At 38.7% G+C, this 60,948-nt stretch overlaps 2 protein-coding genes across 22 annotated transcripts; one reads left to right on the top strand and one right to left on the bottom strand.

Moving 5' to 3' along the window:
• The first annotated feature begins 1,874 nt into the window (after nucleotides 1–1,874).
• On the top strand, nucleotides 1,875–14,757 carry RBM12B (RNA binding motif protein 12B). 13 transcript variants are annotated; one of them, XM_063668969.1, is made up of 5 exons: nucleotides 1,916–2,072; nucleotides 2,257–2,324; nucleotides 5,421–5,505; nucleotides 5,596–5,644; nucleotides 6,516–14,757. In XM_063668969.1, exon 5 carries the CDS (start codon nucleotides 6,544–6,546, stop codon nucleotides 9,547–9,549), a length of 3,006 nt encoding a protein of 1,001 aa, XP_063525039.1. In that variant the 5' UTR covers nucleotides 1,916–2,072; nucleotides 2,257–2,324; nucleotides 5,421–5,505; nucleotides 5,596–5,644; nucleotides 6,516–6,543; the 3' UTR covers nucleotides 9,550–14,757. The 13 variants fall into 13 exon arrangements, with proteins under 13 accessions (XP_054354200.2, XP_054354204.2, XP_063525039.1 ...); XM_063668968.1 differs by lacking the exon at nucleotides 5,421–5,505 and adding an exon at nucleotides 4,191–4,486; XM_063668971.1 differs by lacking the exon at nucleotides 2,257–2,324.
• CIBAR1 (CBY1 interacting BAR domain containing 1) lies at nucleotides 13,668–42,036 on the bottom strand. Of its 9 annotated transcripts, none has more exons than XR_010127260.1 (9): nucleotides 40,769–42,036; nucleotides 40,417–40,651; nucleotides 38,170–38,238; nucleotides 36,842–36,943; nucleotides 31,998–32,102; nucleotides 23,115–23,228; nucleotides 18,326–18,411; nucleotides 16,399–16,518; nucleotides 14,679–14,707 (listed from the first exon to the last, which is right to left on the bottom strand). XR_010127260.1 is itself a non-coding variant. In XM_063668973.1 (8 exons), the coding sequence occupies exons 1-8, from the start codon at nucleotides 40,804–40,806 to the stop codon at nucleotides 14,615–14,617; spliced, it is 876 nt and encodes a 291-aa protein (XP_063525043.1). In that variant the 5' UTR covers nucleotides 40,807–42,036; the 3' UTR covers nucleotides 13,668–14,614. The 9 variants fall into 9 exon arrangements, 6 of the variants coding, with proteins under 6 accessions (XP_063525043.1, XP_063525045.1, XP_063525047.1 ...); XR_010127258.1 differs by lacking the exon at nucleotides 14,679–14,707 and adding an exon at nucleotides 15,672–15,784; XR_010127259.1 differs by lacking the exon at nucleotides 14,679–14,707 and adding an exon at nucleotides 15,685–15,787.
• Nucleotides 42,037–60,948: the final 18,912 nt, after the last annotated feature.

The raw sequence follows: 60,948 nt of genomic DNA, 5'->3' as shown, positions 1-60,948 counted from the left end.
CCCTTATCTGTAAAATACGAATAATAATAGTACCTACCTCCAAAAGTAGTTGTAAGAATAAATTGAGATAATGCATACGTCCTGGCACATAATAAACTCTCAATAAATGTTAACTTTTTTTTTTTTTTTTTTTGAGACGGAGCTTTGCTCTTGTCGCCCAGGCTGGCGTGCAGTGGCACGATCTCAGCTCACTGCAACCTCCTCCTCCCAGGTTTAAGCGATTCCTCTGCCTCAGCCTCCTGAGTAGCTGGGATTATAGGTGTCCGCCACCAAACCCAACTAATTTTTGTAATTTTAGTAGAGACAGGGTTTCACCATGTTGGCCAGGCTGGTCTTAACTCCTGAACTCAGGGGATTCGACCGCCTCGGCCTCCCAAAATGCTAGGATTACAGGCGTGAGTCACCATGCCCGGCCAATAAACCTTAACTTTTAAGGTCCTGTTCCTGAGACTGCAAGGCCAGGACCCAACTATGGATTATCAAGGTAAATGATATCTAGTCAATGAGCCTACCTCCTCAGAGTGACATCCTCTGCTTCTGTATAGATCACCTTGACATTTCAAACAAGTCACAAATACTTATAATAGTCTCACTTATTTACATATGTCTGAGACATACATATTTACTGAATGTTTCCCACAACCCTAAGAGGTAGGTACTAGTAGTATCCCCATTTTACAGATGAAGAAACTGAGGCACAGAAGGGCTAAACAATTTGTCCAGTGAGTAAAAGATGGCTCTGATTTGTGTTAACTATCTTTTTATTTACTTATTAAACTACCTCTTCTTTCTTATAATCATATCATTAAAGAATGGGTATTTTGCAGTGAGAAAGGGACCCACAACTCATTTTTTCTGTCATCTGTACAATGTTTTTAAAATGTACTTTCTGCTTAATGAGCTTTGACTCCATCCACAAATACATCAGTAGCTATACAACGTGGTGGGAAACTTTGTTATTTGCAAATGATAAAACCAAACACAAGGTTGTTCACCAGCTATTATGTAGCAGGCATCACAGAGTATACCTGTAATAGTGCTTTTTCATTACTGAAATTTCAGTACTGGCTCATCTGTTCTCTTGTTTCAAAAATCCAGAAGATGGGAACAAATTTATAAAGACACTTCACAAGGTTATTTATATCTATAAAACCGACTAAGCATGCATTTATTAAGCCCCCAGGTGTTGGGATTGTACTTGGCGAACATCTAAGGCAGTAAAATTACCTTTTCTGTGGTATTCTAGGGTCTACAGGAGCTTTTTTATTTTTATGTTTTGAGATGGAGTTTCACTCTTTTGACCAGGCTGGAGTGCAGCGGTGCGATCTCGGCTCACTACAGCCTCCATCTCTCGGGTTCAAGCGATTCTCCTGCCTCAGCCTCCCGGGTAGCTGGGATTACAGGCGCCCGCCACCATGCCAGGCTAATTTTTTTGTATTTTTAGTAGAGACGGGGGTTTCGCCCTTTGGGCGGGCTGGTCTCGAACTACTGACCTCAAGTGATTCGCCCGCTTCGGCCTCCCAAAGTGCTGAGATTACAGACGTGAGCCACCGCGCCCGGCCACAGGAGCTTTTTAGAAGATGCTTTACGCCACACAGTAATGCAACACTGAAAAGACAAGTCGCCTTTTCTCTGCTTTTGCATCTCTTTCCTTAACTTCTGGAAATCTTGAAAGTTTGTCCCCCGTACTTCGACAGTTGTCTACCGAAGATTCTCAGCACATCTACCGGCTGAGCCCTGAATGCGTCGCCGAATTTCTCCCGTTGAAAGTCGAGGTCCCTGGGCAGGACAGAATCTGGGCATGCGCAGAAGCTCAGCCAACCCCAGGGCTCCGCCTCCCCTCCTCTAGCAAGGGGAAACGGGTGAGCGGCAGCGCGCGTGCGCAAGCGTGGTGGTGGGTTACGCCTGGAGAGCGCATGGGCAGACAAACCGTACGTCCGTTTGTCCGGACCGGAGGGGCAGTGGGCGCCATCTTCTTCTAGGCTCACTGAGGGTCTACTTGTTTTGGGGAGGCTGCTGTGACGAGGAGTTCCCTCAGCCTCCGGCCTTGTGTGTCCGACTCGGCAGCAGTGGTGTGTGTTTATTGCCAAGTGCGAAACAGTTCCCCTCGGGGCGCCGGGGGTGGGGAGGGCTGGGCGACCAAGCCGGAAGAACGGCGAAAGGCGGGACCGGCGGCCGCGCCAGTATCTAGCGTAGCTCCTGCCGTTAGGGCATCCTCTTTTCTTGCTAAAACACCGACTCTCCCTTTCCCGTCAGCTTCCATGTGGTGGTGTATGTGCGCTTCCCAGGGATTTTGAGAGTGAAGATCTCGAAGGATTTCATAGGTATTTTTTTTTTCTTTGCTATGTCATCGTAGTCGGTGGTGGCAGAAAAGCGCTGCAGGCCCGGCTCGTTAGGCTTGAGAAGGGCAAGTGTTTTCAGTTAGATTTGGGGGCAGTTCACCCTCTGGCGAGTTAGGGTGGAATGTTTGCCCTTGAGACGGCGTAACGGAAAGGCACAGAGGTTGGGCGGTCCAGGTTAATTTGAAGGCTGATTTTGGCTGAAAGTCTGGCGACAACATCGGATCCTACGTAGCAACTTTGGCCTGGCGCGAAAGAAGGAAGCTCTGACCCCTGGGAGTTGTGGACAAAGGCTTTGGGCTGTAGAATCGATGCCTTCGGATGATTCCCGTTTGAGGATGTTAGGAGAAATCCTGTGCCATGTGGATTCGTCTTCATTTACAGTTCTTAGGGACTGTGGCTCTCATTGGTCATTCCTTTGGTTTTTATTTTAAACATCTACATTATAAAAGTTGGATCATCGTAAAGAATAATTATGGGTTGGTGTAGATTATTTTCTGCAGGGGAAACTCACGTTTAGAGTGTGAATATGCTACATCATGACTTTGGGCTTTACGAAGTAGTCGCAGAGTTAAAATTCTGACCCTCACCATATCTGGAAAATGACTTTTTCTTCGCTAGTTAAAAATCAAATGGATCTGATGAGATATTACTTATTCAAATTCTGCCTCCCTCCCGTTTCCCTCTCCGTATCCCCTTAAGTCTTGATTAGAAGATGCACATTATATATTGTTTAGTTATAATGGTGATTAAGTGGGATGAATCGTTGGATAAAAATAGTTATTTAAAATGCGCTTTTAATTTCACTGACTTACTCTTAAGTGACCTTTTAGGGACCCACTCTTCTTTTCATAAAAATTTTAACAGATTATTGTCTTCAAATGAACACAAAGGCACAAAAATACTTTTTGCATTCATAACTAGAAAACGCAAAATTTTAATTGCAGACTACTTGAAGGTAATTTTCGTGTTTTGCTTTTGTGTAATTTAGTGTGTTGAGTTGAATTTCTGGAGAATTTGCTTAGGGAAATATAGCATGTTGGAACCACAGAAGTGCCCATTTTGAGAGCTGGTCCCTTACAGTTGGTCTCCAAGGTGTGTTATTGTAGAGGCATAAATGGTTCATTACCCTACTGTCTCAAGGGCAGAGAAGTTTAAGCATTAGTTTTGTTTAACTGTGGCAAATGAGAATAAACTTCTTAAATAGTCTGCTTGAATTGGAATTCATGAGATTTGTGCTAATGAAACTACTTAGTTAAAAGATAGTTTTTAAGTGAGGTAGGATAAATTACTAGAGTTTTTTTGAATTTGAGATATAATTATTCCTTGAAACGTCTCTAATTTCTCTTGTAGATGAATTTATGTTCCCAGGGTAAATCCCTTTAAAATTTTTTTAAAAGCTTAGGAGAGACAAGAATATGTATAGCTTATGGTGCTTTCTAAAATATCTTAAAAGTAAAAGAGTAGCTAAGCCAATTTGCATAGGAGGGAGTCTTGGGACTTTAATATGGATAAAGTATTCCAGAAGCCATTTGTAGTTTTTGTTGAAGTGTTACTATGGATATTGGTTTGTTGAAGAAAATAGGCTTTTTTTCTTTTTTTGTTACTGTGCAAATACTTTTAATAGCAAACCTGATTAATATTTTTCAGTTGTAGAATGCGTGAAGTAATTTGATGTCTTTGCTAGTTTAGCTTCTAGTTAATCTACGTACCCTTTTTAAAGGAAAACAGACCTCAGTGAATATATCTTCAGACCCCCACTTTGGGGAACAGTGGTACTTAAGTGTAAGTACTGGATTCTGGATTAATGCAACGTTTATTTGTACATTAAAAACGTGTAAATTACTCCAGGCGCAGTGGCTCATACCTGTAAATCCTAGCACTGTGGGAGGCTGAGGCGAGCTGATTGCTTGAACCCATGAGTTCCGTACCAGCCTGGGCAACATGGTGAAACCCTGGCTCTACAAAAAATACAAAAAGTAGCCGGGTGTGGTGGTGCGCACCTGTAGTCCCAGCTACTTGGGAGGCTGAGGTGGGAGGATTGCCTGAGCCTGGGTAAGTCGAGGCTGTAGTGAGCCAAGATAGCACCAGTGCACTCCAGCCTGGGTAGCAGAGCAAGAGAGACCCTGTCTCCCCCACCAAAAAAAGTGAGTGTAAATTATAATTATTTACTTGGCAAGTCTTCATGAAATAGTTTGGGTATCCCTGAAAGTATTAAACGCAAACTTCTTCAAAAAAAATCCATTGAGATTTTTCAGTAAACGGGTAATCCCAGTATTCCAAGTTAATTTTTAATTTTACTTTTCTACATCATCATTTGGGTTTTCTTAGTAGAGTGCAGAATAGTTGTTTGAAATGGAAATCTGCTATTGGCATTATTAATAAGATAAATAGCATTTTCTGTTTGGCTTGAGATGAATTTTAACAGTTACTATTTTTGCAATAGAAGGAGTGGTATTGAGATTTTTAACTTTAGGGATATTGTAGTATTTGCCTTAATTATACTGGCTTCATGAAATTTGGTTCTGTGCTTGGATGTATGAGCTGTTTATGTAGACCTTTAAATTGTATCCAAACAGTAGCCCATAGGTTTGGATTTATTGTTTTAAAAATTGATTTTTGAATTTCAGGCTTTGCTGTTTTATTCATTTATTGTGTAATTTTGAATGGTTGCCTTAATTTGAGTTGGTTTTATGTTTTGAAAGGGAGGAGAACAGCATGAGAGTTGGATATAAATATGTACTAGATTTTTGGATTTTCATGTGGCAAAATGATTGAAGGTCTTTTTTTTTTTTTTTTTTTGAACTTTGAGTATTGAGATTTTACTTGTAGAACAGTTTTTTGAAGTAGATGTAAAACTTGTGTACAGCAAAATGTATAGACCCTAAGGATACAATTCAGTAAACCTTGATAAATTTATACACCCATGTAACTACTGCTGCATTCAAAATATATAACATTTCCGTCACTCCTTTCTTCATGCTACTTCCAATCAAGGAGCAATTGTTAAATTTTTGGCAAGTTTCAAATTTTTAAATAATTTTTATATGTCTATTTGGATATTGTATCTCCTTTTTGCAGAAGGATGATTAATTTCCCCTTGGAACAAAAGACCATTTTGTAACACCTGTAATTGTGGTTCCTTATTCTGCTTCACTTTTGATAGGTAATTCTGAAATGGATATCCTAATCTGGCGTTGGTTTAAGATAAATTACAGGGTTCAAGGATTAATTATATTTCATTTTCTTTCCACAGTTAAGTTGCTTTTACAGAATTAACAGGTCTCCAAGAAATTTTAAAAAAGGTAAGATATCCAGAGTTTAAGGCTTTTTACAGAGGCTTGACAAAAAACATGTGAAGTAGAATAGTAAATCTAGGTATCCATGGCTTCTGTTCTTTTTTTCTAAAGACAGGGCCTCACTCTGTCCTCCAGGCTGGAGTGCAATCGCACAGTTGCAGCCCACTGTATCCTGAAAATTTCAAATTGGGCTCAGGCAGTCTTCCTGCCTCAGCCTCCTGAGTAGCTGGGACTACAGGTGCATGCCACCATGCCCAGCTAATTTTTTCTTTTTAGAGACAGGCTCTCGCTCTGTTGCCAAGGCTGGTCTTGAACTCCTGGCCTCAAGCGATCCTCTTGCCTTGGCCTTCCAAAGCCTGGAATTACAGGCATGAGCCATCATGCTGGCCCTGGCTTTTGTTCTCTGTGTCTGGCTAGTGGTAGGCAATTTATTATCATGAGCAGAAATTATATACTAACCATAGATGACTTTTCTAAATATGTAAAATTCATTGCAGTTGATAAAATAATCTACAAAGCTCTCATGTTTCAGTAGAAGATAAGATTCTAAATGAGTCTGAAAATAGTTTGGTCTTCTTGTGAAGCAGCATTTGGCAGACTTAACAAAGGAAGATTTGATATTTTTGATGTTCCTATTGTATAGAATAGGTGATACGAAATGTTTCTTCAAGGTAGTTGGTTTATTTGTATTTTTAGATGGGAGAAAGTTTATCCCTTGTTTTCTTTAATAATTAGATATGATCAGTATTTTTGTGAACTTGTATCTTTTCATTTATAAATGTTGAAGGAAGCAGGAACCAGGTAATTATTAAGCTTAGTTTGGGCTAAGGTACTTCAAAAATAAGACTTGCTATTATGTGTACCTTTTTGTCTGCAGGTCATTATTGCTGTGGTTTGAGCTCAGCATGGCTGTAGTCATCCGTTTACTGGGGCTTCCTTTTATTGCGGGGCCTGTGGATATTCGTCACTTCTTCACGGGATTGACTATTCCTGATGGAGGAGTGCATATAATTGGAGGGGAAATTGGGGAGGCTTTTATTATTTTTGCAACAGATGAAGACGCAAGACGTGCCATAAGTCGTTCAGGAGGGTTTATCAAGGATTCATCTGTAGAGCTCTTTCTTAGTAGCAAGGCAGAAATGCAGAAGACTATAGAAATGAAAAGAACTGATCGTGTAGGAAGAGGGCGTCCAGGATCTGGGACATCAGGGGTTGGCAGCCTGTCTAATATTATTGAGTCTGTTAAGGAAGAAGCAAGTAATTCTGGATATGGCTCTTCAATTAATCAAGATGCTGGGTTTCATAGTAATGGTACAGGACATGGTAATTTAAGGCCAAGAAAGACGAGGCCATTGAAGGCTGAGAATCCTTACTTGTTTCTACGAGGTTTGCCTTACCTAGTAAATGAAGATGATGTACGTGTCTTTTTCTCTGGTTTGTGCGTGGATGGAGTAATTTTCTTAAAACATCACGATGGCCGAAATAATGGCGATGCCATAGTAAAATTTGCTTCATGTGTTGATGCTTCAGGAGGTCTTAAATGTCATAGAAGTTTTATGGGTTCAAGATTTATAGAAGTAATGCAAGGATCAGAACAACAGTGGATTGAGTTTGGTGGTAATGCAGTTAAGGAGGGTGACGTTCTTAGGAGATCTGAAGAACATTCTCCACCAAGAGGAATTAATGATAGACATTTTCGAAAACGATCTCATTCAAAATCTCCCAGAAGAACACGTTCTCGTTCCCCTCTTGGATTTTATGTTCACTTAAAAAATCTGTCCCTCAGTATTGACGAAAGAGATTTAAGAAATTTCTTTAGAGGTACTGATCTGACTGATGAACAGATTAGGTTTTTATATAAAGATGAAAATAGAACAAGATATGCCTTTGTGATGTTCAAGACTCTGAAAGACTATAATACTGCTCTGAGTTTACATAAGACTGTTTTGCAATATCGTCCAGTTCATATTGATCCAATTTCTAGAAAACAAATGCTGAAGTTCATTGCACGTTATGAAAAGAAGAGATCAGGGTCACCAGAGAGAGATAGGCCGGGACATGTTTCACAAAAATACTCTCAAGAAGGTAACTCTGGCCAGAAGCTGTGCATCTATATAAGAAATTTTCCATTTGATGTTACAAAAGTTGAAGTGCAGAAGTTCTTTGCAGACTTTCTTCTTGCTGAGGATGATATTTACTTGCTTTATGATGACAAAGGTGTTGGTCTGGGAGAAGCATTAGTGAAATTTAAATCAGAAGAACAGGCCATGAAAGCTGAACGTTTAAACCGACGAAGATTCTTAGGGACAGAGGTATTATTAAGACTTATATCTGAGGCACAAATGCAGGAGTTTGGTGTAAATTTTTCCTTGATGTCCAGTGAAAAAATGCAAGCTCGCTCACAGTCACGTGAGCGAGGTGACCATTCCCAGTTATTTGACTCAAAAGACCCACCAGTATACTCAGTTGGTGCTTTTGAAAACTTTAGACATCACATAGAGGACTTGAGGCAACTGGATAACTTGAAGCATCCCCAGAGGGATTTCCGGCAGCCTGACAGGCACCCTCCAGAAGAGTTCCGGCACTCCTCAGAGGACTTTAGGTTCCCCCCGGAGGACTTCAGGCACTCCCCAGAGGACTTCAGGCGACCTAGGGAGGAAGACTTCAGGCGGCCTTCTGAGGAGGACTTCAGGCGTCCTTGGGAGGAAGATTTCAGGCGCCCTCCGGAGGATGACTTCAGGCACCCTAGGGAGGAGGACTGGAGGAGGCCTCTTGAGGAGGATTGGAGGCGGCCACTGGAGGAGGATTTCAGGCGGTCTCCCACGGAGGACTTCAGGCAGCTCCCCGAGGAGGACTTCAGGCAACCCCCTGAGGAGGACTTCAGGTGGCTCCCAGAGGAAGATTTCAGGCAGCCACCTGAGGAGGACTGGAGATGGCCCCCAGAGGAGGACTTTAGGCGGCCTCTTCAGGGAGAATGGAGGCGACCACCCGAGGATGACTTCAGGCGGCCCCCAGAGGAGGATTTCAGGCATTCCCCTGAGGAGGACTTCAGGCAGTCACCCCAGGAGCATTTCCGGAGGCCACCTCAGGAGCATTTCCGTCGGCCACCACCAGAGCATTTCCGGAGACCACCTCCAGAGCATTTTAGGCGGCCTCCCCCAGAGCACTTCCGGCGGCCACCCCCAGAGCATTTCAGGCGGCCACCCCCAGAGCATTTCAGGCGCCCGCCCCCGGAGCACTTCCGGAGACCGCCCCAGGAGCATTTCAGGCGGCCGCCTCAGGAGCATTTCAGGCGCTCCCGAGAGGAAGATTTCAGGCACCCACCAGATGAAGACTTCAGGGGCCCTCCCGATGAAGACTTTAGGCACCCTCCTGATGAGGACTTCAGGAGCCCCCAGGAGGAAGATTTTAGATGCCCTTCTGATGAGGACTTCAGGCAGCTCCCAGAGGAAGACCTTAGGGAAGCTCCGGAGGAGGACCCTAGACTTCCTGACAATTTTAGACCTCCTGGTGAGGATTTTAGGAGCCCGCCTGATGATTTTAGAAGTCACCGCCCTTTTGTGAATTTTGGTCGCCCAGAAGGTGGCAAGTTTGATTTTGGAAAGCATAATATGGGAAGTTTTCCTGAGGGGAGATTTATGCCTGATCCAAAGATAAATTGTGGTTCAGGTAGAGTAACTCCTATTAAGATAATGAATCTTCCATTTAAAGCTAATGTTAATGAAATTTTAGACTTTTTCCATGGTTACAGAATCATACCTGATTCAGTTTCAATACAGTATAATGAGCAAGGCTTACCTACAGGGGAAGCCATTGTTGCTATGATAAACTATAATGAAGCTATGGCTGCTATTAAAGATCTAAATGATAGGCCAGTTGGGCCCCGAAAAGTTAAGTTAACTTTGCTGTAGAGAGAGAGCATTTCTAAATTCAGTTATCTTCCTTGCAGTATTGATGGAGTAAAATACATTTGTTTTAAAAAAGTGTTGTTTTTTTTTTAAATTATCTAATGAAATATTTTATTTTTGACCTGTGAATAGAACGAATGTAAATAGTAGAATGTGAATCTGGTTTTCTTTTGCTTGCAAATTGCCATTCATTTTTTTTTCTAATTTAAAATTACACATGCTGTTTTTTCTTTGATGGGGAGAAAGAACTAATTCCCTGAGTTCATTCATTTTTGTTGATGTCATGGGTAAGCTTCAAGACTTATTGAAGTAGAGTTGTATTTGGGGAAGATACATTTTATATTCACTTTTTTTTTTCTTTCTGTAGTCTACATCTTTTACTCAAACTGTATAAGGAAATAGTGACCGATTGTTCAGGTTTGGCATTTTCATTGCTACCTGCCTGCAGAATTAATGCCCTCTTCCTTGTCTGAGATATTACTGTGTTAAGTGTCCTGTTAATTATAAATAGTTCAAAATGGACAGACTGTCAACTTGAAATTTACTTATGTAAAAAGCTTAGGTGATTCTTAGGGTTTCCATGTTCATAACTTTACAGAGTTTTATAAAAATAAAATTGCAGCTTAATAGAACTAATTAACTTGTATTTGTATAAAAAGAAAAAAGAATTGCAGCTTGATATTGTGAAGTTTTTCAATAACTTCATTAAACCATATTTATGATGGGAGGGACCAGACATTCTATAGTAATAATGTATAGTGCTGTGTATAATTCCATGGTTTCTTCAACATCTTATCAACCAAGTAAAATTAATACAACATACGCAAAAGATAGTAAAGTAAGAATCTAATTGTAGGTGCAAGGGGACTCAGGCTTATGCTGGGAAGAATCTGAAAAATGGTATAGTTTGTTTTTCTAGGAAGAATTTACTGATGAGTCACATAACTTGCATGTAATATTAGGTTCTCATTTTTTAGCTTCAAAACTTTGTGTCCATGCAAAGACTCTATAACTGTTAAGACTTGTGTGGTTGAATTTTGACTTCTTTGATATTCAGCATTTAGTGCATACATTTTGCAACTAGGGAATTTGATTTTCTATACCCATAATAATATTTATGGCTAACATTTATTAGGCACTTACTATGTGCTAGGCACTGTAAGCACTTTACATGCATAATCTCGGTATTCCCTGTGAGTACAGGGTTAATTATTTACCTCTATTTCACAAATCAGATAATGAAGTGGGATGAAGTGGGAGGTTAAGCAACTTGCTTGAAGTCATAGGTAGTAAATCATGGGGCCAATTTTAACCCAGAGAGACCACTGACTCCAGTTCATTCTTTTGCTGCCTCACTTTTTTAAATGTTATTTTTAATTAGGAAGACCATGCTAAAGATACTTTCAAGGATAAGTGATTATTTTCTCACTTCAATTGTTGGTTTAAAATTAGCATAAATAGGTAAAACTAGCATGTTCAAACACTGAGCTCAAACATTAGCATTATTAATAAAAACCGAGTGACTTTAGATGTTTCTTTCTATCCAGGGTTTCTCTTGGGATACTCACATTGTATATTACTGGCTTATATTTCAAAATTGTTCATTTTATTCAACATGATTGACTTTGGTTGGCCTTTTATAATTTACATAAAACATAATTTTCCTCAGTTCTGTAATCCAGATTTTCCCCATTGAGTAAATAATACAATTAAATTTACATATGGTAATTTAGACATTTAATAGGATATTGCATATGTAGAATACTTTGTCAGTACTTATTAGTTACTACCTATATGTATTTTTGTGTTACTTTTCAGTGATTTAAAGAAATCTAACAGAAATCTGCTTAAATTTGTTTTAAATAGTGAATATCCTGCTCACTATGGAATGAATAAACAGGTAAATTTGATATGAAAAAGCACCTTAGTATGATTCTTTAAAGTATAAGCTTGTGAGTAGCTAGGATAATGTTAAATTGATTGTTTGGAATATCCAAACCAAGCACAATGAAGAAAGTAGAAAGAAATGATATTTTTAATTGAGCAAAGATTATATAGATGGTTCATTTGGTCACCCATTTTGAATAATATATGGAAAGTTAAAAAATACTTCTCAGATACAAAGGAATAAAGCTAAGATGAAGCTTAACGTGAGGGATTACTTACTGTGGAACTGCATTTCAAACTGGGCTGAGGTGGGATGGTGGTGGTAGATAAGAGGCCAGCTAGAGTAAACATAAGCTTTGTAGTTTTATTATTTTAAGAGTCAGAGTCTTGTTCTGCTGGCCAGGCTGGAGTGCAGTGGTCTGATAATGGTTCACTGTAGCTTCTAACTCCTGGGCTCAAGCTGTCTTCCTGCCTCAGCCTCCTGAGAGCTGGGACTACAGGTGTGTGTCACCTTGTCTGGCCAAATTTTTTATTATTCGTAGAGACAGGGTCTCACTGTGTTGCCCAGGCTGTTCTCAAATTTCTGGCCTCAAGCAGTCCTCCCTCCTTGGTCTCCCAGAATGTGTTGGGATTACAGGTGTGAGCCACTGTGCCCAGCCTTGTATTTTGATTTTTAAATTAATTTATGTGAATATTTCGTTTTACTCTATATCAGGGCTTAATATTTTTAAACTTCATTATAAAAAGTTGATTACAGAAAGTGGTATCTTCTAGTTGGGAGCCATCTTCGCACATCTCTCTCCAACTCTGCCTTTAGTGATATGTCAATAACAAATTGGCCATGGCGGGAGCATTTTACACCATGGAAACTGATAAATGCAGCAAATCAAGGAATTCCCCTCCTGTTGTCCCCTCAGAAAGCCAGCTTCCCAGCACCTCATCAATTTCATATATAAAAAAAGAATAGTAAATTTTCATGTACACATCACTCAGCTTCAGTAATTGTCATCTCATAGCCAGTTTTTCCTCTCCTATCCTCAAGGTATACCAGGTACACTGGAGGTGTATTCTCTAGCCTGATATCCAGTGGCATTTGTCTTAAAGCCAAACATTTTTGTCTAGAAATTATCTAAAAAAATGTAGATCATGTCTAGAAAGTCAATCCCACAACCAAGAGATAGGTAAAAATCATGTTAGGAGTGCATTTCTATTAATTTACTGAGATCACTGTTAAGAGCAGTGATTCTTGATCCATATATCACCTGTTAAGTGGTGACCTTGCTGCCTCTGTTTTTGCAGTAAATATTAGCTGTTGTTTATTGAACTGTATTAGATACTATATGATGTATAATTATGTATGAATTAACTGTCATTTAATTCTGATAATCTGAAATTTCAAATGCCCCGAAAATCACAAACTTTTTGAGTGCCAACATGATGCTCAAAGAAAATGCTCATTGCAGCTTTAAGATTTCAGATTTTTGGGTTAGGAATGTTGAACTGGTATAATGCAAATACTCCAAAATCTGAAGAAATCCAAAGTCTTAAATACTTCTGGTCCCAAGCACTTCAGATAAAGGATACTGAATTTGTATTCCTATTTTGGAGATAAGAGATGGAGACTTACAGGCTGGGTTGGATTGGTTGCCTGTTTTTTGTTGTTGTAGTGGGAAGCTAGGAATGGTTTTTCACATTTTTTAAGTGTACTTAAGTCTTAAATGGTTACATAGGTAGCTGTATAATAGTCTTGAATTTGCCTCAAACCACGAAGAATAAGAGTATTTTTTTCTATCTGGCCCTTTAAGAAGTTTGCCAACCTAGGACTGGTCTAAATAATGAAAATTTTACATTAATAAAAGTATTTTCATGGATAGTATTCCTTTTGTTCTTAGAATATTTCTTTGAGGTAGGCAGAATGTATGTTTTATTCCAGAATTATTGTTTTACGCAGTTTTAACTTTACAAATAAGGCAAATAATGCTCAAGAGAAGTTGCTATTTAGTAAGCAGCAAAATAATAACTCTGTTGTTTTCCCCCGAAGTACAACCAAATTTAAATACCGAGTGAGGAAGCAGTAAATATCCAATGATATCCTGAGTTTCTTAAGAATATTAATTTAGGGTTTTAAAATGTTTTAAATATTTTACAAAAAAGTACTGAAATAACTTTGTCACTTAGGACTATTCTCAGGAAGGAGTGCTTTGTTAAGAACAGAGCCACGAATGACAAAGTCAAAAGCTTTCTAGAAAGTCTTTATTTTTCTGTTACGAATAATTGCATTTTCTAATTATCCCAAATGATTTTATAAATTCCGTAACTTTTATATGCCTGCCTGGGATCCATGAAATAAAAGTATTCCTTACCAAAAGAGAAGCATCAGATACACTGAAAGGCTCAATGTTTTATATTTTCAGAAATAAAAGTGACTGTATACCCTTTTATTAACTATATGGTAGCTTGGTAAAATTTTTATAGAATTTTTAATGATCTATGGTGTTCTATGATGAGGCAACATTCCACCAAATTAGACTTCCAAAAGTTGCAGTATCATGTATAATTATGACAGTTTTGTTTTAAAACCAGAGTCAGACTGAATGTGGCTTTTTTACAGCTAAAATTTATGCCTTATGTGTATTCATAAAACATTGATATCTTAGTGTCACATTATCTTTACTCTTTGATTATACTCTTCTTGAAAAGTAAATTTACTTATCAAATGATAAAGTTTTAGGGAATGTTAAAAAAAACTTTTTTTCTTAAGGCTTCATGGAATAGAATTACATGTAATCAGAATGACTACATAAGACCCTTTTCTGGTAATGAAAGCATGGAGTCTTAACCAAAAAGCTAAGCAGAATTGTTAGATCTTTTGGTTTCTGTCATAATGTACTGTGGAACTTCAAGTAGATATAGTACATTAATATGAAATACTTTGAAATACACATCTTTAAAAAAAGGCACTTACACAAAAATAATGTAACACTAGGTAGGATGTTGAAATGACTAGTATGCAATATTTTTTAAAGCCTTCATTTTTGGTCAGCATAAGTTTCCTTTAATTATTTTTCTGTTTCCAGTTGGACTTCACTTTGAGGCTTAACATAGCAAAGTGAGTATAAAGTTCTACAATTTAGTAATTGTGGATTTCATGTCATTTATGATGAACATGGAAATGTGTAGTTTACTTAAGAAAATTTTCTTCTTCTGTAACATCTAACTCTTCATCCTCATCATCTTCTGCTTGTTGATCCTTTCTTAGTCGACAAGTGGATACCTGTTAAAAGTTAACACACTTTTTAAAATAAAAATACTAACTTAAAAAAATTTTACATGCTTGGTATATTTTTATGCTATTAAAGAAAAGGGCACACAACAAATATTTCAAAAAAATGTCCATGTCATAATTTTTAGTAGTGAAAATTCCCTATGAATTTTAAGCTCAGAAGCCAGTTTTTTCATTCATCATATTTTTTTGAATAAAAATGTGTAATTAGCCATTTGATTTTAGTTGGATAGCCATCAATACTTCAAAAACATTAAAAGTATAGACTCTATATTATGAATGTTAAAAATAAATTTTGGGTCACAAAAACAGCATTTGAGAATCAAAATGGATGGCAAAAATAGAAGGATATTTCAGCTAGGCAATGGGACAGAAATACTGATGTAAGTAGTGTGATTTAAATGGAATGAGTTGAGAATCTGAATTCACCAGTTTTAAGTTGCCTGACTGCTGCCATGTGGGGCATATTGCTTAAAACTTCTCTGAGGGTGATTATATCTAACCCAGGGGACATTTGGGAATGTCTAGAGACACTGTTGTTTGTCAGTATTGGGGCTGTGTGTTTATGTGTGCTGCTGGCATGTTGTGGGTAGAGGCGGGGGATGCTACTATCTGCTTAATATCATCACAATATACAGGACAGTCAGTATTCCGTCCCCTTTTTCCTCCCTGGTGGGCCCAATTATTTGTCCCAAAGTCAGCAGTACTGAGGTTGAGAAACCCTGGGATAATGCATTCTGAAGTGCTATACAAGTGTTAGCTAAGGTAACATTATTAGTTGTAGTCAAAACTTTATATGGACTATAAAAGTAAATTTATGGAATTTATGTTCAAGGCACTTAATGCCGGAATAATAAAAATATAATTGGGTTGGGGGAGAGATACATACATATAAAACAAAATAAATGCTTACAGGAGAATCAAATGAAAATAGAAAGTATGGTATCAAATTTACCTAAAAGTTGTATCTTGAAAATAGTTTGTTGAATTTTATATTCTGAAGGCTAGATATGAAAAGGGCATAGCTCTCTGGATCAGGGTTTGGCAAGTTGTGGCCCAGCCAGCCTCCTGCTTTTGTAAATAGAATTTTATTAGAACAGTCATCCTGCTTTATGTGTTACTTATAGTTGTTATTTATAGTTGTTGGGGTAGAAACCATATGGCCCACAAAGCCTAAGAACGTTAGTCTCCACATCTTACAGAAAAAGTTTGTCAGCCCCTGCTCTAGATACTGGGAAACTCAGGCTTTCTGGATATAGAAAAAAATGAAATGATTCTGTGTTCAGTAAAAACCCTTTTTTAGTATAATTTGGTATTTAACTTTATAATTTAATGAGATCCACTAAGTTTTGTTAGTGAGATTTAAACCTAAGTTGGACTTCAGAATCTGTGCTGTTCATATTATAGCAGATAACACATCTGCATTAGCATTCTTTTGTCTTTTCCACTTCTGCTCTCAAGTGTTATGCTTTAGAGAGTAATGTGTAATTACAGTATAAAAGATAATTAAGAAATAATAGAGCTGCACTTAGTGCAATCTTCTGTCATTTTATAGAAGAGTAGAAATAGGTCCAGGGGAGGATAAGTTACCGAGGTGATATGACTGAGGGGAAACATTTTTAGAACTCAACAATTCCAAAAGCAGCAGCTCAAATTCCTTTAGAGTACGGTTTCTTGCTCACCTGTCCTGTTCCAGATACACACTTAGCTGACAGTGATCTCTGAAGAGGTGACTTTGAATTTGCTCTTACAATATCTAAACGAGATGAATAATCTGGTGCATACAGAGAATTTCGGAAAACCTATTGTAATGATAAAATAGCATTATAAAGTAGATGCTAAACAAAATCAAGACAGTCAAATTAAGTTCCTTAGTTAAGATTTTTTTTTTTTTTTTTAAAAAACAACTCCCCCCAAATGGACAAAACTCCAATTATTGTAAATGTAAAAGAAAAAACAACAAAAATAAGCTAGAAAGATGAAAGCTAAAAATTCTATTTGAACTATGTAAGATGATGACAGATATTAAACAGTAATTAGTCATGAGACAATCATTTAAATGCTGTTGCCAGGAGAACTGCAAAAGTTGAGACCCTCAAAGAGCATGCAAGCTAGTAGGGAGGCTGCAACTCATACCTTTGAATCTTTTTGTTCTGCATATTCTCAACTCTTACCAATTTAACTCTGCAGTACTGCTATGAAAATTACATAAGAGTAAATTGGAACCACTATAATTTATGGATTCCAACCTTACTAGGATCTGGAATGCCATGACTTGTCAGTTCTCTTTCCTTAAGGCACTATTTCCAAATGTTACCACTCTTAAGCCTTTCTAGCTCCATCTTTTCTACCCTACCCCCACCATTTCTCTATATAGACTAACAGGTAAGGTTATCAGATATGAATCTCTTCAACTTTCCCCCTTTCCCTCAAGCTTTTCGCCCCTCCTTTTCCTTTGCTCTCTTTAAAAATGCCATTCTGATTTATTTCCAATGTGCATTTTTCCTTTAACCAAAACTTCAAACCCAACCAACAAACAAAAGCTTTTGTTGTCCACAGGTTCCCTCTCCTAGAAAACAAGCTCAAGATCAGTCTCTTTTTTTTTTTTTTTTAGTTATCTCAAGGTATAACTACTTAAAAAACTTTCTTGAATATTCGACTTCATCTCCATTTTCTTTTTAAAAAAATTTCTTTTCCATTTATTTATCAACAAACTACAATTGAGCTTTTCACCTCCCACTAAAATTGCTCTTGCTCACATCACCAAGGTCTTTTTTTCCTCTTCATCCTCACTGACCCCCTTCCTGAAACTTAAATGCTACTAAACTCTTTCATTGTCCTGGCTTCTCTATTTCTTTACATCTCCTTTTCTACTGCTTATACCTAAATTTTTTTAACGGGTTTCCTTTAGGCCACTTATATATAAAAACAATGCTGCTGCACACAGTGGCTCCTGCCTATAATCCTAGCACTTTGGGAGGCCAAGGCAGGAGGATCACTTGAGCCTAGGAGTTTGAGACCAGCCTGGGCAACATGGCGAAACCCCATCTCTCCAAACAAAAAAAACAATCAGCCAGCGGTGGTGGTGCATGCTTATAGTCCCAGCTACTTGGGAGGCTGAGGCAGGAGAATCACTTGATCCTGGGAGGCAGAGGTTGCAGTGAGCCAAGATCACGCCACTGCGCTCCATCCTGGGCAACAGAGTGAGACCCTGTCTCAAAAAGTTTCTTTGAAAGATCTTTTCTACACTGTTAATGACTACCCTTCAACTAATCCCCTGACAAGCATACCCTGTGATAGCTGTATTCATGCTCCCAACTATCTCCTGCTCTAGACCAGCACTGTCCAGAGGAACTTTCTGAGATGATGGAAATGCTTGCTGTTCTGTACTGTACAGAAACATAGCCACTGGCCATGTGTGGCTACTAAGCACTTGAAATGTGGTTCATATGGCTGAGGAGCTGAATTTTTAAATGAAACTTTAAATACATATGCCTGATGGCTACTTTACTGAACAGTGTAGCTCTAGATTAGCTATTACAATGAAAGACATTATCTTTTACCTAGAAGACCAAACTATAAGCCTGGGCATTCTCCCTAAATTCTCACCTGACACTTTGGGAGGCCAACGCAGGTGGATCGCTTGAGCCCCAGGAGTTCAAGACCAGCCTGGGCAACGTGGCGAAACTCCATCTCTACAAAAAATATGAAAATTAGCCAGGTATAGTGGGACGTGCCTATAATTCCAGCTACTTGGGAGGCTGAGGTGGGAGGATCACCTACGCTCAGAGGTCAAGGCTGCAGTGAGCTGTGATTGTGCCACTGCACGCCAGCATGGGCAACAGGATGAGACCCTGTCTTAAAAAAAATTTTAGATATATAAAACTTACACATTTCTCACCTGAGGCACTTCTCTTTTATTGACTCTACATATCCTTCATAGCTTACTTTTTATTTAAGGCCAAAATATGTTATTGCTCTCTTTAGACAGGGACCCACTCTGTCACTTAGGCTGAATTGCAGTAGTGCAGTCATAGCTCACTGTAGCCTCGAGCTCCTGGGCTCAAGTGATTCTCCTGCTTCAGCCTCCTGAGTAGCTGGGACCACAGGTGTACTCTGGCTAATTTTTTCATTTTTTGTGCAGACAGTGTCTCGCTATGTTGCCCAGGCTGGTCTCAAACTCCTGGCCGCAAGCAATCCTCCTGCTTCAGCCTCCCGTAATGCTGAGATTACAAGTGTGGGCCACCACGCTTGGCCTCTTTCTCTATTCTAAAACTTTTTGTGGCTCTTGACTGTAAATGCAGAACCTAAGTTATACTATGCCTTTGCAATGCTGGTTCCTTAGCCTAGAATTACAACAAACTGTCCTTCAAGAATTACTTGTCCTTCAAGAACAATGTAAAACGCCATCTTTCTTCTGCATTCCCCTATTGTCTGAGTAGCACCTACTGTTCATACCCTCAAGTACTGCTTTTAACTCAATGTTTTGTAATTGATTACATATCTGTCTCAATGAGTCTTAAGTTCTCTAGACCAACGGAGCGCTGTTTTGTCTATGCATCTACTCCCTGGCAAATAGAAGATGTTAATTAAATGCACTTTTGCCAAATGAATGACGTTAACAGTTAAGTTGCAAACATAGTTAACATCATTCATTTGGCAAAAGTGAATTTAATTAACATCTTCTATGGGAGGGATAAGGAGACCTAAGTTAGGGGATGGCTACACATTCCTTTAAGAGAACTGCAGGACACAGAAGGAATCAAGGATAAAAGACAGGAGGTGAGACTTGTGTTTTAAAGTAATTCAGGGGTGCTAATTAGGTTAACAGGTTACCAAGGACCAAATTTGGCACCAATTTTGGTGCCAGACATGGACCACTGACATCCTGGTATGATATAAAAATGCAATGACTTGGGCCGGGCACCGTGGCTCATGCCTGCAGTCCCAGCACTTTGGGAGGCCAAGGCGGGTGGATCACGAGGTCAGGAGATCGAGACTATCCTGGCTAACACGGTGAAACCCCATCTCTACTAAAAATACAAAAAATTAGCCAGGCGAGGTGGCAGGTGCCTGTAGTTCCAGCTACTCGGGAGGCTGAAGCAGGAGAATGGCGTGAATCCGGGAGGCAGAGCTTGCAGTGAGCGGAGATAGCGCCACTGCACTCCAGCCTGGGCGACAGAGCGAGACTCCGTCTCAAAAACAAAATAAATAAATTAATGCAATGACTCATTAATCAACTGGTATTTGGAGAAGAAACATGCATGAATCCCATGCATCCCTCAAGATTCTAAGAAATCACTCTGATTCTCCAGACTATTTGTAACCCTCCATCATACACAACACATTTTTTTTTTCTTTATAGGACTGGTCATATAAAAAAATCATTACACAGTTTTTAATGTCTGAATTCCCTGGTAGATTTAAAGTTACTGCTTTGACAACTTGGACTGTTTCTAACTTAGAATGCTACATCCTTCACACTTAGAATGGTGCTTGGTGCATATGAGGTGCTCAATAAACAGCTGTTGAACAAACACCATATGAGGTAAGTACTACAGTATCTCCATTTTAGAAAGGAGGAAGCTGAAGAGCGAAGAAGTTAACTTGCTGAGTATTACTTCACTAGAAAGTAGGGGAGTTGATATTAAAAAAAAATTCTACCACATATTCCTGAGACCTTTAGTTTTACATAGAGCTCTTCTCCCACAAACTACTTAGATTGCTGATTAAGAGTAGTGGTAAAAAGTTATAAAGGAAGTGGTGTGACAAAAAAATATCTAGGACCTCTGGGATGAGAAGGAAAACCTTGGGGACTGAAGGGCTTGAAGGAACTTTAAGGTCAGTTAACAAATGGTATGTCAAAGGTATTATACAAAGAATAATGAAAATACTTATAAAGTGGACTACAGTCTTGAAGGAGAATTGGGGGATCACTTTTGAACCTGCCACTAAATGCAGTGTTATTTCTTGCAGGAAATGGTTAACGTCACTCATCAAGAACCATACTTCTGGAAGTCTAATGTAGAGAGGATTAAAGCATAATGGGCCTTGTAGTCAGACTTCTGGATTAGACTTCCAGCTCTGCTACTTACTAGCTATGAGATCTCTGGGAATTTTCTTAACCTCACTGTGCTTCAGTTTTCTCATCCACAGAAATCAGAAATAAGCACTTTTATCAAAGTTGTTGAGAGGATTAAAATGATATAGTTAAAATGCAAAGATCAGTAGCTGACTCAAAGTAATTATATAAACATTTGCTATTTTATTATTTTATAAATGACAGATGAAAGCTTGGTAATCAATTTTCTTTTTTTTTTTTTTTTTTTTGGATGGAGTCTCACTCTGTTGCCAGGCTAGAGTGCAGTGGCACGATCTTGGCTCACTGCAACCTCTGACTCCCGGATTCAAGCGATTCTTCTGCCTCAGCCTCCCAAGTAGCTGGGATTACAGGCGCGTGCCATCAAGCCTGGCTAATTTTTGTATTTTTAGTAGAGATGGGGTTTCACCATGTTGGCCAGGCTGGTCTTGAACTCCTGACCTCAGGTGATCCACCCGCCTTGGGCTCCCAAAGTGCTGGGATTGCAGGCGTGAGCCACCGCGCCTGGCCTTCATAATCAATTTTTAAAAGCAGGACATGAAAAGGAGTGAAAGGTAAGAAACCTTAGCTGTAGTGTTTGGAAGTAACACTTGGGAAGTCATTATTGACAAATAGAGAAATATAAATATGTATATATAACTGATATAAAACAAATTAGATTTTGACATTAGAAACATATATACACATACTGTAATATGTACTTTCTTCATTTTCTTTAACCTATATTCTGGTTTTAAATTTCCTGGAGCCCGTGGAGTAATGGGACAGGAAGGCTCAGAGGGTCTCTTTACTGATAGTTAAGATACAAAAAAAATTAGGCCAGGCGCAGTGGTTAACGCCTGTGATCCCAGCACTTTGGGAGGCCAAGGCGGGCGGATTATGAGGTCAGGAGTTTGAGAGCAGCCTGGCCAACATGGTGAAACCCCATCTCTACTAAAAAAGAAAAATCAGCCGAGCATGGTGGCAGGCACCTGTAATCCCAGCTACTAGGTAGGGTGAGGCAGGAGAATCACTTGAACCTAGGAGGCGGAGATTGCAGTGAGCCGTGATCGCACCACTGCACTCCAGACTGGGTGACAGAGCAAGACTCTGTCTTGGAAGGCAGGGAAAGATACAAAAAAAAATTCGGGGGAATCTTCAAATTTGTTAAGTGGTAGACACTTCCATATTTTATTAATACAGAACTCTTGTTGTATGTGGGATTATGTGGCTTTTTTACACTTCTATATTAGAGATGAGATGGGGAAAGTATGTCTTGAACAGTTTACTTCAGCATACTTTCGTACCTTTATTTTTTCCGTTTGGAAAGTAAGAGGGTTGGATATTTACAGAATTGCTCATTGAGGACCAGGCTTTGATATTTACTTGCTCTAATGTTAGTTGGCCAATCAGAATTATTTGCATTTAACTAAAACATCAGCATAAAGCAAGCTTACATAACCTACATTTATTTCATAGCTTAGTGATTACATTACACAGTCAGTCAGAATCCTGATTCTGCTATTTACTAGCTAAGTGGCCACAAATAAGTTATTTAAATCCTCTAAGCCTGCTTCTGTAGTTGTAAAATGAGAGTTATAGCAGCACCTACCACCTAAGATTTTGAGGTTTGAATGAGAAAATGCATGTAAAGCTTTGGGCATTGTGCATGATGTAAACACTCAAATGTTACTGAAGTCAATAAATGTTAACTATTTTTTAGCACACTTCAGTGGGCTTATATCACCAGTCAAAATGATACACTGTATTTTATTTAATGGCTTTATGTAAATTATATTTTACTAGCTATTAATAAATTAACTCTTGGAACTTTTGCCATGGTTAATTTGAAAAATTGAAAATAAATGGAAAATCATAAAAGTTCATCTATTTTGGATTACACATAATAAGCAATGTAGTGTTCAAATTTAAGATACTAATCATGGCTAGGCACGGTGGTTCATGCCTGTAATCCCAGCACTTTGGGAGGCCGAGGTGGGCGCATCACTTGAGATCAGGAGTTCAAGACCAGCCTGGCTAACATGGTGAAACTGCATCTCTACTAAAAATACAAAAATTAGCTGGGCATGGTGGCGGACACCTGTAATTCAAGCTAGTTGGGAGGCTGAGGCAGAAGAATTGCTTAAACCCACGAGAGAGAAGTTGTAGTGAGCTGAGATCACACTACTGCACTCCAACCTGGGCAACAGAGTGAGACTCTGTCTCAAAAAAAAAAAAGATATTAATCACATACTAATGTTCTCTTTTAAATATTTCCACATTAACAGAAGAACTGAGCTTAGATAGACATAGTCCTACCTCTAAATCTTCATCTTCATCAATGTTTTGTATATTCTGGTAGGCAGCAGTGTAGACCTCTAAAGCTTTGCCGTGAAATAACATTTCGATTGTGATAAATTCAGAAAATATAGTCTAAAAAAAACCAAAGAATTGAATTTAAACAATGATTTAAATTTCTTTATGAATATAGTAACTTTATTTCTCACTATAGTCTTGGTATTTTATAAAATACAGAAGTATCTGTTTTTCTATAGGGTAAATAAAGTACAAAAGATAACTGAAAAACAGTTGTGAAGACCTTTTGCTGCCAAACCTTCAAATTATACAAGTATTTCCTTTATCACCATTCACTTCCCTCTTACTTTTTATTTTAGTTCTCTTTATACCTAGTAATTGACATTTATAATAACATAAGATCTGACTAAAATGTATGCTACTATATACTTTTAATACCATATGCTTATTAAGTATTAGAGCAGTTCAGTTATGAAGCTGGTGTTTTAGCAATTCCAACTGATGTTTAAACAGTAGAACGTTTTCTTAAACAGGAATTATGTTCCACACTGTATGCTACTTGTATTCTCTAAACATGAAGGAGTTACTTGGTAGTAATGACACTCCTGCCACTGATGAGAACACCATATATTTGCATAGAGCGTTCCAGTTTACAAATACTGACTTGCCCAGTGTTGCTCACAGGTCAGACTCTTTAGACACAGATCTGATTCTAAGGCTACAAGGTTATAGCTCATTTAAGGTTTTTTTTGCTATTGCCCACTGAACTGTGCTGTTCTTGCCGGAATCAATAATTTCCTTCACAGATAAACTGTGTAGGTAACCTCTATAAGCATGATGGAAACCTGTGACAAGGAAGATCATGAACAAAGAGTATGAGTGAAGATGTGCATGTTGATCTAAGCAGGGGGTGAGGTAATCAGTAGGTACGGAAAAGATGGAAACCAGGCAAGTTTTTAATAAATATGATCTTATCATTTTGTTAATTATAACAAAATAAGCAATGTAGAGAGAACTGGGCTGAATAAGAACTAGGCAGAAAATACTCAAGCATGGATTATATTAGTAGGCAGTAGTCAAATACACATTTCCCTTCATCCCTGCTCTCCTAAGATAACCCAGAAAGGAGTGGTCATATACTCTGGAGGATAACCATATAGATAATTATCAGTGGCCTGTGATTCTTTCCTCCAGCCCCATTCTTCCTAGATGATTGGAAAAACACTTAAGGGAGCATTAAGAGGCTTTGATTGCTACTCAGTGATATATGTCAGTCTGAGAGGATAGGGCCTAGGTAAAAAAGACTTGTAACTATGATTCACAATGACCCTTATTGTCACTTCATGTTAGTTATAGAGGGCTCAGGTATACCAGGCTGGCAACTGACTGATAAAGGGCATTATGCTAAAATACAATTTTGGATATCATTTTAAAGTATCTCTAGATACCCAGGAATACCTTAGAGGAGTAATGGCTTCTGACCAGGGCTGGGACCTACTCTTAGTTGTTAGTGTCCTTATGATAGTTGCAAACCAGAAAGGAGTCAGGTTTTCTTGAGTGTGGAAACTCCTAGAGGGAAAACTGAACTAAGAGTTGATGACAAGCCAATACACCCATTTTTAATGCTCAAGAAGTAAACTAGCCAGGCACAATGGCATGTGCCTATAATCCCAGCTACTTGGCAGGCTGAGGGAGGAGGTTCCCTTGAGTCCAGGTGTCCCAGACCAGCTTGGGCAACATTTGGAGACTTTTGTCTCAACAAGAACAACAAAGTCAACTAGCTAAATTGGACGTAGTGACTAACAGTAAAGCGTCCCTCTTGTTTGATTAACAAAAGAGATCTTTAACGAAAAGGTTTTAAGAACATTTTGGCAAAGAGGAAATGACAGCTCTCCAGAGTATAGGATATTCAATAAAGGATGTAGGAGAACTGTTTATCCATATCCATGTCATACCACATGCAAAACACAGCTGCCAGCTAAATATTTAATGTTTAAAATATTTTAAAAATCAAGAAAATATAAGCAAGTATTTATATAACCTAGGGGATGAAAACCTTTCTAAGCATGACACCAAGGAAGAAACCAAAAAGAAGACAGATGGATTTCGCAATAAAAAGAAAACTTAGAGGTGGCAAAAACACTGTAAGCAGTAAAATGAGAAAATACATTTGCAACATACTTTCTCTTTAATTTGAAGGGCTAATTTTCTCAATATAAAGAATTTTTAGAAATTAGTAAGAAATTCCAACATCCAACAGAAATATAGGTTAAGGAAAAATATAATTTACTAAAGAAATGTATCGCTAAATACATTTAAAAAGCTCAGCAGTAATAACGCAAATGATATTGATTTTTTACCTATCGTCTTATTAAAAATACTGCAACTTATGGTGTCAACATTGTCATTAAAAAAAAAAACAAAAACAGGCCGGGTGCAGGGGCTCATGCCTGTAATCCTGGCACTTTGAGAGGCCGAGGCAGGTGGATCACCTGAGGTCAGGAGTTCTAGACTACCCTGGCCAACATGGTGAAACCCCGTTTCTACTAAAAATACAAAAATTAGCTGGGCATGGTGGTGCACGCCTGTAATCCCAGCTACTCGGGAGGCTGAGGCAGGAGAATCACTTGAATCCGGGAGGCAGAGGTTGCAGTAAGCCAAGATCATGCCACCATACTACAGATTGTGTGACAGAGCGAGACTCCATCTCAAAACAACAACAAAAAAACAAACTCACCATTGTACCTGTGCTTATGCAAGGTTTAGTAGAAATGTAAATTGGTTTAACCTTTGTGGACAGAAGTTTTAAAAATATATATTAAAATTAAAAGTATGCTCTGAAGGAGGAGCTCCACTTCTGGTAATTTATCTCAAGAGAATAACTGGGCCAGCAGAAAGGCTGCTGTTTAACAATGTGTAATGATGCAGTGACAGCTACAATTGCAAAAATAACCTAGACATTCACCAATGAGGACTGGTGAAATGAACTAGTATAACCATACTGCAGAATATCATAAAGATAAAAAAATGATATGGATCTGTTTCTTGGCATAAATATATCCATAAGTTTTAAGAAGAGATGCTATATATACGGTGGTCCCATTAATGTATAACTGTTAGGGCTAAAAATAGTACCTTCCTCATAATGATGTTTTGAGGAATTAATGAGTTTATTCATGCAAAATGCTTAGAATGGTACCTGGCACACAGTCAATGTTTAAGAAATGTTTGTTATTGTTATTACTATGTCTCTGTATATATGCATAGGAAAAATGTGGAAGGATAAAATAAAAAATGGTGAATATTTTTGGGTGGTGAGACTAAATTTTTCTCTAGTTTTATGATTTATATTTATAATAAAAATAAAGCTATAAAAAATTAATTATGATGTTTCTTGCTCATGTCAGCTACTTCACTACATACTGAGTTCCCATTCCCATTTGTTACAGGAGTAACTCCTGGTTAAGTACCTTTTTTGTAATTGTGAAATTCCCTTGACATTCATCATATACTGATGACTTTTCCTAATACATGGAAACAAACAGGATTGTGACTTTTCTCTCATTTTGTACACTAAGTTCTATGCCAGCCGATTTCAGAAAGACACTCTGCAAAGTTCCTATGAAAAGTCTGTCAAAAATGTATTACCTTGCTGTTTAATACCAATACCAAAATTCAAATGGACTTATCAATTAAACTCACCTCAAACACAGTAATGCACACACGGTTATGAGCAGTGCTCACTACTGCCAATCACTTCTGCTTCCAGAATGGTTAAAGGAGCCACAAACTCTGCCCTTATCAGAAGCAGTAGCCTGGTAACAGGTAAGAATAGGAATGTTCTGTCTGTTTCTCCCCAAATTAAGAGTGGTATCAATAATCTGACTTTTCCAAGTATTTATCTCACAGAAATGTTTATGAGACATGCTAAGATCAACATGGCAATATCTGAATATTGTTTTTATTAGAAATAAGGGGGCCAGCCAGGCACGGTAGCTTATGCCTGTAATCCCAGCACCTGGGGAGGTTGAGGTGGGAGGATTGCTTGAGCCCAGGAGTTTGAGACCAGCCTGGGAAACACAGGAAGACACCAGCTCTATAAAAAAAAAAAAAAAAAAAAGTAAGGGGGCTGTAATGTAACCCTTTTGACTGATCTTTGAGATTTGACTGTTGTGAGATTTCTACATCCCTCTTTATTATAACAGATCCCAAATGCGGCCTTACTTGGAAAGGAAGCAATTTGACAGTGATGAGGAATGATGTGCAGAATGGAGATTCAGAACCCTAACAGACTCTGGTATTGATATCTAGTGCTCATATTTCTGGGAGTCTGCTAGGGTTATGGGAGTTTGCATTTAAATTGTAGGTTGTTGCAGAAAACAAAATTTATATGTGGAAAATTGTAACGAATCCACTAAAAAACTATTAGAACTAATAAGTTTGGCAAGGTTGTAAGACGTAAGTCAGTATACAAAAATCAACTGTATTTCTATACATTTGTGACAAGCAATCTGAAAATGAAATTAGGAAAACAAATCCATTTACGATAGCAACAGGAAGTATAAAATACTTAGGAAGAAGTTTAACAAAAGATATGCACAATTTATATTCTGAAAACTACAAATAGTGTTTAAAGAAATTAAAGAATATTAAAATAAATGGAAAAACATCCCATGTTCATGGACTGGAAGAATTACTCTTAAGATGTCAATACTCCTCAAATTGATCTACATGTTTGATACAATCCTTGTAAGAACACGAACTGACTTCTTTGTAGAAATTGACCAACTGATCATAAGATTCATACAGGATTGCCATAGATCCAGAATAGCCACATCAACTTTAAAAAAGAAGAAAGTACAAGGACTCACATTACCTGATTTAAAAACATAACATAAAGCAATGTTAGGACAGTGTGGTACTGACATAAGGATAGGCACATAGATTAATGAAAAGGAAAGGGAGCCCAGAAGTAAAACCACGTCAACTGATTTTCAACAAAGATGCCAAGACCATTCAATTGAGGGAAGAATAGTCTCTTCAACAAATGGTGCTGCAACTAGACAGTCACATGCAAAAGAATGAAATTTAACCTCTACAAAATTTAACCATATATAAAAATTAATTCAAATGGATCAAAGACATATAAGAGCTGAAACTATAAAATTGTTAGAGAACACATGACCTTGGATTTGGCAGTGGATTCTTAGCTATAACATCAAAGCACAAGTAAGAAAAGAGAGATAAATTGGATTTCATGAAAATTAAAAACCTGTGCTTCAAAGACACTATCAAGAAAGTGACAAGACAACCCACAGAATGGGAAAAACTGCAGATTATCTGATAACGGACTTCTATCTAGAATATATGAAAATCTCTCACAACTCAGAAATAAGACAATCCAGTTAAAATAAAGGTAAAGGAGCTGGACATGGTGGCTCACGCCTGTAATCCCAGAGCTTTGGGAGGCAGAGGTGGGCAGATCACCTGAGGTCAGGAGTTCATGACCAGCCTGGCCAACATGGTGAAACCCCATCTCTACTAAAAATAGAAAAATTAGCCGGGCATGGTGGTGCATGCCTGTAATTCCAGCTACTTGGGAGGCTGAGGCAGAAGAATCACTTGAACCTGGGAGGTGGAGGTTACAGTGAGCCAAGATTGCGCCACTGCACTCTAGCCTGGGCGACAGAGCGAGAATCTGTCTCGAAAAAAAAAAAAAGAAAAAAGGAGAAAAAAAAGGGTAAAGGATTTCAATAGCCACTTGTTCAAGGCAGATATACACAAATGGCCAAAAAGCATCATCAGGCCAGGCACAGTGACTCACGCCTGTAATGCCAGCACTTTGGGAGGCTGAAGTGGGAGGATCACCTGAGACCAGGAGTTCAAAACCAGCCTGGGCAACATAGTGAGATCTCGTCTCTATCTTAACAAAAAAAAAAAAAAAAAAAGCATCATCATGGAATGTAAGTCAAAACTATAATGAGACGACTACTACAATGAAACTACTACTTCAAACCCACTAGGAGAGCTACAATCAAGAAGTCTGATGAATAGCAAGTACTGAGGATGCAGAGAAGTTGTAACTCTCATATACTGCTGGTGGGCAAACACAATGGTGCATTCACTATAGAAAATGGTCTGGCACTTCCTCAAATGCTTAAGCATAAAGTTACCAATAATCCAGCAATTCCACTCCTGGGTATATATCCAAAAGAAATGAAAATATATGTCTACTTAAAGACTTGTACATAAATGTTTATATTAGCATTCACAATAGCCAAAAGGTGGAAACCACCGAAATGTCCATGAAATGAGTAAACAAAATGTGGTATATCCATACAATGGAATACTATTTGGTCAAAAAAAGGAAGTACTGATACATCCTACAACATGGATATGCCTTGAAAGCAAGCTAAGTGAAAGCCAGTCACAGAATTCAACATATCTGATGATTCCATTCTATGAAATGTGCAGAATAGCTCAATCTATAAATTAGTGGTGGCTGCTCAGGGTTGGGAGGCAGGCAGGGGGGCAAAAGCTAAACTGTACAAGGTTGAAGTGATGACAATGTTCTGACATTGAGTGCTGATATATATCTGTGTATACACTCAAAACCAGAGTTGCACAGTGAATTATAGCCCAATGTTTTTAAAGTGTAAGTTTCTTCCTGTCTTTTAAAAACATTTTTGTTCTGTGACCAAGAGACTTCCTGAAATCAAGAGACTTCCCTCTTTAGGGGGCACAATAGAGAAAAGCTCAGAAGCTCTTTTCTTCTCTGTGCACCCTCCACCATACAGCACCTTACTCCATCTCCTGTTGCTTCAGGAAATCCAAGGTAGCAGGAATTGTAGCTGGGAATGCCGCACTCACTTTCTCTGTGGGGTATGGTACTGTGTAATGCTCAGGGAATTAAAACCAGCATCCAGGCAGAACATAGAAGTGAGCCCAAAGATCAGAATAGAGACAAATTTCCATGTGTAAATGAAAAATTTGCAGGTCTGAGGAACAATGATGGAGCAAGGAATCAGTTTCCCATCACTAAAGAAGCCTTTATCCAACAGTGGAATCAGGCATAGCTCACAAGTCTCCATTCCCATTTTTCAGGTTAAGGCTAATTAATTATCTTAATAATTCTCCTTCTTCCCTCAGTTTAAGAGGGAATGTCAGCAATTATAAAACTTTATACCCTGACCATACTCTCCTAGCTTGGTAAAGGAATTTGTCTTGGGACAGCCTCCTGAGATGTTCTTCTGTGGGTAGCAATCTACTATTACATAGAAGAGTACAGAGCCTGTGACTAAGTTGAGCTCAGAAATCCTTGAAACTATGACAGGAAATTAAAGAAAATAAAAGATGTAAATGAATACTGTTTCATGGATTTCAGAGATAAATACTATAATTAAGTGGCAGATAATGCTTATTTTATTGAAAGAATATAGCTTATGAAGGAAGATTTGTCAATAGTAGTAAAATAAAAACAAACATATTTAAAGCTTGTTACAGGAAAATCTTCAGTGAGCCAAAAAGAGCCTTAGATGAGTTTTAGTCTGTAAGATGGTCATAAGAGGTCCTTCAAGTGTTTCCAAGATGGTTATCAAAAAGACCTGCTGAATTTCATGATCCCCAAGAAAGTTTCAAATCTACATATGTGTTAGAATAAGGCAATTCTTGTGATTTTGTTGACTAAGATACCATATCATAGTAGATGCAAATTTATGTGGTTGGCTATTACCCTGTTTACTTATTTGATAATATGTAGTTACTACAAAGTATTAAGCTATAAAAATTAATGACTGTATTATGACAGAAACCACAGATTAACAAATTGGCTTATAGCTCCTATTTCTGGCTATTGTACTTTGGGTAAAATATTTTATGTCTCTGCTTAATTTTTTTCTTTCTTTTTTTTTTTTTGAGTCAAGAGTCTCGCTCTATCACCCAGGCTGGAGCGCAGTGGCATGATCTTCTTGGCTCACTGCAACCTCCACCTCCTGGGTTCAAGTGATTCTCCTGCCTCAGCCTCCTAGGTAGCTGGGATTACAGGTGCGCGCTATCAAGCCTGGCTAATTTTTGTATTTTTAGTAGAGATGGAGTTTCCCCATATTGGCCAGGCTGGTCTCAAACTCCTGACCTCAAGTGATCTGCCCGCCTTAGCTTCCCAAAGTGCTGGGATTACAGGTGTGAGCCACCGCGCCTGGCTGCTTAATTTCATAACACCACCTCATCCTCATGGAGTTGCTGTGAAGACTGCAAGAATTTATGTAAAGTGCCTGGTATATAAAAACACAATAAATGTTAGTTCCCCTTGATTAAATAGTATTTGTGATAAAAAGCTGAATATCTGGCTTCTGGTTGGAAATGTTGGTCTTTTATATATCACTGTCTCTATTAAAAAAAAAACCATGACACATTTTATTTGTAATATTTTTTGCTTTTTCTGTTTTCTTTTTGTTGTTGTTGGGGGGTGGGGTGGGCAGGGTCTGGCTCTGTTGCCCAGGCTGGAGTGCAAGGAGCGCAGTGGTGCAGTCATGGCTCACTGCTGCCTCGACCTCCCCAGGCTCAGGTGATCCTCCTGCCTCAGCCCCCTAGAAAGCTGGGTCTACAAGCATGTGCCACCACACCTGGCTAGTTTTTTGTAGAGATGGGGTTTTTCCATGTTGCCCAGGCTCATCCCAAACTCCTGGCCTCAACTGATCCACCTGCCTTGGCCTCCCAAAGTGCTAGGATTACAGGCATAAGCCACTGTGCCTGCCCCCTTATTTATCATATTTTCTTTATAAGGGGTATTATGGGCTAAAAAATTTAGAGTAATTTAAATTTTTCATTAGTTTAAAGTAAAAAATAAGGTTAAAAACATGTTTTGAACCCTAACAGTTACTTTTTTACCTTTATATCCTTCATTTTCTGCCTTTCAAAGTTGTTAATAGTTTCCTCCAGATGACGACTTGTTCGGCTAGCATCCATTGCAGCTCTCTGTAATTCCGTTTCTGCCTACAAAAGTATTCCCCAACCAAGGATATAAAAAAATCAAATGAGAATTCATTCAGTTGAGCCTACTGGTAAATTCTACCATTGCAGTATTGGCTTTTTGGCATAACAGTGTAAATTGTTAACATCATATTTTACCATATATAATGAAATGATCTATGTAAACACATGCAGAATAAAGAACTTTATTTAGTGATAGGATTCACAATCTAGAAAAAAACCCCTAAGAACAAAAACTACCCCCAAATCCTTCCCTTTCTGTCTACAAAATAATTTTTTTTCCAGACACCCTTGGATAACCTACTGTAAAACCATCTCCCATATTTTCTACTGCTTCCCTCTATTTCACTACCTGTGCCATTTATCAAAAATTATTTTTCTTTTGTCTCTCTGTTAGCCATTTCTCCCCTGAAAAGGACTTATGACTTAGTAAAAATTATTTCAATTCTCTCAATTACAGATTATCTCTTATTTTTTTTTGAGATAGAGTTTTGCTCTTGTTGCCCAGGCTAGAGTGCAGTGGCACGATCTCGGCTCACTGCAACCTCCGCCTCCCGTGTTGAAGCGATTCTTCTGCCTCAGCCTCCTGAGTAGCTAGGATTACAGGTGCATGCCACCACGCCCAGCTAATTTTTTGTGTTTTTAGAAGAGATGGGGTTTCATCACATTGGCCAGGCTGGTCTTGAATTCCTGACCTCAAGTGATCCACCAGCCTCAGCCTCCCAAAGTGCAGGGATTACAGGTGTAAGCCACCGCACCTGGCCTATTATCTCTTACTCTTTATGCTTATCTCATAGGACTATTGTATGGATTACATGAAATCATCTTTGGAAAGGACTAAGGAGAGTGGCACACAGTAGAGAGACAGCTATGACAATTTCTACCACTGAGAGTTTGATTTTTGAAATCATTACAACATTGAGGTATTTTGGGTTAGCAGGTATATTACCAAAGACTCTCTCTTTCTACCTTGCTTACTTCTACTTGTTTTCCAAATGCATTAAATATTCCTAATTCTATAATATCCTCATCAGTTGGAATACAATATACACTACAAATATTTCAGCATGGGATTTCTACTTGTAGATTCTTCTTTACAAGACAACCATGTTACACTGCTTCTATTTAGCTAATGCTTATTACAAAAAATAAATACACTAGTAACTAAAATTAGATGGCAAGTCTAACACACTTGGACATGTACTCATATTATCTGGATCTGTTCTGTCCAATCAATATGGTGGCCACTAGCCATATGGGGCTATTTTCATTAAAACTAATTAAAATTAAATAAAAAATTAAAAACTAGCTCCAAAGTTACTCTAGTTGTATTTCAAGAACTCAATAGCCATATATAGTCAGTGGCTATAGTAATATTTCTAATCTAACTGTGTATCTCTCTTTAAGCATCTCGTCTGCTAGAACAAAAGTTGCCCAAAAACATTTAAGAGTTTTTCTTAAAAGGTAACACAGAAATTTAAAAAGACACAGCCCAGTTTTCAGATTAAATTCTTCCTAATAAAGTTTTGTTTCTTGTGCTAATATTATATTTACTCAAAAGTCACATATATCATCATTTAATAATTAATCATAGAAAAAGTTTGCATTTGTTGTCAAAGTTCTGTGATAAGTAATACTGTGATATTTAGCTTTTGCTTTCTTTTTCAAGAAAATGTATAAATTGAAACAAGTAAAAGGGTTTACTATAAGGATCCATTTCTTGACACACCACTTTATTACCCACCTGTGACTGAAATTTTTCATAAAGGAAAAAATACATTTCAAAGAGAGTATAACAGTTTTTTCAATAAATTTATATACTCACAGAATTATATACACTTACAATTAGGTTATATATTAATTGTAACCATATATTATGGTTACTTACGTAATTCAGTTCACTCAACTACACATTTTCAAGATACTAAGTACTTAAAATTATATTCATTTATACCTCTCTGTGTTTCTATATACATTTACCATATGGGGTGTAGAGTTTTTAAAAATCATACAAACTTTCAACTTAATCATAACCAGGAATCAAAAACAATTCTCTGTATTTCTGTGTTTGAGATTCTTTAAACTACAACTTCATTACAGGAAATTCAAAGATAAAATAGAGCTCCTTTGAAGACTTACTACTATGAAAAAATCTCTAACAGTTATTTGATACATGTTAACCTTGTGCTAATGAGAATATTCAAGCAGACTAATTCCTAATACTGTTTATTACACATGACTGATGCAGCTCTTTACTTGTGACTACTTCCTTTTGACTCATGTCTTTACCCTCCTCATTTATTGATATTTTCATTTTAAAATTTAGAAGGGTAAGTAGAGTTGGCTAAATCAGGAAAGCATGAGGAAACAGAAGCCATAACTGGGATATGTGTAGCTTCACCTTCTATCACCCTCCAGCAACTACTATTTATTTCCGAAAGTCTCAAATCCCTTTACTTGAGCATAGCAACTCACCTAAATACATCCATTTTTAGCAAAGAGAATATAGATTTCTAATATTTCTTCTTTTCACTGAAAATTCTTCAAAATTCTATAATATACCAACTTGAGTAGGAAATGCTTTGGATTAAAATACTAAGATACAACTCCATGAATAAAGATATCGGTATATTAAATGGAATTAATTAAGAGTTCAAAATGATTTTTAAAAGGGTAAGCCAGATTGGTATTTCTCACACTGCATTACAGGAAGCTTGTTCAGAAGCCACCTGGAGCCCTACTTGAGGGGTGAGCAGGCAGAGCCTGGGGATTCTTCTTTTCCCTATCCTATCAGAGGGACTCCATTTTATCTTATATATCAAACTTAAACATACTTCTACATAGATGAATTTTAAGAGTTTATCCTGGGAAATATTCCATAATACTATGATTGAATATTTGTATATTTATATTGACTACATTTGTATGTAGATTGTCCTTCATGTTTTGGTCTCAGATTGTCAAAATACACAAGTTGCAGATCTTACCCAGTGACCACACTGATTCACCTGTGGCAGTAATCTCTTAGGTTATATTTATTTCCCCACCATGTGAACCCACAGACCTGCTTCATCTGTGCTCTAAGATTATCTCCCTTCCACAGCAGTGTTTACAGCACAGCATCCAAGTCAGAAAAATGTTTGTCTTAGGAATAGATTCATTTCTGTATTTACTGTAGATACCAGTACTTGATTCAATCGTGCCAACTACTCAGGATTCCAGATGTCTTCATGTATCACCACCTCCCTGACTCCAGGCCACAAAGAACAAAACAAAACAAAAAATTTTCATCCCTAGCTTAATTCTTAAACACTGGTGAACCCCTCCCCCTCCGCCCTGCCCCATAGCCTCTGCCTTGATCTCTAGTTATCAGTCATAAATTTTCCAGCATTCTCTGGTTTGTCTGACTTGCTTAAAACACAGATTCTATAATCTCCATTTGGGGATCTTATGCCACTATGACTATCTAGATGTTTCTGTCCCAGTCTCCAGTGGGCACTCCCAGCCCTATGGCTGCCCATTTTTGTTTGGTACAAAGTTGGGCTTCTGTACCTTTGGTCCAAAGGAAGAAGGACCAAGCAACTGGCGCAGCCCCAAATCGCTGCTCAAGAGACTCCCCTCAGGAATGGAGGTGTTCTGGAACCTCAAATGCTCTCAAAGAGCCACTCCTCATGTGGTTTCTGGCTGAGCTGGGCAGTAACAACCTTAAGGAAGCAGGAAGGACACACACAGAAGGAATGGGAAAAAGAGGCAGTAGGGATGTTAGTGCTCTCTTTCTTTTTTTTTTTTTTTTGAGACAGTCTCGCTTTGAGACAGGCTGGAGTGCAGTGGTGTGATCTCAACTCACCACAACCTCCATCTCCCAGGTTCAAGCGATTCTCTTGCCTCAGCCTCCCAAGTAGCTGGGACTACAGGTGTGTGCTACCATGCCTGGCTAATTTTTGTATTTTTAGTGAAGACAGGGTTTCACTATGTTGACCAGGCTGGTCTCGAACTCCTGACCTCATGATCTGCCCGCCTCGGCCTCCTAAAGTGCTGGAATTACAGGTGTGAGCCAACACGCCCAGCCAGATGTTAGTGCTTTCTACACAGTCCTACCTATCTCAGTTACTGGCAATTAGGCACTATTTCGTATGCTTTTGTTTACTCACGAACAAGGCACATTGTAGTTTAAGAAACAGTCATGTTTAACAGAAGAACCTTGTTATAGTAGACAGTCCTATCTAGGTTTCTGTGTGTCCAACTTGGATCTTAATTATACTCTTAAGTCTCCTGAGGTTAACTGGCTGGAAGTCATGATGTCACATAGTTGTTTTATTTCTAAAAGATGAAGGAAATGGGAAAATTTTCTTTCCTTTTCTCAAAGCAGGGCATAGAGGACACTGATATATTAGGATTAACAACAGATCTTTAAGTTAATTGTAGAATTAATATTTAGTCATCACCATGTGAAAATAAAATTCAGAAATTTGAATTTACTCTTTATAAAAACATCTGAATTTTTTGTTTGTTCGTTTGCAAAGTCTACTGTGTAAAACAATATAAGGTGATTTGAATTAGGTGGTGAAACCTCTTTAAAATTAGCCAATTTCTATAGTGAGAATTCCTAAATGCATTTCTTTTCAATCTTTGTATTCAAATTCTCTACTTGTTTAAAAGTAAAAATGCACAATTTCCATATACATTTACTTTTGTACTCCATACCTTAAAAATTTTTTTAAAGACCCAAATTCAAAGGATACAATAACATGTCGATCAGATGGGTTTCGCTGACGTGTTCTTTCTAACTGAGTTAATTGCTTAGCTTCTCGATTCCTTGCTGTGAGTGTTGCTTTGAGGTCATCCTGCAAATTGGCATTTTTTTGTTAGTAAAAATGTCTGACTTAAGAAAATTCAGTTTTAAGAATGGAAGAATTTTTTTAAGAATTGTTTTAAGAATGGAAGAATACTTCTTGTGTGATCCTGGTACCATTACCACAGGAATTACAAGTATTACATAACTAGTGTCTATGTATGTGAGAATGTGTTTAATATTCTCTCAAAATAATGACACAATTTCAGTGCAAAACTATTAACCATAATAGATATATGCATATAAATGTGTAATTTTGATTGCAGTAGTGGTTACATGGGTATAAACATTTGTCAAAATTCAATGATCACTTAAAATGGAAGAATTTTATTGCACATAAATCAAGGCTCCCAACCCCCAGGCCTATTAGGAACTGGGCCAGCAAAGCAGGTGAGTGGTGGGCGAGCTAGCATTAAGGCCTGACCTCTGCCTCTTATTAGATCAGAAGCAGCATCAGATTCTCATAGGAGTGCAAACCCTGTTGTGAAAACTAAAGAAAAATTGTCTTCCACAAAACCGGTCCCTGGTCCCCAAAAGGCTGGGGACTGCTGATGTAATTTACACTTCAATAAAGTTAGTTTTAAAAATATAACTCACACATTTTAAAAGTCTAAATGCTATCACCTGCTTTAAAGAAAAACTTATATTCATATAGTAAAGCAATTTCTGTCCATATATTTTTCATGATAATTATTTTAAAGTTTTCATAATAATGTCTATGTTGCTACAGTATACTTAATAAGCTCACTAAAACTATTTCATTATTCTTAAAGATCTAAGTGATCTTTCAGAGTAAAAAGAATGACTATATACTACTTTGTATTTCTTTTCTTTTTTTTTTTTTGAGACAGAGTCTCACACTGTCGCCCATGCTGGAGTGCAGTGGCGCTATCTCAGCTCACTGCAACCTCTGCCTCCTGGGTTCAAGCAATTTTCTTGCCTCAGCCTCCTGAGTAGCTGGGATTACAGGTGCATGCCACCATGCCTAGCTAATTTTTTATATTTTTAGTAGAGACGGGGTTTCACTATCTTGGCCAGGCTGGTCTCAAACTCCTGACCTCGTGATCCGCCCGCCTCGGCCTCCCAAAGTGTTGGGATTACAGGCGTGAGCCACCACTCCTGGCCACTACTTTGTATTTCTTATTTAAAAAATCAATTGGAAACCTCACACTCTTTGCCAGAGTAACTCATAGTAAGTGAGAAAATGGATTTACTTACCCGTTTCATTTTCACAATGGTCCCATAAGTTTTCAAGGGTTCAACTACTTTGGCTTCAAGTCTTTCAACCTATTGAAAATTATTAAAATTTTAAATTAGAATGTTTAACCTTTTAACTTATAAATAAAAGGCTAATCACTAGAAATTGATAAGACTCAGAATCTAAACTCTAAACACATTAAAAACTGTTAAGCTGCACAGTAACAGTAAAAGTAGAAAAGCACCTCATGAGCAAAATGACAAGAAAATGTCTCAGGTTTCCCAGGAGCTCATCCTGGCCACATCATCATCTTAGGATTACTTTTTTACCTTAAAGTAGTGGTTTAAGGGTGTTAAGACAGCTCAAATTTTAATACAGCTAACATTTTCAGTGTGTTAGCACAGTAATGGATACTTTGCGTATATTATCTCTGAACTGTAATAGCTCAACTTTTCAGAAAAGAAAATCAAAGCTGAAAGACAGAGCATCTTGGAAACATTTAAAGCAACATAACCTTGAAAAGCAAAAAAGCTTAGAGAGCACTGTATTTGCTGCGTTTTTTTTTTCTGAGAAGCCATTTGTGAATTATCGAAGCCTACAGAACAAGATAAATGGTCTGAGTTGCTGAGCTGTCAAACTGTATGTCTCACCTCTGTTTCATTTAGAATTAAATAGTTTTTCTTAAACGTTACAGGTTTTTAAATCACATTTTGAGTAATTACTTCTTTTACAAGTAGTACTAGTGGAAGGCACTGAAGAGACAGATTTTTTTTTTTTAAGGCAAGTAAATATAGCATAAGAAAAATAACTCTTGGACATTAAAATTTTTTTTCTCAAGATAGGTGACATGTATTCAATTGCTTAAAATGAACATTATTTTAATAGCAGGAAAAGGGCTTTTTAATGATACATATTTATATAATCGACAAATACACTTAATTTCATATTGATTTTTCTTTAGTTTCTGTAAATAAAATGTATATGAATGTTTCATTTTAAAATATGTTAGGAAAATAAAAATCGACTTCGCATCAAGTATTCAAATATTAGGAATCCTAAAATCATGGATATTCAGGACAGTTTGCTTTACACCATTTCTTATAATCCATACTGATTATTCAGTTTAAGGATTATCTAAGTCTTTTTCCTGTTCTCCTTTTTGTTGCCTACCTTTTTGTCATTGTTCATTAGGACCTCCACCATTTGGTAAGCAAGGGAAATAAAAGGAGAACAAATGCAAATCAATTCACTTTGCTATTTGATAAATAGCATAAAGGTTTTCTACAAAGGGGCATTGAAATTTTTGGCTAAAATAAGATTTTAGGATTACCTGTGAATATAAATTATCTTTGAAACATTAAGTCCCCAGTTATCATATATAATTGAGAGTTACTTGTTTATTACAGAAGTTTCATGACAAGAACTCCACATTTTTCCAAAAGTACCTCCAAATATGATTACTCTTCAAATTTGTATGGATAGCAATCATGAGTTCAATTTTTTTTAATACTCATTCTGTTTTTTGAAAACTGAAATTTCCATTTTAGGTTCTGAAGAGAAAAGTACAAAAAAGCAACGCAGTTCTAACTGGGCAACTTCTGATAAGTTAACCTATGCCGTGAAACTGGAAATAAATACAAGTAAAAGTGCTTATTAAGTATTTAAAGGAAAAATATGGGCTTTTAGAAAGAAAACAATCACAAGGACATTTCTCCTGCTACCCAGAGCAAAAAGTCCACACGGTGTCTCAGTATTGGTTTGCTTCCATGATATAATTCATAGCATTTTGTTGTTGTTAGTAAACCATTGGTCAATTTTCCAGAGCATGGATGCAGCAATGATCTCTTGCCCATTTATTAATAATTTATCCATCCACATTACCATTCCCAACATTTCCATCTCCAGTCATTCTTTAAAACGTACTTACGTGCCACACAAGACATCAAGTTATGCTTATTTTCTTCCCCCTGGGTACTATTCCCACTACCTCCAGTAAACAGCCACCCCTTGGCTAAAAGTTGGCAAATAAAGTGGGGAAATTCAAGACTTCAAGATGCCCTAAAGGTTAGCTTGAAAACGGTAAAATAAAACACAGAACGCTTCTCTTTAATAGACTCACACAGTCTTACAGACATGAAAATGTACGTTTTATCAAGTTTGCATCCACCTCTGCAGTTAGGTAGATTACAAGTGAAAGTTTCCACGGTTCCTTCATCCACTGCTTCATGGCTCATTCATAACAATGACACTGTGATCTCACTCCATACCTCTGCTTGTCGATAATCCTGAAGTTTGGCAAACTCATCTGCAAAGTTCATCAGGCCCAGCTTTAAATGCGGGGTCTCTGTAGCAGCATACGCGTTGATTTCATTCACCAGGAGGTCTGCTTTGTCTCTCAGCCTGGCAGTTTTCCGCACATAGGCAGCGAAGATTTGGCACAGTTCTCCAAAATGCTTCTCCACATTTGAGACAGCTGTTTGCAGTTGTTTCGTTTGAGCGTTCCTAGGGAAAAGGTGACACAAAAGGCAAAACATTCTCGTTAGAGATGAGAAGGCTTCACGTTAATTTAACATGCAAACATTCCCCGGGCATTCTGCAGCTTTGAAGGCGTAAACCCACCGACGATCCAGCATCTCCCGGCGCGGACTGCTCTCCATGGGGCCACCTCACTATCCGGACAGTGTAGGCACAGGAAAAGGCCCAGGCCGGGTGGGCCTGGCCTTAAGTGGGGAGGTGGCTGCTCCGGCTGCTCCGCGCAGCGCGGCCTGGGCGCCCGGCTGCCTCCTAGGCTTCCGCACTGCCCGCGGCAGTGTGGGGACCCGAGACCCGGAGGCGTGGGTGGGTGACAGCCGGCCGGGCCCCGGGCTCCCCTTCGCCGCCGGCGGTCGCTGCAGCCCAGGGAATTAGGCCCCAGGCCACAGCGGGAACCGTGCAGCCTCCCACTCAGGGTCGGAATTCGGCGCAGAGGCCCCACGGACAGAGGCTCCACTTCCCTCACCCCAACCCTCCAGTGTGGGCGGCCCTGGGCAGCTGGACTCGGGCTGTTACCGGTTTTCCAGGGTGCGCCTCATCGCGCTGCCTCGCGCACGGCCGGGGACCTTGCGGGGGCCCAAGGACGGGGATTCCAAGGCGCCTGGGCGCGCGCTGGGGCGCAAGCAGCCGCCGGGAACCTGAGAGCCCGCCCCTCGCGCCGCCGCGCCAGCCCGGGCGTTTCTATGGAAACGGGGCGCGCGCCCCCGCGGTCAATGCCCGAGGCAGCCTGACCGCGGCTCGGGCTCGGAAAGCTCAAAGCAGGCGGGCACCGAGAGGGGTGGTGGCGCGTCCACCCCTGCAGAGCCGCCTGCGCGGTTGTCCCGCGCGTCGCTGCCGGCCAAGCCTGTGAGAAGCACCGCGTGGCTACGGCGCCTCCATCCTCTCTAACAGCTGCGCTTACCAGACAGCCAGCCTCCAGCGCTGCTCGGCTACTCCGAGTAGGGGAGAAAAGACGCCGGTCCGCCGGGGACCAGGAGGGAGGCGTGAAACCAGAGGCCTGGGGGCCCCCTCTCCGCCTGTGCGACTTGTAGTCTCGTACGAGACGCGTCCGCTTCGCTGCTTAATCTGAAAACGTGGGCTCTTGAGAGCTGCCCTTGGAAGGAGCGGTGCTTTCTGCCTCATCTTTAACTTTTCATTTATTCAGCAAATATGTATCAAGTTCCGACTTCGTGGAAGAGATTGTGTTAGACACCGGGAATAATAGAAACATAATTAAGAAGCAGGGGTCCCGGACCTGAAGGGCCTGAGCGTCGGATAAGGAGGCAACGCTTACACCGAACCTGTGCTGAGATAAATAAAGAACAGTTCTGGCTCTTGGGGTTGGCCTAGGGGAACAAAAATTCAAAAAGAATAAAACCCCAAACAAACAGGAGGCTCTCCTTTGTCCTTTGAACGCCTCTGTCCCTTTGACCCTCCTGGCTTTGGCGTGTGCTGCTTTTCCCAGTAAATACTGCAAGGACTCCATTCAGACTTTGTTTATTTATACATATATTTTTAGATGGAGTCTCGCTCTGTTGCCCAGGCTGGAGTGTAGTGGCACAATCTCGGCTCACTGCAACCACCGCCTCCTGGGTTCAAGCGATTCTCCTGCCTCAGCCTCTCAAATAGCTGGGATTACAGGCGTGCACCGCTATGCTGGCCTAATTTTTTGTATTTTTAGTAGAGACGGGGTTTCGCCATGTTGGCCAGGCTGGTCTTGAACTCTTGGCCTCAAGTGATCCACCCCCCTTCAGCCTGCCAAAGTGGTGGGGTTACAGGCGTGAGCCACCGGGCCCGGCCTCAGTTCAGACTTTACCTGCTTCAAGAAACCTCTCTGGGATCCTCCCGCACTTCGCTTTTTCAGGCAGCGTTAGGGCCTTGTCCTAACGCTTTGGGACGGGGTCCTAATACTGTCTGAAGGAGCGAAGTGCGAAGTGTTGGAATGCTCAAAGAGTACACTTTGTTGATTTTGTACTGCTTCCTGTACCCTAGACTTTGAGCCCTTTGAGACAGAGGAAATGTGATTTTGGTCTTGTATTCCTCGCTGCTGTGTGCTGCTGATTAAAAGTTTTTATTTTGGACAAATAGATGTCCTCAGTCCTTTGTTTTGAACTTCCCCTATTCGCTTGTGTTACAATGTGTACCTCTCTTTGCTCCTTGCATTCGCTCAGCATGTTATTGGTTGGATGCCTGGTGTGTTCCAGGTATTATGCTTGGCTTTGAGGTTGGCACAGTAACCTAAGGTCAGAATAGTCCATGCTTTTAGAGAGCTCACAGTCATGTGGCAGTGATAGAAGCTAATCAAACAAAGATGAGTAAAATTGCCACTGAGGTATGTGCTACTGTATCCACTTTTGCAGTGTAACAAATCACCACAAAACTTAGTGACTTTTTACAATCGTTTGGCTAGCTTGGGATTCTGAATGAGCTGGGTGGTTCTTTTACCTTGGTTCTGCTCAGTTGGGCTCTTACTCACCTTTCTGGTCAGCTGGCGGCTGGATGATCTAAGGGGCCTCACTTCTGTGTCATGGCATTGGCAGGTCGTCAGCAGGGGCCACGTGTTTCTCATTGTCTAGCACCTCAGCCAGGCTTCTTTCCATGGTTTCAGAGTTCCAAAACAGTGGAGCAGGACAAGTCAACTGCACAAGTGCCTTTCAAGTCTCTGCCTATGTTATGTTTGCTGATACCCTATTGGCGAATGCAAGCCATGTGGCCTAGACTAGAGGGATCAGAGTGAGAGGGCAGTGGAAATGTTATGGATGGTGTGGTTGGTAGAGGAATTGGTGGCTACTTTTCCAGTCTACTGTTAGGGGAAACTACATGGCAGCAATTGAGTGTATACTTAATATAGAGCTTTGGTTTGAACTCGTCAGGGAAGGACTTCATTGAGAAAGTGACATTTGAGCTGAGATCCAAAGAATAGGAAGGAGTCAACTAGGTGAAGAGGGAGTGAAAAACAGTCCAGAGAGAAGGACAGTATGAGCAGTTTGCCCCCTTGCTTCCCCCAGCCCCATTCCCGTCTCTACGCAGAATTTCATATCTCAGAAAATGGTGCTATTGCCCAGTTGATTGTTCAAGTCAAAAACCTAGGAGTTACCCTTTCTTTTCTCCAGCCACATGGGCAATTCCTATCTGTTCCATCTCCAAAATACATCCTGAATCATTCTTTCTTCATTTTTTTCTACATCCCCATAATCCAAGCTACTACCACCAGTCATCCTTACTGCAAACCTCCCTTACTAGTCTCCCCATGTCCACTGTTGAACATCGCAGTGTGAAATCAAACATTAAATCAGATAATGTCAACCCTCCAAAGCCTCTCAGTGTGATTCAAATAAAAATTTAAATCCTATTCTGGCTATTAAGGCTTTATCTCATTTCTGCTTACCCATCTACCTTCTCTTGTGCCCCACTGTGCTATAGATACATGCCATATATATATGTATATATATATAAGCTTCTCTCTCTCTCTCTCTCTCTCTCTGTGCCTATCTATAGATAAACTTATCTCACAGTTATTTCTGTGTTTATAATTCTCTCTGCCTGGAATGCTCCTTCTTCAAGTCCTCACATGGATGGCCCCTTCATATAAAATTGTGCTTAAAAAACACCTATGAGTGGGGCTTTCTCTGATCACCAAATGATTCTTTCACCCTGTTTTGTTTCCTTTGAAGCACATGTCACGTCCTGAAATTAACCTGTTTATTTACATGCTATTTCTCTCTTCTCCCATCCACGTACTAACCAGGCTGGACCCCACTTAGCTTCCAAGATCAGGCATGTTCAGGTATGGCTGTAGATCTATTTCTGTCTTCTGTGACTAGAACATATTCTTCATGAAACTAGCCACGTTGTTACCTGTTCGCTTTATATTCCCAATACAACCTCAGTGCTTGACTCATGTAGAAATTCAATAATTAGTTGAGTTTATCAATGAATAAATAAATAAATGAGTGAAAACTCCATGACAGAGGGAACACAGTATGTGTGAGGTCATGGAAGAAAGCCAATGAGGGTGGAGTGGAGGAGGTGGCATCATGTTCTGTCTGAGATTTAGTTGGAGGGGTAGATGGAGACCAGGTTGTATAGGGCATTTTGGCCATGCTAAGAAGTTTAGAGATTAGTTCTTGTATTAGTCAAGGTTCTTTAGAGAAACAGAACTAATAGTCTGTGTTTGTAAATATAATATAATATATAATATATTGTATAATTTTATTATAAGGAATTGGCTGAAGTAATTATGTAGGCTGAGAAGTCCCAAAATCTGCAGTTCACAAGCTGGAGACTCAGGAGAGCCAATATGTCATTTCAGTTCAAGTCCAAAGGCTGGAGAACCAGAAGAGCTGATGGTTTATTTCCCGTCTGAAAGCAAACAGGGTGGAGACCCAAGGAAAACAGATGACTGAGTCCTACTGGGAAGGCTAGAAAAGATGACGTCCCAAGTCAATCAGTCTGGTGGGAGCAGTTTCCTCCTACTGAGACTTTTTCCTATTCAGGCCTTAGATTGACTGGATGAGGCCTGCCCACATTAGGGAGGGCACCCTCCTTTATGCAAATGTTAGTCTCATCCATAAACACCCTCACAGACATGCAGAATTATGTTTGGTGGAATGCCTAATGACACATAAAATTAACCATTACAGTCATTGTCTTTGTATCAATGTGAAGCTATTGATGTGTTAAAGCAAGTTATTTATTGTGTAGCTCTTTTTTTTTTTTTTTTGAGATGGAGTTTCGCTCTTGTTGCCCAGGCTGGAGTGCAATGACGTGATCTCAGCTCACTGCAACCTCCGCCTCCCGGGTGTATAGACGGGGTTTCTCCATGTTGGTCAGGCTGGTCAGAAACTCCCGACCTCAGGTGATCTGCCCCCCTCGGCCTCCCAAAGTGCTGGGATCTATTGTGTAACTCTTAAAGCTGTTAGCAAATGCTTGGTAAATGGTATCATAACTGTTGAACAGATGCATATTGAATTATCCCTCTTCAATCTGTACTCAATATATGGAAATGAAAGTGCTCAAGTAAACTTCCTCCTAAGATATGGGCTCTTGATTTTACTCTTCTGTCAACAGATATCTAAAAAACATGCATTAACACAATTGTTCTCAAATCTTTTTACTATTTGGAGGCATGTTCTTTCTTATAGGCTATACTTTTTCCAAGGACACATTATCTCATCAAAGAGGAGCTGGGGGCCTGGGAGGACAAGTGCCTTGGCCAGAATTGCATGATTAGATAGCAGAAAAGCTGGAACTGAATCTTTGTCTTCTTTCTTCAATGTTCTTTCCAGAGTACCAGGATCTCTTTCTCTCTTAAAAGTGATTTTTTTTTTTTTTTTTTTGCAAATCAAAGCCACAATGCAATACCACCTTACTCCTGCAAGAATGGCCATAATCAAAAAATCAAAAAATAATGGATGTTGGCATGGATATGGTGAAAAGGGAACACTTTTACACTGCTGATGGGAATGTAAACTAGTACAACCACTATGGAAAACAGTGTGGAGATTCCTTAAAGAACTAGAGATAGATCTACCACTTGATCCAGCAATCCCACTCCTGGGTATCTACCCAGAGGAAAAGAAGTCATTATACAAAAAAGATACTTGTACGTGCATGTTTATAGCAGCACAATTCACAACTGCAAAAATATGGAACCAGCCCAAATGTTCATCAGTCAATGAGTGGATAAAGAAAATGTTTATATATACCATGGAATATGAGTGGATTATACTCAGCCATAGAAAGGAACAAAATAATGGCATTTGCAGCAACCTGGATGGAATTGGAGACCATTATTCTAAGTGAAGTAACTCAGCAATAGAAATCCAAACATCAGATGTTCTCACTCACAAGTAGGAGCTAAGCTATGAGGTCACAAAGGCGTAATAATGATACAATGGACTTTGGGGACTCAGGGGAAAATTGGGAGGGGGAGATGAGGAATAAAAGACTACCCATTGGGCACAGTGTACACTGCTCAGGTGATGGGTGCACCAAAATCTTAGAAATCACCACTAAAGAACTTATTCATGTAACCAAACACCACCTGCTCTCCAAACACCTATTGAAATAGAAAATTAAATAAAATACAAAAAAGTTATTTTCTGCAAAGATGGAGTTGAAACATTTTAATGTCATTCCATATTTGGAAGAAGGAGGGTGTGTGTCATAGGATCCATCTATCGCTGAGTATAGCATTTCAAAATCTCTGGAAATTATTGTTTCAGGTGATAAGCATTATAGGGTCTGACTTTTCTGAACTACTATGTGATATTTGTGTATTTATTGTGAAAACAGCACAATATTATTTCGTGTAACATTGAATGAACTCCAATTTATTTAGCATGTTTTAAGGGGGGCCTAGTGGAGGCAGAGAGTTGCATTAGCTTTATTTACGTATTTATTCAGCATTACTTGCTGAGAACTTGCCACGTACTAGGTGCTGAATTCAACATTCCTGAACTCAAGTGCTCAGAGCAATGCGGAAAGAGACACTATAGAGGCAACTGGCTAATTTTGTTGAATTCTTTTCCAGTCTTATTTCATCAGGAATTTAGAGATGATGATGTAGTTTAAACTAGATTATTTTAATTTAAAGTATATTATTATTTTGCTAATTGGAGTTTCCTCCTTCCCTTCTTCAGTTCTGTTTTAGAAATGAAGATGTTAAGTGACCAATCATGGTATAGTGTATTTATTTGTTAAAAGTAGATTTGTGCCTAACAATATCACTCCAAATGCAGCTGTTCCATGTTAAGTAGCTTAAACAAATTGTTTTCACGATGATACATACAAATCAAACTTTTTTTTTTCCAGCAAAAGATTGTGTGTGTTTATTTACATGCTTTTAAAAGGTTCAGCATTTGAGGAATGTTGGGACTCCCTCTAGCGGTAAATTTAATACTTAAAGTTACTTGGTCAAGCACTGGAAGACAAAGGGAATAGAATGAAACTGCCCTGGACTACTATCTCTTTTATGACCAGTTTTTAACTAGAAATCACCTATTACTGGTCTTCTTCTTAGTATAATAGGGAGAGAGTACAATTAAGTAATTAAGTACATGGGCTTTGATGGGCTCTGATGTCTAATATCTGGATTTAAAGTCTGGCTCCACTGCTCTCTCAAGCATTAGCAAGAATTACTTGCAGGACATGTTAAAACACAGTTTTCTAGGCCCCAGCCCCAGAGTTTCTCATTTAGGAGGTCTGAGGTGAGGATCAAGAATATGCCTTTATAGCAAATTCTCAGGTGATACTGAACCTGCTGGTCTCTACCACACTTTGGGAACCACTGACCTAGACTCCTGGAGTGCCTCACATTCCTCAGGGGTTAGCTCTGGGGTTGTGAAGATTAAGCAGAGTACTAGATGTTAAGTGCTTAGTATGGTACCTGAAATAGTAAGTGGTCCAAAAAGGTTAGTGCCTACTAATACCATAAATTTGTCAGGGTTTCTGTAACTTGGAGAATTCAAAAAGGGAAAACTTTGTAATAATATTGTTGAGCTAATATTGTTAGCTAAGTAAATAAACACACACTCAATCTTTTGCTGGAAAAAAAGTTTGATTTGTATGTATCATCGTCTTATCATTAAGGTTATATGCCTAACACTACATAAGCACCGTTAATATACCTATTAGCATCAGTCTAATTATTAATACATTCATCTTTTTGTGAATTGATTTGAAAAATTGATACAACACAAAAGAAAAAACACACATGGGAGGGTATGTTAAGGAGACGTAGGAGTCAATTAAAAGAGCTCTGGATGGCCAAAGCTCCAACAATTTGAGCAAGAAAATAAAGTAGTAATGGATTATAACCCAAAGTAAAAAATTAAATATTCTTGAGTCCATGCTGAGATTAAATTAATGAATGAATGGAGAAGAAGAGACAAATCTCCCACAGAATAATTCCAAATAATTTATGTAGCTACTCCATCCTCCAGGAGGTGGAGTAAAAGTCCTGTCTCCTTAAGTGTGGGCTGCACGTAGTGACCTCTTTCTGAAGAGCACAGTATAGAAGGAAGAAAAAAAAGTAATTTTCCCATGGAGAAACATGACAAACACTACCTCAGCCAGGTGATCAAGGTCAGTATCAACAGCTATGGGTTATGTTCCTAGTATGTACCCTTTTTATGACATGATGAAAATGGTATCTTACACCTGTGGTTTTCCACCTCCGAATCCATGACCCCAGTGTAATTTTGAGAAAAACGACAGATAAATTCCAATAGGGGGAGACTTTACAAAATAGTTGACTAGTACACCTCAAAACTGTCAAGGTCATCAAAAATAAGGATAATCTGAGAGACCATTGTGGTTAAGAGGAACCTAAGGAGACATAAACTTCTACTAAGTGTAATGTGGCAACCCAGAACAGAAAATGGGCATCAGGTAAAACTAAAGAAATCTGAATAAAATATGGGGAAAAATAAAGCAAAGCCTTTTTTCTTTTAATTAATTATTTTCGAGACAGGGTCTCATTCTATCACCCAGGCTGGAGTGTAGTGGCATGGTCATGGCTCATTGCAGCCTCAACCTCCTGGCCCCAAGTGATCCTCCCACCTCAACCCTCCAAGTACCTAGGACCACAGGCAAATGCCACCATGCCTGGCTAATTTTTTTTTTAATTTTTTTTTTTTTTTTGAGACAGAGTCTTACTCTGTTGCCCAGGCCGGAGTGCAGCGGCACAATCTCAGCTCACTGCGACCTCTGCCTCCTGGGTTCAAGCGATTCTTGGCCTCAGCTTCCTGAGTAGCTGAGACTACAGGTACACCCCACCATGCCTGGCTAATTTTTGTATTTTTAGTAGAGACAGGGTTTCACCATGTTGGCCAGGCTGGTCTCGAACTCCTGACCTCAGGTGATCTGCCCACCTCGGCCTCCCAAAGCGCTGGGATTACAGATGTGAGCCACCATGCCTGGCAATTTAAAAAAATTTTTATAGAGATGATATCTCCCTATGTTGCCCAGGCTGATCTCAAACTCCACAGCTCAAGTGATCCTCTTGTGTCGGCCTCCCAGAGTGTTGGGATTATAGGTGTGAGCTACAGCACGTAGCCTTTTTGTCTTTTAGAAAAAATATTGATACATGATCGTTATTAGAAATTTTATTAATACTGAGAAGCATAATATAGGAAAAAATACCAATGTTTTTATTATAAAATGTTAATATTAGGTGAACATTTTTCTAGATCTATTTATCTGGAAGGTAAAGGTAGAACTTATATATGTGTAAGTTATATATATGTTATATACGTGTATTTATAATGAGAAGAACATATAAATACATAAAATAAAAGACAAAAAGCTTTGCTTTTTTATTTCTCCATATTTTATTCAAATTTGCATATATATGGAAATCTGAATACAATTCAGATAAAATTCTGATAAGATGTATCCTCCCATGAACATCACTTGAGCCCAGGAGTTTGAGACCAACCTAGGCAGCATAGGGAAATCTCAGCTCTACAAAAATAAAAAAAACTTAGCCAGGTGTGGTGGCACTTGCGTGTTTTCCTAGCTACTTGGAGGGCTGAGGTGGGAGGATCACTTGGGCCCAGGAGGTCAAGGCTGCAATGAGCCATGATTGGGCAGTAAGATATATATAAGTTACATATACATATGTATACATATATAACACATATAGATATGTTATATATAATATATATGTTACACACGTCTCTTCCTGTCTACATATATATAACTTATATCTATATAAGTTATATAGTTATAGTTATATATAGGTTATACAGGTTATATAGTTACATGTAGACAGGAAGATATTATTAAAATAGGACTATAAAAATATAATTTTTGTGTTTGATTTCTAAATTTACTTTGGGGTTTTAAAATGTTTTCACATTATGAAATATATCAAACATACAGAAAATAACAGACACCTATACATTCACTGGGAAGATTTTACTAAATTTGTTTCAGAATTTTAGTAATCAAAAGTTCTCATGATAAAAAGTACTCTTCGGACCAGTAGATTTTTTCTCATGATGATCACTATCTTCAAGATGGTGTGTATTCTTTCCATGTCTACTTTTATACTTTCCTTTATATGTATGCATGTATTCATGATATATACATATATATTTTCTTTAAACTTTATATAATTGGTATAATATTTAATATACCTTTTTGAAATTTACTTTCTTAACACAACATTAGATCTTAGAGACTGATCCATGTTGTTACATTTAGTATTGTACAGATTTCTATCCTATGAATAATTCACAATGGTTGCTTTCTTCTGATGGATATCAGTTGTTTCCAATTTTTTCTATTGCCAAATATGCTGCAGTGCATATGTAATTGATTTTCTCTACAGGATCTACATAGAAATGCTTGTCGGTTGTTTGTAATAAGTTTTGCAGAACAGGAGTTTTCTTTTCTTTTTCTTTTTCTTTTTTTTTTTTTGAGACACAGTTTCACTCTTTTTGCCCAGGCTAGAGTGCAATGGCATCTTCTCAGCTCACTGCAACCTCTGCCTCCCAATTTCAAGTGATTCTTCTGCCTCAGCCTCCCGAGTAGCTGGGATTACAGGTGCACGCCACCACACCCGGCTAATTTTTTTTTTTTTTTTTCAGTAGTGAAGGGTTTCGCCATGTTGGCCAGGCTGGTGTCGAACTCCTGAGCTCAGGTGATCCACCTGCCTCGGCCTCCCAAAGTGCTGGGATTACAGGTATAAACCACCACACCCGGCCTAGGAGTTTTCAATTTTGGATTTTCAATCTAGCTGGAAATTTATTTTTGTATATCCTGTGAGGTAAGGATCTAACTTTATCTTTTTCCATATGGGTAGCCATTTGTGCCAAATTTGTTTATTGAATTATTTATTCCCATACCAACTGATTTTTATTACTACTATTGTGATATACCAAATTTCTAGAAATAGGTTGGCCTTTTTCTAAGCATTCTCTTTTACTGGCCTATTTGTCTATTGCTGTACCAATAACGACCCATTTTAATTAGGGATATTCTGAATAGATCAAGTTACTCAAAACCATGAGAAACTCGTTTATAGATTTGTAAGATAAATCACGTTAGCTTTAACTTGAATAAATCTTTTAATGGATGCAAACATAATTTATTTTCCTAGTCTACTTTTTTGTATAGCTTTATTGAGACATAATTTACCTACTATATATTTCATACTTAAAATGTACAATTTAATAGTTTTTTGTATATTCACAGAGTTGTGCAACCATCACCACAATCAATTTTAGAACGTTTTCAACACCTCAAAAAGAAACTGCGCACATTAACACTCACTTCCTGTTTCCCTCCAGACCTCCCAGTTCTAGGAAATCAGTAATCTCCTTTCTGTCTTTGTAGATTTGCCTCTTCTGCATGTCATACAAATGGAATCATAAAATATGTGGTCACTTGTGATTGACATCTTTTACTGAGCATAATGTTTTCAAGGTTCATTCATGTTGTAATGTGTTTTAATACTTCATTCTTATCACTGACTAATATTCTATTGTATGAATATTCCGGATTTGATTTATTCATTCATCAGTTGATAGATATTTGGCTTGTTTATATTTTTTAGCTATTATGAATAATGCTGCTATGAGTATTTGTGTATCACAAGTTTTTGTGTGGACATATGTTTGCATTTCTCTCGGATATACACTTAAGAGTGAAATTACTTTGGTTGGTTATTTACTTTCGGGGAGAAAAAAATAAAAAAGTAAAATTGCTGTATCATATGGTAATACTATGTTTAATCTTTTGAGGAACTTCTAGACTGTGAAGTGGTGCAGCCACTTCACTTTTCTTTTTCTTTTTTTTTGAGATGGAGTCTCCCTCTGTCTCCCAGGCTGGAGTGCAGTGGCATGACCTCGGCTCACTGCAACCTCCGCCTCCCAGATTCAAACGATTCTCCTGCCTCAGCCTCCTGAGTAGTTGGGATTATAGGCGCCCACCACCACACCTGGCTAATTTTTGTATTTTTATTAAAGACGGGGTTTCGCCGTGTTGGTCAGGCTGTTCTCGAACTCCTGACCTCAGGTTGTCCGCCTGCCTCGGCCTCCCAAAGTGCTTGTATTAAAGGCATGAACCACCGCGCCTGGCTGCCACTTCACTTTTCAAAATGGCTGCACCATTTTACATTACAGTGCTCTAATAGCAGCAATATATCAGAGTTCCAATTTCCTTTTTTCCTGTTACTTTTATCTATGTTTTTATGTAGAAACTATATAGTTATGTATTATTTTATATAGAAAATATAGTTATGTATTGTTTCTGTATCCAGTTTGATAATCTTTGCCTTTAATTGGTGTGTTTAGACCATTTACCTTTTTGTTTGTTTGTTTTTTGAGACAGGGTCTTGTTATGTTGCTCAGGCTGGTCTCAAAACTCCTGATCCTCCTGCCTCAGCCTCCCAAAGTGTTGGTATTACAAGCATTAGCCACCACACCTAGCCTAGACCATATATATATATATATATTTTTTTTTTTTTTTTTTTTTTTTGAGACAGAGTCTCGCTCTGTCACCCAGGCTGGAGTGCTGGAGTGTGATCTCAGTTCACTGCAACCTGCACCTCCCGGGTTCAAGCAATTCTCCTGCCTCAGCCTCCTGAGTAGCTGGGATTACAGGCGCCTGCCACCACGCCCAGCTCATTTTTGTATTTTTAGTAGAGACGGGGTTTCACCATGTTGGTCAGGCTGGTCTTGAACCCCTGACCTTGTGATCCACCCACCTCGGCCTTCCAAAGTGCTGGGATTACAGGCATGAACCACCGCGCCTGGCCGACCATTTATTTTTAATGTGATAATGGATCTAGTAATATTAAAATCTACCATCTTTCTAGTTGTTTTTAAAATATATTCCATGTATCCTTTGTTGAAAGACCTAGGTCTTACTGCCTCTTGATGTTTTTGTTAATGTCCTGAGTCAGGCTTACTCCATGTAATTGGAGTTTATTCTATGCCTACAATGGGTGATATCTTCTGGCTCCACTTCAGCATGTGGCCATGGGAAATGATTACCACAAGGGATTGCTCTATCATAGTCGTGGTCAACTCTGAATGCACATTCATTACCTGAAGGGCTTTTAAAAATACCAATGCCTGTATCCTACCAATAAAAATTATAATTTATCTGGGTTGTATCCTGGCAATTGATAATTTTAAAAGCTTCCCAGATGATTCTAGTGTGCAACTAGATTGTAGCCTCTGGGCAGATGATGAGTGAGAAGCAGAAAATTCTATTTTCATGGATTTTCCTTGATGTTTCTCTGAGCTACCGACTTACTACCTTTTCTCATTTCTCTCAAAGTTTGGGGGAATTCCCGGGATTTAGTTGAACTTAACATTTTTCTTCATAACCATTCCTTGGAAGAAGGTATGGGGATTATGATCCTGTCTTGGCTGAAACTTTTCGGTCTATAACATAATTTAGTATCTCTTACTGTGTTTGATTTTTTATTGTATTTTTTGTTTTTTTTTTACAACCTTTATTTATTTGTTTTTTTTTTTTTTTTTTTTTTTTTACAAAAGCAAGAACTTTTTATTTTACAGTTCTATAGGTCAGAAGTCTGAAGCAGATTTCACTGGGCTAAAAGCAAGATTCTGAGAGGGCTATATTCCTTTCTGGGTACTGTAGGAGAGGATTAATATTCTTGCTCATTTGGATTGTTGGGAGAATTCCACCCCTTGTGGTTTTTGGATTGAGGTTTCCATTTTCTTTTTTTTTTTTTTTTTTTCTTTTATTATTATTATTATTCTTATTATTATACTTTAGGTTTTATGGTATTTGTTAATTTTGTTAGGTATTGGAAGGAAAGGATTCTGTGATCTAACTTTATTCTATCATCTTTACCTGAAATTCTTTAAACTTCTTACTGTATTATACTCCTTTCTGTAATCCTCACAATAACCTTACGAAGTTGCTGCTACAACTATTATTATTATTATTATTTATTTATTATTATTTTTGAGACAGAGTCTTGCTCTGTCGCCCAGGCTGAAGTGCAGTGGCACAATCTCGGCTCACTGCAAGCTCTGCCTCCCGGGTTCATGCCATTCTCTTGCCTCAGCTTCCCGAGTAGCTGGGGCTACAGGCGCCCACCACCCTGCCCGGCTCAATTTTTTTTGTATTTTTAGTAGAGACGGGGTTTCACCATGTTAGCCAGAATGGTCTCGATCTCCTGACCTCATGATCTGCCCGCCTCGGCCTCTCAAAGTGTTGGGATTACAGGCGTGAGCCACCGTGCCTGGCCACAACTACTATTATTACTAGTAGTTATCAATTACTATAGTTACTGATTTTTCATTGTACAGATTCCTGTTTTGTCATTTGCAAAAAGGGGACAGTAATGGTGCCTATCTCATGTGTGGATGTGAAGATGAAATGAAATAATGTGTATAAGACATTTTTCATAACGCCTAGAACATAACCAGTGCTCAGTGAATGTTAACTAAGTCATTCTTCCATGTAAGGGCAGACTATCTGTGTTCTACTCATGGCCCATTAGTTTTATTTACTGGTCACACTAATTTTAAAAAAGGATACAATTAGATATAAAAATTATTTTTTCTGAGAAAAATGTAAAAATACTCAAACTACTCTATTTTGGTTCATTTTATAAGTTTTTTTCTCTGTCCTTTGGACTAGAAGATTATCTTTCTCAACTAGAAAAGCGTGTATTAGCAATCAACTGTAATTTACATTTGGCTTCATCATTGTACCCACATCCATTTTTTCTTTATTTTCAATGTTGGTATGAGTTTTCTCTTTTTCTGAGTTTTCAGAGATATTTTAAGTGAGCAGTTGAATTTTTAACTTAATCAGTGTATGACAACCAATTGCAATTATTATTCTTTTTGATGCTCCAATTATCCAAGAGTTGGCTGGTGGGAGCCCATCCAGCTGGCACTGGTGTTGACACATTTCCATTTTTCTTAAATTTGTCCTGTGTTTTGGTACAAGATGTGTCAGGCTCACCTTGTAACTTTTCTGCTCAGAAATTGAAATTAGCCAGTTCTCCAAGGAACAGCTAGACATCATTTTAAACTGAAAACTCCAAATTCCTTATTGAACTATTCTCTCAAGATTATTTTGGGAATAGCTAGCTTGCTGAGTAGAGTTGAAAGCATCCATTTTGACTGCTAGCTGCACTGGTCACTGAAACAATATGTGTATCTTTTTAACAATAGAATATCACAGTAAGAAAAAACTGAGATAAATCTATAGCTCATTGGGCTGTTATACTTTTGACCTAAGGTAGTGAAATTCTAAAATCACCTGTATGAGATAATACATTTTTCTTCTGCTGGAGACACGTTTATGCACTTTAACATACAGAATTAGCCGAATGGGAAGAAAGTAATGTTTCTTCAGATCATCAGTTTTTACAAATACTTCTCATTCTGGTAGTTAGAGAATCTAATAAATACAGTGTTTACAAATACCGTGAAGTAAGAAGTTTTAGTAATTTATCAGAATGTGTCTAGATCTACTAACTGAAGCATTTACATAATTTTCAGAAACATTTACTTTTTAATCCAGATGATGTTATATAAAAATATATTTTTTCATTTTTAAAAATGACAGTGTACTTCAAACTTTTATTTTCTTAAAAAAATTTCCCACGTATCTGTTGCTTTGTAATTACTATAAAAGTTATAATACTTAGACCGGGCGCAGTGGCTCACACCTGTAATCCCAGCACTTTGGGAGGCTGAGGAGGGTGGATCACCTGAGGTCAGGAGTTTGAGACCAGCCTGGCCAACATGGCGAAACCCCATCTCGATTGAAAATACAAAAATTAGCCGGGCGTGGTGGCAGGCACCTGTAATCCCAGCTACTTGGGTGGCTGAGGCAGGAGAATCGCCTGAAACCGGGAGGCGGAGGTTGCAGTGAGCCGAGATTGCACCATTGCACTCCAGCCTAAGGCACAAGAGCAAGACTTCGTCTCAAAAAAACAAAACAAAACAAAACAAAACAAAACAAAACAAAACAAAAAAACCCTGGGAGGTGTAGAACCACTGTTAATCATTCTGTATCTGATAGGTCATAATTCTCCTCTGTAGCACTGATCACAGTTCTAAGTAAATACTTGATTGGTAATGAGAACTACTTGTGCCTGTCACTAAGATTGTAGATTGCATCTCTGCAGATATGGCTGTACTGTTCACCACTGGATGCCCAGGAACTAGAGCACTTTTTTTTTTCCTTTTTCAACTTTTAGTTAGATTCTGGGGGTACATGTGCAGGTTTGTTACAAACTTTATTGCATGATGCTGAGGTTTGGAGTATGACTGACCACCTCACCCAGGTAGCTAGCATAGCATAGTACCCAATAAGTAGTTTTTCAACCCTTTCTTCTCCTCCCTCCCTCCTTCTTCCTTCTTGTAGTCTCCAATGTCTTTTTTTTTTTTTTTTTTTGGAGACAGGATCTTGCTCTGTTGCCAGGGTGGAGTGCAGTGGAGCGATTATGGCTCATTGCAGTCTTGAACTCCTGGGCTCAAGCAATCCTACCGCCTCAACCTCCCCAGTAGCTGGGACTGTAGGCTGGTGCTACCAAACCCAGCTAATTTTTGTATTTTTTGTGGAGATGGGGTCTCACTATGTTGCTCAGGCTGGTCTCAAACTCCTGACCTCAAGTAATCCTTCTGTCTCAGCTTCCCAAAGTGTTGGGATTACAGGCATGAGCCACTGTGCCCGGCACCGGGCAGTTCTTATATGTACTAGATGGTCAATACATTTTTGTTGAACACATATTTGCTAAAATATTTTGTCCAATTTGTAATTTGCCTCTTAAATCTATGCTTTCAAACTAGCAGATTATTAAATTGATGCAGTCCATTTTAGTGGTAATATTTTCTGTTGTAATTTGCCTTTTATATTTTGAAAACGCTGTTCCAAATTGATATCAGTTAAATGTTCACTTTTTCTCCCCTATAGCATTTGTAAGGTTTTGTTTTATGCAATTAACTTTTAAATCCATCCAAAAGTTATTTTGTTGTAAGTTGGGAGGGAACAGTATTATATGATATCTTTAAATGGTAATTTCCCCTGGTACCATTGGTTTAGTAACATATCCCTTCCCTGATAATTTGGGGCCCCATGTATAATTTCTTTCCCTCCCATTAGTCTCACAGATGGTTCTCTAAAGTATAGGCCTAGAAATAAGACTAAAATCCTCAATCACAAAAGTGTTTTTGACCCTATCCTGATCTTCATTTTTGTACACTTTGCTCCAGGAATGCTGGAGTTGTTAGAAACAGTGGAAACAGGCACTGAACTTCTGGTCACTTTGGACACCCAGCTAGCTCTATGTTGTCATGTCTGCCTTGAGAAAAGTTTTCATTTTTTAAATAGATAATATTCTGGCATTCCTTCTTTGGGAATTGCATTCAATGGCAGATAACAGGGATGCAAGTGCCTTAGACAAGATCAAAATTTATTTTTCTCTCACATCAAAGATTTACAGAGGTAGGCATTGCGTCTTTTATGTAGGCTCCACAGAGTTATCTAGAATGTAGACTTCTTTCTGTTTTGCAGCGAGATACCATTACATATAGAATTCTGGTTTCCACCAATTTTTGGAAAGGCTAAGAGCAAAAAGGGTGTTCCCTAAAGGTCTGTTTCCTTTTAAAGGAGTCTTTTAAAAGTCCCACACAACCTCAGCTTACATATCCTTGGCCAAAATTAGCCACATGGTCACATTTGGCTGCAAGGAAAGCTAGGAAATGTGGTCTTTTAGCAAAGAACATTGTTTATCTGAATAAAATTGGGGTCTTATTAATAAAGAAGAAGAGGAGAATGAATCTGACATGGACAATAGTATTTTCTGGTGCACCTACCAATTTGTAGATTCCTTAAACAGGCTTCCTGCTTCTCAAAGTATGGTAAATGCCATGATAGGGGTGTCTTAGTCTGTTTTCTGTTGCTATAACATAGTATCTGACACTGGGTATTTTATAATGAGCAGAAACTTATTTCTCACAGTTCTGAAGGCTGAGAAGTTCAAGGGCAAGTGCTGGCATCTGATGAGGGCCTTCTTGCTGTATCATCCTATGGTGGAAGGTGAGAGAGTGGTAGAGAAAGAGAAAAGGGGGCTGAACTTGCCCTCTTGTAATGCCACTCCTGTGATAACGAACTCACTCCTGACATAATGACATCAATCCATTCATAAGGATGGTGCTCCCTCCATGTCCCAAACACTTCCCATCAAGCCCCACCTCCCAACACCATCATATTGGAGATCAAGTTTCTAACACATGAACTTTGAGGGACACATTCAAACCATAGCAAGGGCACAGAAAGATGGCATGTAACTGAAAGTGGATACACTGAAAGATATGGGAAATCAGCAAATCCACTTTCAGCTAGCAAGTTGTTGGATTCTGTATCCAGTCCTTGTGTACAAAATATCCAAGAGTCTTCATTATGTAGACTCAAACTCAGCCACTCTGGCATGGACTCTTTGGCTCCATCATTATTGTTATTTGATGAGGAACGACATCTACAGAATTAGTACACTTTCCTATTTGTATGATAGACATTGGTGAATTCTGAATTCATGCTCCTATAAGCTCTTACAATGGATACATACCCCACTGTCAACAATGAGCTAGTGGGTACCTACATAGACATTTCTTTTAAAAAGTATTGCACAATTTTATTTAAGTTTCTTTTCAGAATGTATGCACATAAAATGAGATTGTGTACAATAGGCAAGGCTACTTAGAGATCATATATATATATATATATATATATATTTTTTTTTTTTTTGAGACAGGGTTTCACTGTGTCTCCCAGGCTGGGGCATAGTGGAGATCATGGCTCACTGCAACCTTGACCTCCTGGGCTCAAGCGGTCTTCACACCTCAGCCTCCCCAGTAGCTGATCCTACAGGTATGCACCACCACCACTCCCAGCTAATTTTTGTAGAGATGGGTTTTGCCATGTTGCCCAGGCTGGCCTTGAACTTCTGAGCTCAAGAGATCCACCCACCTTGGCCTCCCAAAGGGTCAGGATTATCAGCCTGAGCTACCTTGCCAGGTCAGAGATCATATATTGAAGGTCAGCATGCAACAAATTCTTCCACTATCACATCCCTTTTCCACAACGTTGGAAGAGTCTCCTCTGCTTGGCTTTCCAAAAGTTGCCTGTTGTCAAAGTCCCTGATCTTCTGGACTTCACAGCCCAGATTACTTCATTGTGAGTCATTCCACTGACCACTGCTATGTGGCTTACCAGCTCTGGCTCTTTGGTTTACCCTGTTAAGACCCTCTTCTGCACAATATCCTGGTACCTCAAAGAACTGTCTGCCAAACGGGCAACATGGCTACTCCACCAGCCACTGTATTATTAAGGTCATTTTTTTACATTACTATTTCATTTCTATTGGCTAGAATTTTTTAAAAAAATTTTAATTGTAATTTTTTTTGAGATAGGATCTCACTGTCATCTAGACTGGAATGCAGTGGTGCCATCACAGTTTACTACAGCCTTGACCTCCCAGGCTCAATCGGTTCTCTCATCTCAGCCTCCCAAGTGACTGGGACTACAGGCACTTGCCACTATGCTCAGCTAATTTTTGTATATGTGTATTTTTTTTGGAGGGATGTGATTTTACCGTGTGTGTGTGTGTGTGTGTGTGTGGGTGTGTGTATATGTGTGTCTATCTGTCTGTCTATCTATCTATCTATCTATCTATCTATCTATCTATTTTTAGAGATGGGTTCTCACTATATTGCCAGGCTGTTCTTGAACTCCTGGGCTCAAGTGATCCTCTGCTTCCCAAAGTTCTGGGATTATGGGTGTGAGCCACCTTGCTTGGCCCACTCTTTCATATTTTAATTCACATTTCTTTGAATAGTAGTGAAGTTGAGCATCTTTTAAAATACATGATTTCTGGTTCCTTTTAAAAACATTTTATTTGAAAATAATTTCAAACTTAACAAAAGTTGCAAGTATAAAAAACAGTACAAGGAACATACACCCTTTACCTAGGTTCCTGAATTGCTAACATTTTACCTCACTTGCTTTATCATTTTCTCTCTATGTGTATGCATGCATAGCTGTGTGTGTGTGTGTGTGTGTGTGTGTTGCGTGTATAATTTTTTACTGAACCATTTGAAGGTTACAAATATTATAGTCCTTTACTCCTAAGTATTTCCATGTATATTTTATAAGAAAAGGAATATGCTTGCATAACCTCAATGAAGCTATCAATTTTACAAGCTTACATTGGTATAATACTTTTTAAAAATATACTTTTTCTTTTTTTGGATGCATATATCTCATCTAAAATGCAA

The sequence above is a fragment of the Pongo pygmaeus genome, chromosome 7 (assembly GCF_028885625.2).
Source record: "Pongo pygmaeus isolate AG05252 chromosome 7, NHGRI_mPonPyg2-v2.0_pri, whole genome shotgun sequence".
In the NCBI taxonomy this organism is placed as follows: Eukaryota; Metazoa; Chordata; class Mammalia; order Primates; family Hominidae; genus Pongo; species Pongo pygmaeus.
Note: the sequence above shows the minus strand (reverse complement) of the source record. Positions and strands in the feature narration are given on the sequence as shown.

What these genes read in the sequence shown, in the direction of transcription:
- RBM12B (XM_054498225.2), top strand. Translation starts at nt 6,544, where the DNA reads ATGGCTGTAGTCATCCGTTTACTGGGGCTTCCTTTTATTGCGGGGCCT.
- CIBAR1 (XM_063668973.1), bottom strand. Translation starts at nt 40,806, where the DNA reads ATGGAGAGCAGTCCGCGCCGGGAGATGCTGGATCGTCG. An exon ending in AGGATTATCGACAAGCAGAG is followed by an intron (nt 38,239 to 40,416) that starts GTATGGAGTGAG and finishes AATTTTCAATAG; the next exon opens with GTTGAAAGACTTGAAGCCAA. An exon ending in CATCTGATCGACATGTTATT is followed by an intron (nt 32,103 to 36,841) that starts GTATCCTTTGAA and finishes ATACTTTTGTAG; the next exon opens with GCAGAAACGGAATTACAGAG.